The following is a 71,714-nucleotide window of genomic DNA, read 5'->3' on the forward strand; positions in this document are numbered from 1 at the left end:
TGTGAGAAAGCACATTGGGGATCAGCACTTCAAGTGTCAAATTTTCCACGTGACCAATGGACAATCACATCAACTAAAGGGGCAGTAAAAAAAAACAAAAAACAAAAAAGCCTCAATGGCTGTAGTGATGGCTCAGTGGTTGAGAGCCTGAACTGTTCCTCCAGAGTTCCTGAGTTCACTTCCAAACAACATCATTACATGGCTCACAACAATCTGTAATAGAATTTGATGCCCTCTTCAGGTGTGTGTGAAGACAGCTACAGTGTGCTTATATAAATACAATAAATCAATGTTTGTTTAAAATAAGCAAACAAACGGGCAACCTCGGGAGGAAGGAGGTTTGGAAGACTATCTAGAATGTACTAGTGACCTGGGAATTTGGAGACTCTCAGGACTCAAAGGAAGGGGACCCTAGATGAAAGGGCCTACAGTCCAGAGAGGGAACTTATTGAATCCACCTCCAGCAGAGAGAAAGGCCATCAAGTGAAGGATGGGGTTGCTATCCCACAGCCCATGCTCTGACCCATAATTCTTTGTGTCTGAAAGAAATGCAGGGATGGAAATGGAGAAGAGCCTGAGGAAAAGAAGATCGAGTAACAGGCCCAAAGTGGGATCCAGTTCAATGAGAGGCCCCAAGACCTGACCCCATTTCTGAAACATTATGCCATTAGGTTGTGGTCACAAAAAGGGACCTACCAGGACTGATCTCCAAAAGACCTAAAGAGAATCTGAAAGGATCAGATGCAGATATGTGCCCCCAACCAAGGGACAGAAGCTGCTGACACCTCTGATTGAATTAGAGAAAAACTGGAAGAAGCTAAGAGGAGGGCAACCCCGTAGGAGGACCAGCAGTCTCAATAAATCTGGACCCTTGAGATCTCTTAGACACTGGATCACCAATTAGTCAGCATACACCATCTGAGCTGAGGCCTCCAACCCATAGACAGCAGAGGACACCCAGTCTGGGATCAGTCAGAGAAGATGCACCTAACCCTCAAAGACTGGAGGCCCCAGGAAGTTTAGAGGCCTTGTTGGGTGGGTGGGATGGCGACATCCTTTTCAAGACTGCTCGTGGGTAGTTCCAGAGTTGGGGGGAAGTGTGAGATGTGGAATAATCTGGGGGTGAACCGGGAGGGGAATAAAATCTGGAATGTAAAAATGAATAAAGCCGTGTCCATGGAGAGAAGCTGAGGCCCCATGCTCCAGCCCGAGGCTGCCAGCGCTGCGACGTGGACATGTCGGCGTTGTTGGTCTGCGCCGACGCGCGGGCCGTGAGCAAGAGAAAACTGCAACCCACGCGGGCGGCGCTCGCACTGACCCCTTCTGCTGTGAACAAGATAAAACAACTTCTTAAAGAGAAGCCTGAGCATGTGGGTCTGAAAGTGGGCATTCGGACCAGGAGCTGTAACGGCCTCTCTTACAGCCTGGAGTATACAAAGACAAAAGGAGGTGCTGATGAAGTTATTCAAGACAGAGTCTGAGTGTTCATCGAGAAGAAAGCCCAGCTAACCCTGTTAGGCACAGAGATAGACTATGTGGAAGACAAACTGTCCAGTGAGTTTGTGTTCAACAACCCCAACATCAAGGGAACCTGTGGCTGCGGTGAAAGCTTTAACGTCTGAAAGCTGAGGACTGCAAACTCCAGGAGAGCTGGGTCTGCCTTGGAGCATGCCGGAGAAATCATGTGATGTCCCGTGTCGGAAGTTAGTGTGTGGCTGCCTCGTGGTTGAGAATAAAGTGAAGCATTGAAAATCAAGCCAGAGTGTTAGAGTTCCGAAAACATGGTGTCTTTTCTCTGTAAGACACAAACTGGGAGAACATGGTGTCTGCTCTCTGGAGGACACAAACTGAGAAACTGTTGAGTCCTCTGTCCTGTACAGAAAACTCCTACCCTGCTCTTATGCTGTAGCCTGCTCTGTGCTAGAACCAGCCTCTTGACCTTTGCTTTGCAGGGAATTGAGGAATGGGATATCCGGTGTGCACCTGGATCACAGAACGGCTTGAGACTGTCTCCTGGCCCTTTCTCACCTCAGGCAGGACAGCTGTGGGGAGCAGTGCAGTGGGACCTCGTTTCCCTCACCTGTGGCGTGGCCCATTGCATGTTTACCACGTGTGTGTTGTCAGATACCTCATTAGCCAGTCCCCCAGCCATCTCAGCTCTGAATGCCAGTATCAGGAGGTGGGGATCACGGGACTGGTGTCAGTCTGTCCTCTGGGGCGTGCTTCATGCTGGTTTGCTTAGACCTTTCAGTTGGAAGCGCTTGTGATGAGCAGCCAGGTAGGTCACTTAGACCTGCTTAGAGAGAGCAGTTCTCAGAGCTTCTGCCCAGCTCTCCCCCTCAGAGGTCACAGCAGACAGTGCTGTCTGAGACACTTGGTGAGGAGACATCCTGCCTGGCCAGTGCTCTCACCACTTTAATTTAGAGACTGCATTAGTTTTCTTTTGAAGGGAAGTCCTGTGTAACCCTTCTGTCTGAATGGCTATCGTGTTTACAGATTTGAAACAGTAGTGTCTTCTTTCACAAGATCTGCAGCAGAGGGGTCCCTCTCAGCACAGCACCTGTGGGGCAGAACATGCAAACGCTTACAGTTGCCAGGGTGCAGCTTCTCCCTGCTTCCCGGAGGAAGCTTCTAAGTTTCTTTTTAAAGTGGTCATCACCAGTTTGTTAAGCCACGGTTTTGCTATATAGTACAGGCCAGCCTTGAACCCACAATCCTCCTGCTTTCACGTCGAGAGGCATGTGCTACCACACCTGGATCCCAAGTTTCTCTTTAAGTGGTCTTGATGGACGTGGGTCGGACATCTTAGAACCTGTGAATTCTTCTGTGGAGGCTGAGTCTCACGAAGCTGAGTTTAATATCTGTGCTCCTTACTAAAGTACCGACCACCAAATTGTACAAACTCATAGTTTTATATGAATGTTGATGAGTTTGTATCAAAATGGAATTGTTGATATGTCCTTAATTTGTGCAATATTGTATGAAGAGATTGAGTTATCAATTAAAACCACGCCTCTTTATGATCCTAAAAAATGAATAAATAACTATGTAAATAAATAACAAAACAGGCTTTTAAAAAAGAGGTTACTCATACTTCCAACCAGGGCTGAAACCCTTCCTTTGGTAACGATGTGGGCACAGTTGTAAAACAGCTGCCACTGACTGTGAAGATCACACGGAGGCTCTGGACATCCTTATATTCACGTGTCTGTGACTTCCTGTGACAGGCACTGTGCCAGGGCTTAGCTTCCTACAAATTCCTACTGTGAGTACACAGTGACCTTCTGTGAAGACCAGGTGTGTCAGCCTTTGTCAGCTCCTAGGAGACACAGGATCTCTGAGTTTAAGGCCAGGAGGTCAGTCCTGTATTTCCACCATGTCCATCAAGGGGTAGGACTTGGAGGGCTGTGTACACACTGAGCCATCTTTCCAGCCCATCTCCTGATCTTTTTCTTTTCTTTGTGCTCTCTCTCTCTCTCTCTCTCTCTCTCTCTCTCTCTCTCTCTCTCTTTCTCTCTGTGGGGCATGGGGGTGGGGTTGCAGGCTGTCTTTGTTTACCCAGGACAGTCATGAATCATATTCTGTAGAGCAGGCTGACCTTGAACTCATAGAGATCCACCTGCATCTGCTTTCCTAATGCTGGAGATTGAAACCCTGTGCCCACACCACCCAGCCTCATGACCATTCTTCTAAGACAGCTTGTATGAATTACTTTTTGCATTCAAAAGAATGACCTTCCATGCTGGGAAATGATAAGCGATGGCTCAGTGGTTAAAACTGATTGCCCTGCAAGCAGAACATGAGTTCAGAACCTAGCAACCATGGAAAGAGGTGGCCATGGTCTTCTCACTTCTCATTACCCCAGCCCTGTTAGGGTACCTCATAAACTAGAGGCCTGCTGGCTGACAGCCTGGCTAGAGACAAAGAGTTAGGGTCAGGTAAGATGCTCTATACCTTAGAAGTATGGTTAGCTATTCATTGAGCATTATTAGGTTTACTATTTATTTATGCTTCAACTCAGTGTCTGGGAATGGACACTGCTATTTTGGGCCTTTCTTAATTATCATTAGCATGTCTCCATGTCTGCAGGTACAAGTGTGGTTATCGGAGAGCAACTCTTGGTATTGTTTCTTTCGCCAACTGCATTTACTGACTAATGTCTACCCATAATGACATCTTTCTCACGGCTTTGACGCTCATCTGTCCTTGGATGGGCCTGGCTTGCTTATTATACCCCAGGGAGAACATCTCCATCTACATGGATTTCTTAAAAAAATTGGGCATGTGGGGCTGTTCTTTTTTTAAGGTCCTATTCCCCATTTGATTCTTGATCTGTAAATAAAAAAAGCCATGGGCCAATTGCTGGTCTGAAGATACTCATGGAACTTCTGGTTCCTGGGAGGAAAAGGGGACACCAGGAAGCAAAGATGGAGTTCCCCATGCTCTACAGCGTGTACCCAGGTAGCTGTGTGAGGGCTCAGGAGAAGCAGTGGGCTAGGTTCTCCTCTAGGTGGGAGGTCAGAAATGTCTGGCAGGAACTAGATTCAATTGACCGACTCAGTTAGGGAAGGAGGAGAGCTCAAAGCACTGATAAGAGTGAGTTTTCCAGATGGGAGTTAGTGGTGCCCAGAAATTCTGCAAGAAGACAAGGTGCAAATGATCCGCTCTGTGTGTTTGTCTTCTATTGTGGGATTCAAGGGAAGCTGGGTGGAGGCTGGTATCATGGCCCATTCCCAGAGCAAAGGTGGGTAGAGCAAAATTGCACAAAACATATGGTCATTCTCCGTGAGAGGTGTCTTTCACATTCATTCACCCCTGAAGTAGTTCCTAAAGAAAACGTCTGGGCCATGCTGAGGTCTGTGGTCCCCGCTGATGCTGAAGGCCATGTGGATGTCCGGGATCCATGTTGCAACTGACTGTAAAAGGTAAGGATTGAATGAAACAACCAGAGAGCAGACATTGGCTGGACCTGCTCCACATCCAAGTCAAGATGTGGCATACCTGTAGCTTGGTTTTCATGGGGTTCCCAACAAGTGGAGGGAGACTCCTGCTTAAAGGTGTTACAGGGATGTTGGGTTGGGGAAGGTCTCAGTTTCCTTTAATGGTTTGGCTACTGAGAGTTTGGTTTTACTTCAGTTAGTATATGAGCAGCACAAATGGTTTTTCTCTCTTAAAGATATGGTTGAGTCCAGTGTGTAGTCTCACTTACTCATTTATTTGGGGTACTTTGAATGTATTTTCCACTCAAGGTCCTTAAGAGAGTAGCAGACCACTGATGCCTAATTCTACAGTTTCGCAGAGCAGCATTTGGGGATCCTGACTGACTCACGCTCAATGCAGAAACACTGGAATTGGTCCTTGAGGACCCTAGTTCTTACTGAATTATAAGAGCTAATAAGAGGCATGGCCTGGTAGAAAGTTGGTAGATTATAGGGCTCAAGTGAAGTATCCTATGGGTGTGAAAGCCTCACTCCCACTGCCTCAGGTCAAGATTAGGTCAAGTAGCAGCTTCCTGCCCCAGGTCAAGGCTAGGACAAGTTCCTTTCTCCACCCAGAGTTCTCAAGAGGAGCAGGGAATGTCTTTAAAAAAAAAACCACAGAATGTACTGATAGTCACCTGACTCTCTGGTGCCAGATAAGAGTTCAAAGGAATGTCATATGCTTGCTAGCCAATAGATTCAAACGTCAATATGCTTAGCCAATAAGGTTAAACTGTAACCTTGCTGATTTATCCAGTACCCCTAAAAATTATAAAAACTGCTTGTTGTAGAGATTCAGGGTGTCCCACTAGTCACTCACCATGAGGGATTCAGAGAAAGTTGTCCCCTAACGTGCTGGCAAATAAAACTCTTGCATTTGCAGCAAACTCCACTCTCCTTTCTCATTTGGAGGTTATCCAGGTAAGTAAGACTCATTTTGAGCCTTACAGAGATCTGCCTGCTACTGCTTCCCAATACATAACCACGACAGCATTATTTAACTACTCTCCTCAAAGCATGGAATAATATACTAGATTGTGGGTATTTTTTTTCAAGGTTAACATCTATACACCTCCATTACCCAAGGTCATGCAATCAGGATTAAACAAGACTATCCAGGACAACAGCCTTGGATTCTCTGCACAGATTTAAGGGAGGGGCAAAACAGTACAATCTCAATGATATTTTTCCTCACAGAAGCCAAATGAAGCAGCAAGGAGGACTTCTCTCAGTACTCCTGAAAAGAACGAGATACAGAGCCACAAACCGGAATGGAGACAGTCTGAGGCAGACAGGCAATGGGGGGAAGAGATCTTGAGCATGCATGGTGAGAAGACAGTCAACCTGGGAACACCATCTATGAAAGGTATTAGCTTGTGGGTAGTTCAGGACAGTTCTCTGATGGACTCGGACAGATCCTGATTGCCCCCCCCCCCTTTCTCAGAATCATAATTAGAGTGTCCTCAATGCAGCCTCTGGATAACAGGGTTTGGGGCAAAACAATCCAGGCTTGTTTCTGTAACAGGGCCACAGACCTTAGCACAACTGACTCCATGATGCTTGTTATTCAGGCCATGAAACTGAGCATAGAGACAGCACCACCTGCTGCCATGAAAACAAAGGCCTAATCCATAACATCCATAATTTCGAGGACACCTCTAAATGTTCTAACCCTCTTGTTGGCTTCTACAGTTCTGTTCCTAGACAGATGTTTTTGAATCTCAAGTGTGTCAACCCAGAATATGGTTTGTACTTTAAATCTCATCTGGAGAAAGGATTTGTGGTACCCTACTGAGTACCCAATGTAGTTGCAGGCTGGCTGACAAAACTTTCCATTGACTTATATCCATGTCCCAGGAGTCCAGTTTGGAAAACAACCTGGCCTCTAAACCAGCAGAAAGGGTCACACTGAGCTGCTAATCTGGACTGAGACTTTAAAAAATGGCACTTGAACATTGAAAAACAACTCTGACTTGGGCTCTAGGCCTAGCTCTTTCAGATGTCTCTCAATCTTTTCATCTGATTATTCATGAAGAATAACAGGAAAGAGTTTTTTCCCAATCACGGGGGACATGGACAAGCCCAGTGATCAAACACCCATCCAATTGATTAGCCATGGAGCCAGGGACAGACCCACCTGTCTAAGAGCTGTGACTGATACTGTTGGTGTAATGGACCAAAAAAACAAAAAACGAAGTTAGCTCTAGGTCAGGAACTTATAATCACAAACAACACCCTAAGACACAGTTGAGGCTCTCCTCCTAGACAACCAGAACACTGGCTGTTTAATGCCTGTGTGACCCAGTATCAGGCACCAATCCTGGGTCACCCATGAATCTTGTTTGAAAAACTCACTGTCATCAATTCTAGTGCTCCCCTGCCTGATGACAGCCCTCAGGTGTTCATCCACAACTGTCACAAGATAAAAGATGAAACCCAGGATGTGGAAACTATGATAAGACTCAAGCCAGGTGCTTCAGCAAGGAGGACAGTATTGATCAATTTGACCCAGGTTCTCCGATGATGAAAGAAAAGCTCACCACCCTATGCAGGGACAGTTGTCATGCATTTACTACACCCATGTCCTCAGTATGATCTATAGAAAGACGGGGCTTCTCAACTACTGTGGGAAAGGACATGGAAAAGGAAAAAGAAAGAAAAATCTCATCCCTCCAAGGGACTATTTAGCTTCAAATACAAATTACTGTCCTCCATTCCTGTATTCCTGACATGGCTGACCAAAGTGGTCACCCTGAGACCACTGGGACCCATTGGTAACTGACGAGACACCCATACCTCGTGCTGAATGAGACTCCATTTTAAAGAGGAAACACATAGCTCAGACCTACAGGTTGATGGAGGACACTAGAGACACAAATCTCTCCGAGAAACAAATGGCAGGACCTTAGTAATTGACCTTCACCAGACTACTCTTCTGGGGTCCATCAAACTTTCTGAGTTGCTCAAACTAACGTGCTATAACAAGTCTGGATGTCTAATGTGGGATGTCTCAGCCAGACATCAGGTTTCTGCTCAAGCAAATTTTTAACAGAGAGCCTTAGCCAGGAAGGGGTGTGAATGAGAGACCAACACACTGGCAATCCCTGGAAAAACACACCTCATGGAGATCAGCATGTGCGGAAAGGCTAAGTGGACTTGGTAGCTGTTATAGATGCGTTCTCCAGGAGGGTGGAAGCATTCTGCACCGAGACTGAAATTACTCATACAGTAGCTTCGAAGCTCCTCCTTCTTTATCCTCTCCCTAGCAGTGGAGTCCTACGATGGCCAAGGTTCCATAGCAAAACTGCTCAATTAATTTAGACATAGACTGAAAACTTCACTGTGCATAAAGAGTTCAGGGCAGGTAATAAAAATCAACTAAACATAAAAAGAAACTCTAACAAAGCTGACACAAGAGACCATCAAAGAGTGGATAGACCGCCTTCCTTTGTTTTCCTTGGGGTGTGCTGAAACCCACCTTGGGAGGGATTTGCCCACTCTGAGGTTAGGTTAGGAAGACCTTGCTCATTGCTTCCCAGGATTAGAGACCAACAGGTGGCAGAACTCTAACGATTTCTTCCTCAAGTCCCTCCAGTCCCCATCAAGGCTGTTCATCAGACTATCCAAGAGACCCAGCATATGTCCAATTCTGCCACATTTCACCTTACTGGAGCCCAATGATATCTGTGCCAAAAAGTCACTCAAAGGGGCACTGGGACAGGCACAGAAAGGACCCCACAGTGGTTCTCTACTCCGATGGCCATGAAGGTTGCTGGCCTTACACCCAGGCCTGAAAGTGGAATGCCACAGAATCTGCTGTCAATGTCACAGATTACGGACCATTGAAATTAAGGGTTAATTGCACCCGAGCCCCTTTTACTCCTTGCATCTCAACCTCCTCCTGAATCTTGTGCTTTGTCGTTTGGGTTTGAGTACAGGTCTGTGGTCTAACCTACCCTCAGGCCCAGAGTTGGGAACAAGAAGGTATTAGCTAATTTGAGTACAGACCCGACCCCCATGTTCATGTTGAGTTTTACTCACCTGAGCCCACTGTCTGCTTATAGTGTAGAATTAGAGAAATTCTTCTTGTGAGATATAAATACATGATTTACAAATCTATAATGCCCAGTGGCTGAGTCTCCTTGTTGCCAGGAACAAGGGAGTTCTCATTGCAAAAATTAAGGTTGTGAGACTGAGGCTTTCTGAAAAATTCCATAAGAAATATCCAGAACAACAGGAAAACATGGGGCACCAGACTCCATGACACATGAAGACTGCCTAGGGATGGAGTCAGTCATTCTGTACAGAAATCACTCAGAATCACAGATTATCCTTGTACACCCAGACCTGTTATTACAAAGACATAGGAATTAACCCGCTGGTCAGCCATTTGGCTGACAAAATCTTATGTCTCTATGTTATTGGCTCACTCTCTTTTCTGTCTGAATCTTGCCTTTTGAAAAGCTTCAGCAGGAATTCAGACATGACGAATCGACCCTCACAATCGAGGTAGGGTTGTGGTAATGGTGGTGAGAGATAGAGTTTTAAATTAGCCCAGAACACAGCATCAGGACCTGACTTAGGAAGACAGATTGTTAAAATTACAAAAGAACTGATTCTGACACACTGACACTTCAGGTGTGAGTAGCTGTTCTGCCCCTGTGATGTTTGTTTAAGCCCCCTTTGTGCCCTCCAACCATTGCGTCTTGCAGAGAGCATTCCAAGAAACCGGCCTGCCCAAAGCCTAACCAGATGTGTTTCAAATGCAGATGCTTCGGGGGCTGGGGATTTAGCTCAGTGGTAGAGCGCTTACCTAGGAAGCGCAAGGCCCTGGGTTCGGTCCCCAGCTCCGGAAAAAAAAAAAAAAAAAGAACCAAATGCAGATGCTTCATCAACTCTGAGAAACATTTACACTGACAGGAGAAGAGATGAGATCTACTCTCGAAATAATGAGGACCTGACCACCCGACCCTTCTCCTGATTTAGTAGCTCTGTTCCAGGAACCAGGGGGCCATAAAACCTGTTGGTGTCCCCTTATCTCCTGGAGCCATAAAACAATTGGACAATCCTATAACTTGTGATATCTTTGGCATTCCCTTTTGACATCCCCTCATCCCCTGGGTCTCACAACTTCTTCCTTTAAAGGCCCTTCTCCCAGCCATTCGGGGTCGACACCTCTGTCTCCTGCGAGAGATACGTGTCGGTCCAGAGTTCTCCTTAATAAACCTCACCTTTTGCATATTACATTCAAAATCGGTCTCTCGTGTGTCTGGGGTCTGCGACTTCTCGATACTTGAGGGAGGGTCTCCCTACAGAGATCTTTCAGTGGTAGTGACTTTCTGGTTCAACAGAAACACTCAATGGGACAGCAAGTCACCTCCTATCTTCCGGCTCAAGTTGAGTATTGGATTTGGTACTGAACTCATTCCTCCCCAATACTCCACAGAAAGCCAAAGTAAAAGGGACTCACACTGTCATTTCTAGAGACACCCCCACTGACCACATTAAGTAAATGTCTCAGGAGAATGCTACTGGTTTGCAAGTGTGATGATGGTTCCCAAAGGTGCCCCAGGGAGCCATCCTGGTGTTGGCAAGGCTGGATTCACTTATTTGCTTGTTCATCTCTTTGATTGTTGGTTTGTTTTCCTGACACAGGGTCTCTGTAGCCCTGGCTGTCCTGGAACTTGCTATGTAGACCAGGCTGGCCTTGAACTCACAGAGATCTACCTGCCTGTGCCTCCCTTGTACTGTGATCAGGGTGATGTGGAAAAGTTGCTGGACTTTTCCACTTTCTATCTTCCTTCCTTCCTTCTTTCTTTCTTTCTTTCTTTCTTTCTTTCTTTCTTTCTTCCTTCCTTCCTTCCTTCCTTCCTTCCTTCCTTTCTTTCTTATGAGACAAGACTTCATGTAGCCCAGGCTAGCCTCTCTCTTCTTTTGTATCGATGGATGACTGTGTGGTCGTTCTCTCATTACCTGCTCTGTGCTGGTATTCTATGTACTACACACACCCAGCCCTGTGCTGAGGATCAAACCCATGGCTCTGTGAGTGGTGGGCGAGCAGTCTGCCCTCTGAACTACATCTCCGTTCGTGTTTTAGTCCTTTGATATTTATCATCATGATCCCCTGTGGAGCATGGCTCTTAGGTCATAAACAAGTCACCCATCAAGCACTGAAAGGGCTCTTTTGACTAGATTAACAGTCATTCAAATGACTTGGCAACATGATCTGTGGATCCCACACTGAGAACAATATTTGTGAATCTCAGATGGAAACAAATGAACCAGGGAGGAGAGAGATCCGTGGTTAAGAGCACTGATTGTTCTTCCAGTCCTGAGTTCAAATCCCAGCAACCACATGGTGGCTCACAACCATCTGTAATGCAATATGATGCCCTCTTTTGGTTTTTCTGGGGACAGCTATAATGTAGTCATGTATAATACATAATTACATCTTTAAAAAACAAAAGGAAACAAACAAAAATTCCATTCAGGTGGATCAGAAGAGGAATTTTGATACCCAAAGTGTGGTCAGTCTCTCAACATAAAAAGACAGAGCAGAAGTTTAAAAATGTCGACTAAAACTAAATTTGGGCTTACAAGGCCTCTGCACTTGTATAAACTGGAGTGTGTATACCGGAGTCCTCACAAAGGAGTCCACAGCCAATCGTTGTAGCCCTGTATTTAGAGAAGCCCCCAGAACATCAATGTAGCATCTGGCAAGTAACACGAGTTCTAGTAAACAACGCCTTCCCGTGCTCATTATCACCAAACTTAAACTCAATGGGTTTGAAAATGTGGGAGGGGCTCCTTCAGACAAAGCAGTGTTTCCATGGGACACTGAGGGAGGGAGAACATGTCATTGGGGTTGGTGTGGATATGCTCACAGCCCAGCGTGTAGAGATGTGTGAAATTGTCACAGTTATTTTTTGAAGCTCCTATAAATTCAACTTGAAATTTGTGCTTGCAACATAGAGCTTTCAACTACAGGCTGCCAGTTCCTCAAGTCACCTTTTGCAAGGCAAATGCCAGGCAGAGCCAAGCTGTAGGCTCTCTAGACCAGCAGTTCTCAACATGGTGGGCTGTGACCCTGGGAAGCAGATGATCTTAAATGACAGGATCACATGGGTCAAATATCAGAAACCCTGCACATCAGAATTACATTACAATCTATAATATTAGCAAAATTACAGACATGAAGGAGCACACAAAATGCACTGGGGGTGGGGGGTGGTCACCACAACCTGAGGAACTGCGCTAAAGGTTTGCACCCTTGGGAAGGTGGACAACCCAGTGCCATAGGCATGATCAACTTCTCTCCTGTCATGCCACTTCTACTATGTGTCTATAACTTTTTAATGTCACATTTCAGGAGGCTCTTAGCCAGCTGGAGTTCTGCACCCTGCCCTCTGGCTGAGCTGTCCTGCTCAAACATTCCCTAGCATACCTCTGCCTGCTCAGGGCAGCTCTCCCAGGCAGGCAGACCCCTCCACACCCAGCCTCCCTCTTTTTTTTTTTTTCTTTTTTTCTTTTTTTCGGAGCTGGGGACTGAACCCAGGGCCTTGCACTTGCTAGGCAAGCGCTCTACCACTGAGCTAAATCCCCAACCCCACCCAGCCTCTTTCTTGAGCTTCCAGCTGTCTGCAGTGCTTATCTGAACACAGATAAGCTCATCTGGGCATGTCAGGCTTTTTCTGACTCCCCACAGAGTCTGCTCAGTGGGTTCCCGAGCTGGGCTGGGCACCAAGACCTGGATTCTCCATGCTGCCAGTGCCTAGTTCTTAGGGAGGCTGCAGATGAGTCCAGCTGTGACCAAATGTCTGCAGGCAAGGACTCACTTCCAGTGCAGATGTGCTGACATGGCCGCTATGCTGACAGAAGTGTGTCCCCACCCTTCCTGCAAACCCAGCTATTGCAGCAAGGTTAAAGAACTCTGCCCCAGGCTTCCCAGGCACTCCAGACTCTTAGGCAGGAGGCACAATAATCCAAGGTTGCCATGGAATACTGAGTGGGTTGAAGACTAGGCCAGGCAGGAAAGTTGCTTGTTTTGTTTTGTTGCAGATCATTGGCAAGGGCTTTGAGTCTAAAGAATCTGGCTCCCTTCTGGACCTTGCAGTAATACAAAGCAGCAGAAAACAGAGAACAGGGAGGGGTGGGCAGTTTAAGCTCTGTCCCACACATTAGGGAAGCTGACAGGCCTCGCCCAGGGAGGGTCCACCTTGGGTATCTGTAAAATATTCAACTTAGGCAGTGTGTCAGACAGCGTGGGGGCTGGGTTAGGGGCCCTGCTGCTTTATTCACATTGGGGATCACATTTAGTGTAAACTTAAAGATATTTCTTGTTGTTTCAGGAGGGGGAACTCGGAAATCCCAGCAAATGGGAGGCAGAGGCAACAGGGTTCACAAGTTTAAAGTCAGTCTGCAGACAGAGCTTCAGGTCAAGACACCAACACAATGACAGCTTGTCTCCAAAAAGCAAAACAAACAAACAACCGAAAAATGAAAAAATAAAAATAAAAAAAACACGGAAAAAAATAGAGTGAGAAGTCATTTTAGAGGTGAGACACTTATACATCACCGACCGTCAGGAAAATCCAAAGAACTCGAGTGTCCTCCCAAGCATTGTAACAAAATAAGATGGCTGGGTGACTTGAATATCTGAATTTTGATTTCTCAGAGTTCTGCAGGCAGGACTCAGAGACAAGGTGCTGAAGTGAGCCTTGGCCTTTCTTGGGCGCTCTGTGCAGACGCCTACATCCTCCCTGTGGGTTCTTAGCCTCCCTACCCTACACTACACACACACTCACACACACACACACACACACACACACACACACACACACACTTCATCTTCCTACAACACCAGACATATTGTCATATTCTCTTTCTTTCTTTCTTTCTTTCCTTCTTCCTTTCTTTCTTTCTTTTTTTAGGTGTGGTGTCTCATGACAGGGTCTCACTAAGTACCCCTGGCTGTCCAGGAACTCACTATATAGCCCAGGCTGGCCTCATACCCACAGAGGTATGCCTGCCTCTGCCTCCAGGGTGACTCCCCGGCCTAGCCCCAGGCATTTTCTAAGTAGTAACTTCATTTAAATTCATGGAAGAACTCCACTGTGAACACAGTTATATACTTAAATGTTGGGGACTAGGCTCTTGGGGTGGAACTTGGAACATGGATCCAAGGTAAACCAGAGGAAATAGAGATGCTCTGTAAAACAGAGATATTTCTCAGAAAAGATTTAGTTGCAATGGAGTGGACAAATCACAGAGTTTCAGTTCCTAGGACTTTGGTTTTGTTTAGTTTTATTTTGGTGGCTTTTTGTTTGGTTGTGAAAATTAGAAGTTTTAAAGTTGCCCCCATAGACACAAACTTTAGAACAAAAGAAACAGGTTAGGCCTCAGAATTGTATGTCCCAGGAAGCCTCTCCAAGGAACTAGCAGACCATGAAGTTAAACAATCGGAGAAGCAGGGGACAGCTTCTCCTAGGAAACAATCTTGAAAAACAGAGTTTTTCCTTGTGATTTTTCACTGTTATTCTACACACTTTCCAATGACGCCATCCCTGCCCCTCAGGTTGTGGTTTCTCCCCTTAAATACCCTTTCTCCAAGCCTCTCGGGGTCGAACTTTTTTGCTGCACACTAGTCCATTTGGGCATAGGAGCACAGAGTGTTAGGCCCCCTGTATCCACAAAACTTGGCGGGCTTCCCTTCTATCTTTGCGCATAGCCAGCACTCTAGGACCGAGAGGCTTGCCTTCGGAGCCACTGGAGAGGCCCCTCTTGTTCTTCCTGGGGCAGTCCCTGACCCAGTGTCCTTTTTCTTTGCATTAGGCACACCGATCTTTAGCCAGGAATTCTCTTCTGTTGCCAGGTACTGTCTTCCTAGGTTCCCTAACTACTGTGGCCAGTATATGTTCCTCTCTTGTCTTTTATCTCTCTTTAGCTCTCTAGCTTCCTCTTCTTTTTGTCTCTTTTCTTCTCTAGCTTCCGGCTCTTTTTACCTTCTTTTCTCTTTCTCTTCCTCAGTCTCTCTGTTCAACCTTACTTTCTCTGTAACTTACACTAACTCTCTCAGCAACTTAGCTTAACCCCTCAAGTCTCTTCATATCTTTTCCTTACCTTAGCCAAATTGGTGAGACATTTTTTCAGCCCCTCAGAGACCCACCAAGGGAGTCTGGCGATAGACCTGGCGCTCCCTACCTTCAGGCTTATTGAAGTCAACAGTCAGGAGTGAGGGCCTTCCATCCATGTCTGGAACACTTTTTCTGGACTAAAGCCGGATTCTGTATTTCCTGTAACAGCTACTAACAAGCATCTCAAGTGGGATGGTGAGAAAACAAGAAGAGAGTCCAGAAGATAGAGATCCTCGGAAAAGGACAAAAACATTTAGTCGCACAGAAAGACAATCAAAAGATTAACAGACAAAAAAAAAAAAAAAAAAAAAAAAAAAAACAGAAGTTCGCACAAAAACAAAACAAACGGCCGCTGTGAGATCACCACCAAACTGAACTGATTTAGACAAGGGCTTCCCTGAGCTCACCAACAACAGATGAAGGAGAGCAGATTCCATATCACTCTTACTTCTCAACCACAGACAGGTGAAGGGGAGCGGATTCACTTCACTCCTCCTTACCAAGGGGACACCAAAGACAGATGAGGGAGAGCAGATTCCACATCACTCTTCCTTCTGTCTAAAAAGTATGACAAACGCCCAACACAGAAGACTAACAAAATGACAAGAGAGACAAGGATGTCTAAAACTAGTCGTCCTCTGCGACTGTTCCACAAGAAACCAAAACCAGATCACCCGGCAAGGTCTCTAATCTCCTCACTTCACAGTGAGGAGATAGGAGGCAACCAGTTCATTCTGGGCCCCTCCACTACTCGAGGCATCCCCCAGGGTTGCAGCCTGCAGTTCCAGACAAGTCTGTTCCCTGCAGTCTTGGGGTCCTCACAGACCTCTGAGACAGCTGCCCCAAATCATTCCCACCCGGAGACAACTGGAAACAGATAGACAGTGGACAAGCAGACACAGACTGACAAGTGCGGCACCACTCACAAAGAAACACTCAGACAAACATCCAACTCACCTCCAAGGGGTCTTCAGGGTCTGGGGTGGGCGCGAATATCCCAGACGAGCCCCCAAATGAAAGATCCCCAAAGGGAGACCCTTACTCAAGTCTCGGGAAATCTCGGACCCCAGACACAGAGAGACCATTTTGGAGGTAATATGCAAAGGCGAGGTTTATTACTGAGACCTATTATGGAGATCTCCGGGCCAACACTTATCCCACGCAGGAGATAGAAGTGTCGACCCCGAGAGGCTAGGAGAAAGGGTATTTAAAGGGAGAAACCACAACCCAAGGGGGCAGGGGTGGTATCATTGGAAAATCACAAGAAGCTTCCCGTCTCTCAAGATTGCTTAACTTTATGGTCCGCTAGTTCTTAGGAGAAGCTTTCTTTACTAGGTCGGGATCAACTATCTAAGGACCTTATCTTAAACCCTTTTATCTGAATCCTGGGGGAGCAGGTCAAGAAATGTGACCTTTTACTTACAGGTAGAGGGCAGGGTCTGGAATTTGGGGTATTTAGGGCTTTTTGAAACTTCTGACTTCTTAGCTGCATGTTTTATTTTCTCACAGCCCGTCTTCTAACCTCAAGACCCTTAGCAGGACCTCTGAGAATCCAGAACTTCTAAACTCACACCCAAGCTGGACTTTGGCTTCTCATCCCTCACTGCTTCTCCTGGGAGCCCTTCCTTCACCAAATGCAGCCTTAGGGACACTTGCTTGGGTCACCGTGTATCAGAGCTCGTGTTAGGGCTAGAGCAATGCTCAGTGCTCAAGTCCCCTTGCTGTGCCAAGGTCCATGCACCCACAATGAAGAGCTTATGACCTCTGACTTCAGCTCCAGAGGATCCCACGCCCTCTTCACACCTCCAAGGGCACCTACATGGACATGGCATATGCACACACATACACATATAAACAAATGAAGACCCTTTTCCGCTCGGCCGTTCTCCTGTACAGGAGGCAGCCATGGCGCCCAGCCGGAATGGCATGATCCTGAAGCCCCACTTCCACAAGGACTGGCAGCAGCGAGTGGACACGTGGTTCAACCAGCCGGCCCGCAAGATCCGCAGACGCAAGGCCCGGCAGGCGAAAGCGCGCCGCATCGCCCCTCGCCCCGCGTCCGGTCCCATCAGGCCCATCGTGAGGTGCCCTACAGTTAGATACCACACCAAGGTCCGGGCTGGCAGGGGCTTCAGCCTGGAGGAGCTCAGGGTGGCTGGTATCCACAAGAAAATGGCACGCACCATCGGCATCTCCGTGGACCCAAGGAGGCGAAACAAATCCACGGAGTCACTGCAGGCCAACGTGCAGCGCCTGAAGGAGTACCGCTCCAAGCTCATACTTTTCCCCAGGAAACCTTCTGCTCCGAAGAAGGGAGACAGTTCTGCTGAAGAACTTAAATTGGCCACGCAGCTAACAGGACCTGTGATGCCCATCCGGAATGTGTACAAAAAGGAGAAGGCCAGAGCCATCACGGAAGAGGAGAAGAACTTTAAGGCTTTCGCCAGCCTTCGCATGGCCCGAGCCAATGCCCGGCTCTTTCGCATCCGAGCAAAGAGGGCGAAAGAAGCCGCAGAGCAAGACGTTGAGAAGAAGAAGTAATGCGCGGCTGGAGAGTTGTAATAAATTTTCCATAAAGCAAAAAAAAAAAAAAAAAAAAAAAACAAAAAAACAAATGAAGAATCTTAAGAACTCAGTAAAGCTGGAGGCCGAGCTGTTGTTAAGTTCAAGGCCAGCCTGGGCTGCATAGTGAGACACCGTCTCACAAAACAAAACACCAGAGTGAGCCTTGGGTATGGTGAACACTCATATAATTCAGGAGGATGGGGTAAGAGAGTGGTGAATTCAGAGGAACCTGGGCCGAGGGTTAAGACAACCTCAAAACCAGACACAAGTATGCAGGTCCTGAGGGATGGGGAGTTAGACATAGTCTGATTCAGGATCCAGTGATGAGAGAAGCCAAGCTACTGAGGCCTTCCCCGCCCCTCTTCCAAACACCTCTTTGCCTGCACATAAGCAGTTTTCCACTGAGGGTCTGTGTTGGAAGCATTAGTTTCTCCCGTTAGATTCCTCTGTTCTCACTATCAGTAGCCCACGACCCGGACTTTTGTTTAACTTAGAAATAGTGATATTGTCAGAGCATGAGGACTGAGATGTGAAAGAGAAATTACAGGAACCCCTGTGTTGTTTACAGAACTTCCATGCCTCCCTCTTAAAATAAACAAATGATTTGTTTGTTTCTCATTTGACTTTAAGTTTCTGGGGTAGGATTGCTCTGTGTCACCCTGGCTGACCTGGATTATCTTTATAGACAAGGCTGTCTTCAACCTCACAGAGTTCTGCCTGCCTCTGCCTCCCGAGTGCTGGGTTAAAGGTGTGTGCCACTCGGTCTGGATAAATACATGATATTTTAAATGGAAATACAACTGATGGGAATATATTAATACCAATGCATAACACAATTAAATAAGAAATTACGAAGCAGGAAGTGAATCTTCAGAGGTGTGCAATGACTGGATAAAGGCGTCCACCCTGGGCCCTGTGTACACAGGATAGCATGGGGCAGACAGCTAAGCCCTTCAGGCTTCCCCAGGAGCAGCTTTCCTGTTCTTGGATGCAACTGATCCACCCAGTGAGCTCTTCCATTCTGCCCTCTGCTCTTTAGAGCCCAAGGCCATAAAGATCTCTAATGAGCCAGACCCTGGGAATGGGACCCAGGGTGAGTAAGCAGCCTGAGGCAATGGCTTATCAGAAGCACATCAAAGCCCTTTAAGGGAAAGATGAGGCCTACCTGGAGGAGAAAAGATGCTAAGCCTAGGAAACAAGTGCTCTAGCTCCTGGCTGTCTGCTCTAGAAAGGCAGGACATGGATCTACATCTCGGGGACATTTCTACTTGCCAGTTCCATTGATCTGGTGGCATTGGAGATGGCACAGATCTCCTCTGCTGGCCATGATGACTCAGTGGGGGACAAGGACAGAAAGTACCCAATGGTCATTTGGATCAGTGCTAAGGATTGCAGCCTTGGAAAGGTTGACAACCCAGTGCCCTGGGCATGTGCAGCTTCTCTGTCTCTCACGTCCCTTCTGCTCTGTGTAATGCTTTTATATGTCACATTTCAGGAGGCTCTTAGCCTGCTCCACCTCTGCACCCTGCCTCTGGCTGAGATCCCTGCTCAAACGTTCCCTAGCCTCTCTAGACTGCTCAGGGCAGCTCTTCCAGGCAGGCAGACCCCTCCACACCCAGCTTCCTGCTTGAGCTTCCAGCTGTCTGCAGTGTTTATCTGAACTCGAGATGAGCTCATCTGCGCATGTCAGGCTTCTTCTGATTCCCCACAGCGTCTGCTCAGTGGGTTCCCGAGCTGGGCACCAAGACCTGGATTCTCCATGCTGCCAGTGCTCTGGCCTAGTTCTGAGCCAGGCTACACATGGCTCCAGCTTTGAGCAAATGCCTGCAGGCAAGGACTGACTTCAAGTGCAGATGTGCTGACATGGCCGCTATGCTGACAGAGGTGTCTCTCCGCCCTCCCTCTCATGGCTTTACAGGACCTTCTGCATGGTTTACATGCCTTCCATGCCTCCCTTTTTTCGTAAACGATGATTTTTTTTTGGTTTGTTTATTTGTTTTTCAGCTTTTGGTTTTGGGATTTTTGCGACAGGATTTCTCTGTGTAACCCTGGCTGTCCTGGGTAACACGTAGACCATCATACATCACAATCGAATAAGAAAGGACAAAGACGAAAGTGGATGTGCAGAATTGAGCAAAGATTGGATAAAGCAGTCCCCCCCCGGGCAAAGAGGATCCGAGATCCAATGTTGCCACTGGGGCAGATTCAATGAGGGCAATCACAAAGGAACACGCGGTAACTTGTCCTCTCCAAAGGAGTAAAGTCGGTCAAGTAACCCCATTCTCAGGTCTGCAATGCAGGGTACGGAGTTCCGTGGAATGGAAGGCTGTGTTTGATCCTCAGCGCCCAGGAAGAGAGGGAGAAGGCTGAGCAGCACCCAGAGGCCATACAATTAGTCCAGTCGTCCATTAAAAATGAGAAACCATGATTGTGAACACACTACCCATAAACGTGTAATTTTGTAGCATATAAAAGTAAAACCTGATGGGGACGGGGCACTAGGAAAGCTGATTCTCTGTTAGTGAAGTTAGGATGCCTTAAATTCAAAGTAGATGTTACAAATCTAGGATGTCAAGTGTAACTCCCCAGGAACACGTTTATCAAGTACGCAAAGAGAGTATAGTGTGTGTGTGTGTGTGTGTGTGTGTGTGTGTGTGTGTGTATGCGTGGTTTGTCCTGTGGTGTGTGGTGTAGGGGTGTGTGTGTCTGTAGGCCACATGTTCATATATGGGATTAAAATCTTTGACCACAAAAAGACAGCAAAGCACAAAAGGAAATAGGAGCATGGGAAGAGAAGCCATAGGCCCACAGAAGATGTAGCCAATGATAGACCAATGATAGAATTATGTTCCTTCTTGACAGTTAAACAGTTTAAGATGTAAATAAACTATGTTCGCAAATATAAAATCAGAAATCAGCTGTACGGTTTTTATTTTTTATTAGGTTTTTAGTTTATGTTTATGGGTGTTTGCCAGTTTGTCTGTACATGCCAGAGTACAGACAGAGTGTGTTGGATAATCTGGAATTGCAGTTACAAAGGCATGAACCACCTTAAGGGGGCTGGGAATCCAATCTGGGTTCCTGTGACAAACAGACAGCACTTTTAACCACATGAGCCACCACCCCATGATTCCCAAAGATTATATGAAGGGCTCTCGATAGAAACGAAAACAGTTCTAAACAGTCATGCATCTAATGAACTACAAAATATATGAAAAATATTGGAGGAAATTCTGGCAGAATTGAAGGGAAAACAGAAAAGTCTGTTACAGGAGTGGGAGACTACTATGTACCCACTCAATTCTGGCTAGAACAAACCAGATAGATGTGGAAAGAGAGGGTTTGAACCACACAAGAACCCAGTAGAACAGAAGGGTTCCATTGGATGCTGGTGCTGGCCTGGGAATAGCAGAGGCAGGGGGATCTCTTGAGTTCAACACCAGCCACTTCTACAGAGCGAACTCCAGGCCAGCCAGGGGCTACAGAAAGAAATCCTGTGTAGAAAAACCAGCCAACCAACCAACCTAAGAAACAACGAAAAGCAAAAACGAATCAATTAACAAACAACCGAGAACCTGCGTTATTATTGAGGGGAAATGGCCGGATTCTCAGTGTTTCTGACGAGAAACTGTTTTGATTACCCCAACAATTCACGAGATGAAATCTTCTTTAAGCGCACTAAAAATTCGGGTCATAGGTTCACCTAAACCCTCAACCCATGAGAAGTAAGTTACAGGGTTCAAATCTACAACCAATAGGTTATTTTTGCTTGGGTTTGGTTTTTGTTTTTCGAGCCGAGTTTTTCTGTGTATCCCTGGCTGCTCTGGACTCGTCTTGCAGATCAGGCTGGACTTGAACTTACAGAGATCCCCCTGCCTCTCTGCCTCTGGAGAGCTCTAATTAAAGGCCTGCACCACCGTGCTTGACTCATAGGCAGTTCTTTAGGACCTTCGTTCTCAACTTTCCCGTCACAGGATGACTGCTTTAAAACCCACAAGGAGGGATGGAACGGGCAATACGCTGAGCTGTATGCAGTGCAATCCGGGAAGAGACACCATGGCTGTTAGCCTTCGTCAGGCTGCAACACTTTAATACGGTTCTTCGGTGGTGACCAGCAGCCATAAGATTATTTCGGCTCATGAGTATAATTTCTCCTACTGATATGAATTGTAATGCAGCTAATATGTAGGATATCAAATATGCGATCCTTGTGAAAGGGCGGTTCAGCCCTGCAAAAGCGTTAGCATAAACCTGTTGAAAACCACTGCCCCAAGGCTTCTTGCTAGCAAATTCAAAAATCCCAAGGCCCCGACCGGTTGATAGGTAGACACGGACTTCACTAGGCTCCTCCCACAAAGGGGGTGGTCCACGCAAGACCCCATAAAAGTCAAAGCCTTCTGAAGGGGTTTCTCCCATCCACCTAGATCACTTGAGCTCGTGGTTACCATCGGAGACCACTCTCTGGATCGGCTTCGGTAAGTCTCCATTCTCATTGGCAAAGTGATCAACCTGGGCTGGAACTTCTAAAGAAGGGGAGGTCAGAATTGCCAGTAGTGAGGCAGAGAGAAGTCTCTGCAGAGGTCAGGGGCAGGTATGCTGAGAGCCAGGGGGGTGTTATGCACGAGAAAAACGCAGCCTGTGTTGGAGCCTGTGCTGTGGAATTGTAATCAAAACAATTGTAATCATCACAACTGTCTTTGCAAGATGCAGTGCCAGCTCAGCCCTTCAGCAGGCCTCAAATGTGCCCACAATGCCAGGACTCATGATCCAGAAAGAGACCAGGCTGCGAGTGTGGTGACCACAACTCAAGTCCCAGCACTTGAGACAGAAGCAGGAAGATTATGATTTTCATGCTGGCCTGGTCTGCACACGGAGTTTTGAAATAATAATTTTTAAAATAATAAAATGAAGCCAGGCACAGTGGCCAATGTCGTTAATTTCTGAAGTACGGAGAGGAGTCAGAGGCAGATGGATCAAGGCCAGCCTGATCCACCGCGTAAATTTCATGTCAAACGGGGCTCTGTAGACACACAGTCTCAAAAATAAATACAAATTCAAATAGTCATTTTGGGGATAGAATTCTCCTCTATAGCAATTCGCTATGTAAACCAGGATAGCCTCAGACACAGAGACACATCTTCCACTGTCTCCCACGGACTGAGATTAAAGCTGTGGGCCACCAGGTCTGGGCTAGGAAAGTACTTGTGTTAATGGTCCCTCAGGTACAGGAGGTCAGAACCATGTGCATCCTGAGGGCCTGAAGGTTACAGACCAGAGCCTGTGCTGTTGTGTGCACCAGAATTCCTTCCCTGCTTCCATTTTCTCAGATACTCATCCAAATCTGGCAGGTCCACTTTGTACAAATTAGAGTTGTCACCCTAGGGTGGGTCCAGCCTGACTGTCTGGGAATGTGAGTTGGAGTCATGAGAGAGGAAGTTTAAGATGCTCTTCTGGGTCTCTATTTTAAAATATTTATTTTTTGTTTTTAATATATATTCATTTTAAAATATATTATGTATAATAGAATACAGAGTATATATAATATTGTATATGAATATTAAGTATTATATTTGTTATATATTGTATAATTAAAATATCATGTTTCCTAGTTGATGAAAATGAGTGTATGTGTCTCTGAGGGACAAAAGAGAGAGTTGGGTCCGCTTGAACTGGAGTCTTTCATTAGCCACAGAAGATGGCTCTTGAGGTCTATTGGTTTGGAATAGTTATGCTCTGGTGTTTGGTTGGTTAAGCTGTGTGTGTGTTTGTTTCATTTTTGTGTTTGTTGTTTTTCTCGAGGCAGGCATCGAGATGACTCCCAGGCCATCTGGAATTTAGTCTTTAGGCCAGGGTGGCTCAAATCCACAGACCACCAGCATCTGCCTCGTGTGGGTGGGGTTAGAAGTCGGAGCCACCACCACTAGGTTTAAGTTAATCCCATCATGCAACCTGCCCCCACCCACAGGACCTGCTGCCCCACCCACAGGGCTTCTCACAAAACTTTATCTTATTCACACAATTTCGGTTGGCAGTGGTGACGAAACCTTTAATCCCAGCACGAGGGAGGCAGAGGCAAACAAAGCCGATCCCTGAATTGGAGTGTGGAGTGGTCAACAGAGGGACTTCCAGGATAGCCAGGGCTACAGAGACACCCTGGCCTCAAAAACAAAACAGACAAATATTAATAATGAATTAATTGAAAATAGTAAACAAAAACTGAAAAGATTCTTTGTGAAATAAAGAGCCAGGGGTTGGTGGTCCATTCTTTCACTCACTGAGTACGCAGGAGGCAGAGGCACACAGATCTATGAGTTCGAGGCCGTCCTGAACTACAGAGGGAGTTTCAGGACAGCCTGGGCTACACAGAGAGACCCTGTCTCAAAAAAACTGATAATATGGGATGGAACCTTTGTTGTACGTTGGGTTTTGTTTGTTTGTTTGGTTGATTGGTTGGTGATAGGATTTCTCTATTTCATTAATTTTCTCTGTTTTGTCCACGGCATGCCCCTCCACTCTCAGCCTGCTGTGGATTTTTGAGTCAAGATCTCCCTGTGGGGCTAGAGAGATGTCTCAGTGGTTAAGAGCACTGACTTCTCTTCCAGAGATCATGAGTTCAATTCCCAGCAATCATATAGTGGCTCACACAACCATCTGTAATGGGATCTGATGCCCTCTTCTGATATGAAGACAGCTACAGTGCACTTAAATAATAATAATAATAATGAATCTTTTTTTGAAAAGATCTCCGTATCAAACTCTGCTAGGCCTATCCTAGGTAATAACTCTTCAGTCTTCCCCTTCCCCACAACCCCTCAAGCAACCCCGAGTCCCCTGTCTGACTGTCTCTTCCACTCCTGTCTATCAGTGATCATGTCTGTAGCATGGCTGAGTGAGTCTTCCACAGTAAATCCTGAATTTTAATCACCCATTTGTATCTGATGATGATCAGACTCCTAGACACTACATGGTGTGGGTACCATAATATGTATAAATATGTACATAAATATGTAGAAACATCAAATATCTTTTCAATTTTCTTGAGGTACAGGCCCAGAAATGGATTGCTGGGGTTGTACAGCAAAACCAGCCCCTGTGTGTCAACCCCATTCTCTACAGCAGTTGTGAGGTTCACCTTTTCTTTTGGATTTTCAAGATGCTTTCTCTATAGCCTGGCTTTCCTGGAAGTCCAGGCTGACCTAGAATTCAGATCTCCTGCCTCTGCCTCCAGAGTGCTGGGATCAAAGGCAAGCATCACCATCACCATGTCCCGGCCTTCATTTTTCAGTGCCAGCAGTAGGCAAGAATTCCTATTCTTCATAGCTCAACATCTCTAGTTATTAGTGTGTGGGGCTTCTCTTTAAATATTGTCCATGCCAATAATTGTCTGCTCTGTCTCCTTTCATTTCCTAAGCTGACATTGGGCATCGTCCCTGGCTTGGTACTCATTCGTGTATCTTCAGTGATATGTTTTGGGGTCCTTGGTCTCTCTGCGGTTGTGCTGTTTGAGGTGGAATCTCGGGCTTCTGCTCACAAGCTGTGTTTCTTTCCCTCGCCTCCCACTCTTTTGATGTGGTGGGGTTGAATACAGGGCTTTGGGAGTGATGTAGGAAATGTTGGTCTACGACTATCTACAATCTCCCACCTTTATATCTACTTATGATGGTTGTTATTGTTTTGTTTTTTTTCAGGGGGTTCTCTGTGTAGCCCTGGCTGTCCTAGAACACACTTTGCAGACCAGGCTAGCCTCAAACTCACCCACATCTACAGCCCGAGTGTTGGGACCCTGTGGCATGTGGAGACACCGCCCAGCTATTTATCTTTTAGGCACAATCTTTTGAATTTTCTTACTATTTACTTGGTTGGTTGATTAGTTGGTTGGTTGGTTGGTTGATTGGTTGGTTGGTTGGTTGGTTGGAGACCGGGTTTCTCTGTGGTCCTCTGTGTTCTGGATCTCACTGTGCTGACCAGACTGGACTCATGTTCAGGGTTCCCCATCTCTTGTATCTGAGCTCTGAAGTTAACCGTAGGTGCCAGCCCTGCCTGTCTCTTTATCTTCTGGGAAATGAAAGTTTTATTTTTACATCTGGTCTGAGGACATTATAAACATGACCAAAAATGTCACGCAGAAGCCACTTTGTACCCTGAACATACACGCTAATGACAAGAACACTTTTAAAAAATCGTTGCTACTTTTTGAGTGAGTATATAAGGAAAACCTTGGAATGATGCTTGAAGGATCTAGAAATTTGTAAGTGGTTGAACTCTTTACAGACTTTACCTGGGAAAGTTCTTTTTGAAGATACTAAAAACTTAGTGTCAAAATGTCGAATTGCTCTCTCGTTTTCCATCGTTTAGGTTACCTGACGCTTTTCCTGGACTTTTTAGAGAATCTAAAATGTTAATGACCAAGCTGACAAGTCGATGACCTAGTCTTTGTGGTGTAGCATTTGCAAATCTTTTTAAAACAATGCTGTTTCCAACCACCGTAAATCACACAGGTGCAGTAGAGACATATGTATTTCCCCAGCTTTTTAGGACTAACATGGACACTTGTCCTGTTTGTGACCTGTGGTGCTTACTCAGGATCATCCTGTCAGTCACATCAATGCAGGTATACAGGTGACAGGCTATGCAGGTATCCATCACCTGGGGTTCCCTGACTCAGCATCCTTACATGTTGGCCCTTCTCAATCTGTCAGAAGGGCCTGAGGATTGAGGGGGGCATCGGGGATTTCACTGACAAAGCCCCAAGTCTGAGTTTACTCTCCTGAGCCAGGCTGAAACAGCAGATAATATTTTAAGTTTTAGTTTTAGGACAACATTGGGGATTTCAGTTGTGCTTTCTTACCCCAGTAAACTAGGAACACTTTATTTCAAATATGAAAAGTATCACTCGTGTCTTCCACAAAATCCTGCATAGTTTTTGCTTATTTGTTTGTTTCTCTGTTGTTTTTGAAATCAGGTTTTGCAAAGTATAGGGACTGAGCAAACCTCAATGTCAAGATGCAGCTTCCTCAGCTCTCTGAGTGCTGGAGACTCAGGACTGGAGCAGAGCTGGTTGAAGCCATTGCGTCATCATTTCAGTTGAGGCAGGAGGCCCAGGACCATTCCTTGAGTCCTTTTCTGAGACAGAGTCAGGCTGGCCTTCCCATGACCACCTGCTTTCTCTGAATTCTAGGATTTCAGGGCCCTAAATGTGTGGTTCTGGATTCTCCTTCTGAGTTACTCTCTGTGGATCTCAGGATGGGTAAACAAAGTCCCTCCACGTCCCTTATAAACCGGGGAAATACTAGTGGGTTTGGTAGCTGTTCGGGAAGACTTGAGCTCCAGGGGAAGGAAGGAATTTAGTGAGAGTGAAATGGATTTGTAATGGAATTTGAGTTCCATTACAGCTTAGGTGGGTGCTTCCTGTGCAATGCTGTGTGGTAATGAATTCTATTATAATTCTCTGCCTTAAAGATCAGCAACCTTGGTGAACCTATTTGTGAGTGGAAAGGGAGGGTCTAGGCTGGCAAGATGGCTCAGTGGGTAAAGGTACTCTCACCCAAACCTGAAACCCACAAAGTCAAAGTAGAGGACCCGTTCTTATAAGTTGTCCTGTGCCCTACACAGGTGCACTGTGGCACAGGCCAGCACAGGTGCCTGCACACATGAAACATATCACGTGGTGTGACAGTCCTACAGTGACAGACATGGAAGGTTGAGGCAGAAGGATTGTAGGATCAGAGTGTGCTTGGGCAATTTTTAAAAAGGTTGTTTGGAGAGGCTGGAGAGATGTGTCATCAGTTAAGTGCATTGTCTGCTCTGCAGGGGACCCAGGTTGAATTCCCACCATCACAAACTGTTCACAAGTGTCTGTGTAACTCCAGCTGCAGAGGATCTGATGCAGGGCCCTAGTCCTGCTTCCTGACTCTTCTGGTAATTTCAGCATGGACTTCACCACACTCCTCAGTTCATGGGACTCTGCTTGCTGAAAGTGATGATGTTCAGTGAATTTGTATCATTTTCCAGCCAGCCTCTCTGCCCTTTACTGTTCTTCCAGGGAAGGAAGGCGTCAGCAGTGGAGCCAAAGTGTACACCGTGAAGGCAGTCGGCCTTGACCTTCTCCCACTGTCACGCTGGCTCAGTTACCCCCTTGCACGCTTGTTTTCCAAGTCTGATGCGTGTGTAGACTCCAGTGCAAGAGCACACACCTGCTGCTGCGTCTCTGCATACCTCCCGGCCCTGATGGCCCCGAACTGATGCCCTTCTTACCCCAGGGCAGCTCTGCCTCTGTCCAGATGTTCTCTGCAGCTGTAACTGTGGGGCACTGGAAACCAAGAATCTGCTCTGGCCACTTTCCCACCCAGCCAGAGCAGCAATGCACATCCCGCCTTCCTCACAGGAAGAGTCACTGGTTACTAAGGAATGTCATATACGTATGCACCAGAGACACAGGCAGTGGGACCCTGGTTATTTCTTTTTAAACACTTTCTTCCTCTCTCTCTCTCTCTCTCTCTCTCTCTCTCTCTCTTCTTCCTTCCTTCCTTCTCTCTTCCCTTCTTGTTTAGATTTAGTATTTGGACTCTCTGTAGACCAGGGTGGCCTGCATCGTTCTCTGTTCACCAGAATTTCCTGGAACTCAAGGGTCTCTGGCCTCTGCCTCCCTAGTGCAGGGATAAAGATGTGCACTGCCCTGGTGTATGTCATGCCCTAACCCACCTGCTTTCCCAGTTGCCACCTCTGCCCAGCTATTTATTTGTTTTAAACACAATCAGTTATTGATATGATCTGACTTTATCCTTTGGTTTTTCAAGAAGGGTTTAGTGGTTACGTTGCCTGACTTGGTACTCACTCTGCAAACTCGACCTGGCCGGGAACACAATCTACTTTGGGTGTGACCCTCCCGTTCAATGGCCGAGCCAACTCCACACCCCCATCTCCTTTAAAGGATATGTTTGGTTTCTACTTCCTTAGTGTATTTTCCCCACCATTATGTCCGTGCACCACACGCATGCATTCCCAGTTGATCCTGGACTAGGGCATTGCATCAGATCGTCTGGAGCTGGAGTTACACAGACAGTTGTGAACAGCCACGTGGGTTCGGGGAATTGAATTGGGTCCCCTGAAGAGCAGACAATGCTCTTACCTAATGACTCATGTCTCCAGTTTCTACAAATGACTTTCCCCCTAAATGTCCAAGCACACTTTGATTTTACAATCCTTCTGCCTCAACCTTCCACGTAGCTGGACTTAGAAGACTGTCACACGAGGTGGTATGTTTTCTGTGTGCAGGCACGAGTGCTGGCGTGTGCCACAGTGCATCCGTGTAGGGCACAGGAGACCTTACAAGAACAGGTTCTCTCCTTTCACTCTGCGGGTTTCAGGTCTGGGTGACAGCGCCTTTACCCACTGAGCAATCTTGCCAGCCTCTTCCTCCCTTTCTGATTACAAATAGGTTCATCAAGTTTGTTGATCTTTAAAAAATTTGATCAATTTTTATTTCAGCTGACTTTTCTGTATTAGCTCTGCTCTAATGTTCTTCTTTGTCATGTTTGAGTTTATTTTAAGCTTAGAACACGAAATTGTAAATAATGTTAGCTCATTGTTTTGTATTTCCAGTCTTTCCATGCATTTGTATCTGTACAGTAGAGTGTGCTCCCTATGGAGCTGTTTTCTCCTTAAAACAGGGACAGCCATGACTCCTGTGTCCTGGTGTCATTGGTGCAAATGTTATGTAATTCTATGAAACCTGACTCTCTCTTCTAACTGGTTGTCTATGGCAATGTCTGCAGAGGCCCTTTTGAGTAAGAAAAGATGGTGGATGGTTTAGCTTGGCATTGGTGGGAAGGCAGGATGAGGACCAGGTCTTAAGGTTCTGTTGAGTGACCTTCTGATTTTACTTCCTAGGTTCTTACAACTGAAAATCCAGTTCTACAAACAGCTTACCTCCATCCTCCAAACATCTGGGGCTCTTGAGTTTCTCCAAGTCTTCCTGCCACAGAAGGACCAGAACAGAGCTCCAGCTTAGCTTCAGGTCTTCATCCCAGTCTCTCAGAACCCCTGTACAGGACGGCCAGCGCAAGTCAGCCCAGAGTCATGACTTCCTGCAGTTCCACTGTGATGACCTCTGAATCTTCTTCTGTCCCTCACACAGTCACAACAATGCACCCTGCAACAGCCCTTGGTAAACCCCCTGCACAGCCACATAAGGCTGTTCCTATGAGCCAAGAAATGGTGCCTGTTGACATCATGCTCTCCACAGCAAGCACCCAGCTGACCCATGGCCAGGACAGCTCCAAGTCCTTACTCACTGCATACCAGAAGACAGCAGCCACTGGAACCAAGGTGACAAGCCCTATTGAAGACAACCAGATAAATACCATTTATGATAATCTGCTAGCAACTCTTACAGAGGGCCCTGTGGTGAGCTTCAGTGGTTACCAATCCTCATTTGAAGACTGTTCAGTCATTTCTGAGGGTAACCAAGCCTCTGATTGGGGTCAGGTGGTGACTTCCAATGCCAATCAGACTTACCATGGGCACCAGACGATGACCTTCACTAGTGAGCAGAAAGTCAATAGAAATCAGGTGACAACTGCTATTGGTGACCAGACAGTCTATAGAAATCAGGTGAAAACGTACAATGACCAGAATGTATACAGAGATAAGGTGAAAATCCTCAGTGCTAATCAGGCCTACTATAATAATCAAATGACGGTTCCCAATGGAAACCAGACTCTCTATGGGGGTCAGCCATTGCCGTTTGATACTAACCAGACTCTCTATAGGGGTCAACCAATGCCCCAGGATCCTAACCATACTGTCTCTGGGGGTCAGACAATGCCTTTTGACAATATTCAGAGTCTCTATAGGGGTCAAACAATGGCCCACAAACCTAAACAATCTCACTCTGGGTATTAGATAATGTCTTTTGATACTAACCAGACTCTCTGTGAAGGTCAAGCAATGGCCCATGATTATAACCAGATTCGTTATGGGGGTCAAACAATTCCCCATGATTCTAACCAAACTCTCTATGGGGGTCACAAGATGCCTTCTGATACTAACCAGAATCTCTATGGGGGTCAGACAGTCCCTTTTGATACTAACCAGACACTCTTTGGGGGTCAGCCATTGCCGTTTGATACTAACCAGACTCTCTATAGGGGTCAACCCATGCTCCGTGATCTGAACCATACTGTCTCTGGGGTTCAGACAATGCCTTTTGACAATAACCAGAGTCTCTATAGAGGTCAAACAATGGCCCACAAATCTAAACAAACTCACTCTGGGGATCAGACAGTGTCTTTTGATTCTAACCAGGTTCTCCATAGAAATCAGAAAAACACTGCCAGCGATGAGACCACCTTCTATAGAAAGCAGGCAGTACCCTCTGATGGTAACCCAATTCTCTATGGAGATCAAACAACAAGTCACTTCGGCGATCAAACACTCTTTAAGGGTCAGCCAATGAATCCCAGCAGTCATTATGACGGGGCTCAGATAACTGGTTTCCAGACTCTCTCTGGAAATCAGAAAATGACCCCCAGTGATGATCATCAGAACTTCTACAGATATTATATGACAGCCACGGAGGGTAACCCAACCTTCGATGGGGATCAGACAACTACCACCAATGGTGACCAGACCTGTAATACAGGATGGATGATGTCCCTTGTTAGTAGTCAGATGCCCCATGGAGACACAGTGTTAGATTTTTCAATCTCCCACATGGTCCAGGGTCAAACATCCGCATGCTCTTCAGACTTCCCTGTGGTGCCAGGAAATCTCCCACACAGGAAGAATGGCCTCAGGACCCCAACCCAAAACACAGGGAAGGCCTACATCTGCCATTACTGTGGACATTCTTTTTCAAAGTCTTCCCACCTCACAGGCCATATTCGCAAACACACTGGTGAGTGAGGATCTGTCTGGATATGGGGTTTGGGGGATAAGTGGCCACAGATCTGCCTGCATACGGTTGGCTATTTAAACTATTGCCTTGTCCTGGAGCTCTGTCCCAGAGGATAACGTGGGGAAGGATGGCAAGTTTGAAATTGGGTATGGAGTTTTCTTGATCCTCCAGGCGGTAGGGTAGTGTGTGCTGTGCTACAGTCTTCTGTGATGTCTTTGCACTGCATGATGGGATAAGTGGGGTATTAGTTTGTTGCCTTGTGGAGGTTCCTGGTCTCCCCTTCACATAGGTGAGTTCTCACCATGTTGTCCACACTGTTCTTGAACACTCAGGTACAAGAAATGCTGCCACCTGAGCCATCAAGGTACTAGGACTATTGACTTATGTCCATTTCAGACTCTAGACTCTCCCTCTGTGGTATTTTCTCCTTGTACCCTCTTCCTTCTCACTCACTCCTCCATTGCCTTCCTTATTTATCCCTTCCTTATCCTCTTATTGTGGCTCCTTCTTTCTCCCTGTCTCTCCATGTTCTCCTCAGCTGTCCCACTCCTCTTCCTGTCCAGCTACTCCTTTGCATACCTCAGTGTCCTCTCCATCCACCTTGTTGAACCTTGTGCTCCATCACTGTCAGGATGCTGTCCCTTCTTCCCCTGAGTGTAACAAGCATCTCTTTCTCTCTTATCCAGGGGAGAAGCCCTACAAATGCTCCAGATGCACATGGACGTTCTCTCGCTCAGATGAGCTCGCACGCCACATGAGAAAGCACACTGGGGATCGGCCCCACCAATGTCAGATCTGCTACACAACCTATCCACGATCAGATAACCTAAACGAGCATGTAAAGAAACACCACCCCTGGGTTTTAGAGATGGCTCAGTGGTTAGTAGAACAGAGTAGTCGTCCAGACTTCCTGAGTTCAATTTCCCAAAACTTGTTTATCTAGGTCACAACGGTCTGTAACGGAATCTGATGCCCTCTTCTGGTGTATCTGAAGACAGCTACAGTGTACTTATATAAATAAAATCAATGAATCTTTTTATAAAAAATAAATAAAGAAAGAAAGAAAACTGCCTTTTAAAAAAAGAGAGGTTACTCATGCTTCCAGCCAGAACCCTTCAGTCTGTAAGGACGTGTGCACAGTTGTAAAACAGCTCCCACTAACTGGGAAGATTACACAGAGTCTCTGGACATCCTTACATTCACATGTCTGCGACATCCTGTTACACCCACTGTGCTGGGTTTAAGATTCATATAAATTCTTACTGTGGATACACTGTGACCTTCTGTGAAGACCAGGTGTGTTAGCCTTTCTCAGCATCTAGGAGACAGAGGATCTCTGAGTTTGAGGCCAGGAGGTCAGTCCTATATTTCCACCCTATTCATCAAGGGGTAGGACTTGGGGGCTGTGTACACTGAGCCACACTTCCAGCCCATCTTTGAACTTTTTCTTTTCCTTTCTCTGTAAATTTTTTTTTGTTGCGAGGAGAAGCGGGTAGCAGGTTTTCTTTGTGTAGCCCTGGGAGCCCTGAGAGCTTCACATTCATTTGCCCCTGAAGTATTTCCTGAAGAAAAGGTCTGGGTCATGCTGGGCTCTGTGGTCCCTGCTGATACTGAAGGCCATGGAGACATCCGTGGTCCATGTTGCAGCTGACTGTAAAAGGTAAGGATTGAATAAAACAATCACAGAGCAGACACGGAAGGAACCTGCTCCACCTCCCAGCCCAGACGTGGCATACCTGTAGCTTGGTTTTCATGGGGTCCCCAACTAGTGGAGTGAGGCTTCTCCTTAAAAAGTGTGACAGGAATGTTGGGTTGGGGAAAGTCTCACTTTCTTTTCATGGCTTGGTCTCTCACATTTTGGTTGTGCTCCAATTAGTATAGGAGCAGCACAAATGCTTTTTCTTTCTTTAATATCTGGGTTCATTCCACAGTCTGGTGCCTATTACTCATTTATTTGGGATACTTTGAATGTATTTTCCACTCAGAACCCTAAAGAGAGAGGCAGACTACAGACACCTAGCACTACAGTTGCCCTGAGCAGCAATCGAGGATCCTGACCAACTCACTCTCAATACAGAGGCACCAGAATTAGAGCCATGAGACTCTTCAAGTCTTGGCTGTCCTGGAACTCGGTCTGTAGACCAGGTTGTCCCTAAACTCAGAAACCTGCCTTTTACTGCTTCCCAATACACAACCACAGTGGCATTACTATTCTCCTCAAAGCATGGAATTATACACTAGGTTGTGAGTATTTTTGAACAAATATATAATCCCATTGCCCAGGATCATGCAATCAGGCGTAGAAATGGCCACTCAGAACAACAGCCTTTGATTCTCTCCACAGAGTTAGGAGAGGGCAAAAGAGTAGAATCTCAAGGCTTCTTACCCACAGAAGCCAAATGAGGCATAGAGGAGAACTGATCCCATTACCCTTGGAAGAAAGCAGATAGAGAGTCACAGACAGGAATGGAGACAGTCTGAGGCAGATAGGCGATGTGGGAAAGAGATCTTGAGCATGCAAGGTGAGGAGACAGGTAGGAAGAAACAGAGTGGCAATAACATGTGTGAAAGGGCCTTATACTCACAGACAACGTCCTAAAATATAGTTGAGACTCTTCTCCTAGACAACCAGAACACTGACTGTTTAATGCCTGTGTGACCCAGTAATATGCCCCACACCTGGCCCACCCAAGAATCTAGTTTCAAAAACTGTCCTCAATTCTGCTCCCCTCTTGCCTGATGACAACACTCAGATGTTCATCTATAACTGTCACGAGATAAAAGATAAAATCCAGGATGTGGAAGCTATGATTTGACTTCATGCTTGGTACTTCAGCAGGGAGGACAGTATTGGTCAATCTGACCGGTTCTCAGATGAGGGAAGGAAAGCCCACCACCCATTCAGGGACATTTGTCATGCATTTACTTCCACCCAGGTCCTCAGTATGATCTATAGAAAAAGAGGGCTTCTCAACTACATTGGGAAAGGACGTTTAAAAGAAAAAAGTAAAGAGAAAACTCTTATCCCTCGAAGGGACTATTTATCTGCCCCTACAAATTGCTGTCCTTCATTCCTGGGCCAGTGACCTGGCTGACCAACAGTTGACCCTAAGACCATGGATGGCCATTGATAACTGATGAGGCACCCCTACCTGGTTCTGCATGAGACTCCATTTTGAAGAACACACAGCTCAGACCTACAGGTTGAGGGAGGTCACTAGGGACACAAATCTCTCCCATAACCAACTGGAAGGACCTTGTTAACTGACCTTTACCAGGATACTCCCCTGGGGTTCATCAAACCTTCTGAGTTGCTAAAACTAAGGTGTCTATAACAAGTCTGGATGTCTAATGTGGGATGTTTCAGCTGGACACCAGGATTGTGCTCAAGCTAATCCTAAACAGAGAGCCCTTACCCAGGAAGGAGTCCGAATGAGAGAACAACTCACTGACAAACCTGGGGAAACAGACCTCCTCCAGACCAGCCTGGCCGGGAAGGCTACGTGGACTCTAGTTTTTATAGATGTTTTCTCCAGGTGGGTGGAAGCATTCTGCACCGACACTGAAGTTGCTCACATAGTAGCTTCACAGCTCCTCCTGATTCGAAGCTTCCCCATAGCAATCAGGTCTCACAATGGCCTAAGTGTCATAGCAACAAGCTCTCAAATAATAGTTACACATTAACACAGAGATTGCAAACTTCGTTACACATACAGGGCTCTGGGCAGCTAGAAAAAATATACTAAACTTAAAAAGAAACCAAAGCTGACACAAGAGGCCAGCAAAGAGTGGATTGACCGCCTTCCTTTGCTTTCCTTGGGGTGTGCTGAAACCCACGTTGGGAGGGATTTGCCCACCCTGAGGTTAGGTTAGGTAGACCTTGCTCATTGCTTCCCAGGATTGGAGACCAGCAGGTGGCAGAACGCTAACCATTCCTCCCTCCAGTCTTGCTAGTCCCCATCAAGGCTGTTCATCAGACTATCCTAGAGACCCAGCGGACCTACAATTCTGCCATATTTCACCTTACTGGAGCCCGATGATATCTGTGTCAGAAATTCGGAGGCGCACTGGGACCTGCATAGAAAGGACCCCACAGTGGTTCCCTACTCTGATGGTTGTTAAGGTCACTGCCTTTACACCCAGACCTGAAAGTGGAATCCACAGAATCTGCTGCCCAATGTCCTATCTCCCAGATCGGCCCGTTGTGATTTTACATTTAACAGTCCCTCAGCTCCTTTCATATCTTAATTCTCAAACTCCTCCTGAACACTGCTTTATCTTTTGGGTTTCATTATAGGGCTATGGTCACATGTCGGAATTAAACTCCTCTTGCTTTGACATCGATCACTGCCTCCGTGTGTCTCATTCATGAGGTCCTGGAAGAGGTTCACTCAGGCCTCACAGAACTACATTGTAAACATTGAGTGAAAAGGTCATACTGAAGCCATTTTGTACACTGAATATATGCTAACGAAAAGTAAATTTAAAAAACATTTCTGCTTTTTTAGTGAGGGTATAAGGAAAACATTGAAAGGAAACCTGAATGATGTAGAAAATATTAAGACGTTGAACTCTTTACAGACTTTCACTGCCATTGTGAGACGTTCTTTTTGAAGACACTTAAAGCTTAGTAACAAAATGTCGAATTGCTTCCTTGTTTCCATCCTTTAGGTTACCTTAGGCTTTTCCTGGACCCTTTATAGAATCTAAAGTGTTCATGACCAAGCTCACCATCTTTAACCTGGTCTTTTGGTGTAGCATTTGCAAATCTTTTAAAAACAATGCTGTTTCCAACCACCTTAAATCACATAGGGACAGTAGATACAAATGTATTTCCCCAGCTTTTTAGGACAAACACAGACACATGTCCTGTTTCTAACTGCAGGGCTCACTCATGACAATCCTGTCAGTCACATTATTGCAGGTATACAGGTGACAGGCTATGCAGGTATCTGTCCCTGGGGTTCCCTGACTCAGTATCCTTACATGTGGGCCTCTCAATCTGTCAGAAGGGCCTGAGGATTGAGGGGTGCATCTGGGATTTCAGTGACAAAGACCCAAGCTTGAGTTTACCCTCCAGAGCCAGGCTGAAACAGCAGCTAAAATATTAAGTTTCTGTTGTAAGAATACAGTGTGTATTTCAGTTGTGTTTTCTTCCCCCCTGGTAAAATAGGAAAAGTGTCACTCATAACTTACATGATATCCTACATAGTGTTTCCTTGCTTCTTTTTGAGATGAGGTTTTGCTAAGTGTTTGGCCTAAGCAAGCCTCGAAGTCAAGATCCAGCTTCCTCGGCTAGTCTTCCCATGGTCACCTACTTTCTCCGAAGTGCTAGGATTACAGGGACTCACATGTGTGGTTCTGGATTCTCCTTCTTCCTCTTTGTATCAAAAGGATGGGTAAACAGTCAACCTGGAGAAATACTAGTGGTGTTGGAAGCTGTTCAGGAAGACTTGAGCTCCATGGGAATGAAGAGTACTAGGTATTTAGTGAGAGTTGGAATGGATTTGTATGCTGGTGCTGATGCTTGTGTCAATGTTTTCTATGGTATCTTCTGCCCCTGAGATTCTCTCTTCTATCTGTTATATTCTATTGGTGATGCTTTCGTCTGTCCCCTGATCTCTTTCATAGGTTTCCTATCTCCAGGGTTTCCTGTCTTTGTGATTTCTTTATTGTTTCTATTTCCATTTTTAACTCCTGGATGATTTTGTTCAATTCTTTCACCTATTTGCTTGTGTTTTCCTGCATTTTCTGAAAGCATTTTTGAGTTCTTCTTTAAGGCCTTCTACTTGTTTACCGGTTTTGTCCTGTATTTCTTTAAGGGAGTTATTTATGTCTTCTATCATCATCAAGACATGTGATCTTAACCCAAACCTTGCTTTTCCGGTGTGCCGGGATATCTAGTATTTTATTTGGTGAAAGAACTGGGCTCTGAAGATGCCAAGTAGTCTCGGTTTCGGGTGCTTAGGTTCCTGGCCGTGATTCTCGCCATAGGATGTCTCTGGTGTTACCTGGTCTTGCTCTCTCTGGCAGTTGTTTGACACTCTTGTGAGCCTGTATGTCAGCACAACTGTGGACTTGTTTTTCTCAGTCGGTTCTGGGTGTAGAGAGCTGTCGGATCAGGTGAACTCCAAGAACAGGCAGGAAGCAGAAGGGTGTTGTCCTAGAGTGCTCTTGGGTTCCTTTGTCCTGAGGGCTCCAGGTGAGTCCCTTGGAGCAGAATTGGTGTTCTTACCTCTGGTTTCAGGTGTGTCTGCACTATGGTGACTGACGGTCAGTTCTGGGGGCAGGCAGAATGCAGAAAGATCCTGCCACAGACTGAAGCTAGATTCCTGTATTCAGAAGCACTAGGGAGGGTCCTCTTGGACCAGGAATGTGAGCAGAAGTGGAGGTCTCCCCTGAACTAACAGGATTTTTTGCACTTCTGAGTCCAGGTCTCTACCCCAGGAGAATTGGGTATAGAGAGCGATGGGTCCTATGATTTCCAGGCGCAGGCAGAGACCAGTGTGTCCTGTTCCAGATTGCTCCTGGGTTTGTGTGTCTTGAACACACACAGCAGTTCACTTGGTACAGAATGGCCAAAAAGCACCTAAAGATGTGTTCAACATCCTTAGTCATCAGGGAAGTACAAATCAAAACAACCCTGAGGTTCCACCTCACAACAGTCAGAATGGCTAAGATAAAAAACTCAGGTGACAACAGATGCTGGTGAGGATGTGGACAAAGAGGAAAGGTCCTCCATTCTTGGTGGGATTGCAAACTGGTACAACCACTCTGGAAATCAGTCTGGAGGTTACTCAGAAAATTGAACATTGCGCTACCTGAGGACCCAGCTATACCTCTCTTGGGCATATACCCAAAAGATGCTCCAACTTATAACAAACTATGTTCATAGCACCCTTATTTATAATAGCCAGAAGATGTAAAAGAACCCAGATGCCCTTCAACAGAGGAAAGGATTCAAAAAAATGTGGTACATCTACACAATAGTGTACTATTCAGCTAGCAAAAACAACGACTTCATGAAATTCATCGGCAAATGGAATGAACTAGAAATATCATCCTGAGTGAGGTTACTCAATAACAGAAAGACACACATGGTATGCAATCATTGATAAATGGATGTTAGCCTAAAAGCTAGAATTATCCAAAATGTAATCCTCAGACCACAGGAAGCTCAAGAAGAAGGACGACCAAAATGCAGATGGTCCCACTGTTCTTAAAAGGGAGGAAAATAGCCATAGGATGGCCCACCGTTCCCTGCTCCCAAACCCTGTGTGAGAGAGAGTTCATTGCCTAGACGTGGGGGCACTCCTAAGACTGCAGGGCAGGAGAGACCGTTAGGATTGCCCACCTTTGCCCACATCCCTGGCCCAAGAGGAAACTATATGGGGCCTCTGGGAACAGGAAGATAGGAGCACTCAAGCTGCAGGAACCCTGTGATCTAGACTGTGCCTGGATCTGAAAGGACCCGGTCAGACAGCTCCCTGCACACAAATTCCGTGGGAGGGAGAGCTAGAACTTCTGAGGGACAGACACACCTGGGAAACCAGAAGAGACTACCCTCTGGCCATATTTCTTACTCTAGAGGAAAACACCTAGTGCCATCTGGGACCCTGTGCACAGTGACCCCAGAGAAGGAGGGGCAGGCCATTCTGGTTACTGCACTCACGGAGAGCTGGAACCCAGCCCTGAGGAGTGATTTCAGGCCCAAGACCAGAGGTGGGAGGAACTTTTCTTCTCGAAGTGACGTGCCTGTTGGACTCAGGAGAGAGGCCCACAGGAACAGCTGAAAACCAGTAGACAGGAACGAGAACAAGCGTGAAAGGAGAACACTCTGTTCCCATAAGTGGCTGGAAGAAAACGGGAAAACAGATCTACAGCACTCCTGACAGACAGGCATATAAGACGGTCTAGCCACTGTCAGAAATAGTAGAACATGGTAACACCAGAGACAACCTGATGGCAAGAGGCAAGCCCAGGAACCCAAGCAACAGAAACCAAGACTACATGTCATCATCAGAGCCCAATTCTCCCACCAAAGCAAACACTGAATATCCAAACACACCAGAAAAGCAAGATCTAGATTTAAAATCACATTTGACCATGATGATGGAGACTTCAAGAAAGACATAAAGAACTCCCTTAGAGAAATGCAGGAAAACACAAGTAAACAAGTAGAAGCCTATAGAGAGGAAACACAAAAACCCCTGAAAGAATTACAGGAAAACACAATCAAACCGATGAAGGAATTAAAAATGTAAATAGAAGCAATAAAGAAAGCACAAAGGGAGACAGCCCTGGATATAGAAAACCAAAGGAAGAGACAAGGTAGATACAAGCATCAACAACAGAATGCAAGAGATAGAAGAAAGAATCCCAGGAGCAGAAGATTCCATAGAAATCATTAACACAACTGTCAAAGACAATGTAAAACGGAAAAAGCTACTGGCCCAAAACATACAGAAAATCCAGGACACAAGGAGGAGATCAACCCTAAGGATAATTGGTATAGAAGAGAGTGAAGACTCCCAACTCAAAGGACCAGTAAATATCTTCAACAAAATCATAGAAGAAAACTTCCCTAACCTAAAGGAAGAGATGCCCATAAACATACAAGAAGTCTACAGAACTCCAAATAGATTGGACCAGAAAAGAAACTCCTCCCGTCGCATAATAGTCAAAGCACCAAATGCACAAAACAAAGAAAAATATTAAAAGCAGTAAGGGAAAAAAGTAAAGTAACAAATAAAGGCAAACCTATCAGAATTACACCAGACTTCGCACCAGAGATTATGAAAGCCAAAAGAACCTGGACAGATGTCATACAGACCCTAAGAGAATACAAATACCAGCCCAGGTAACTGTATCCAGCAAAACTCTCAACATAGATGGAGAAACCAAGATAATCCATGACAAAATCAAATTTACACAATATCTTTCTACAACTCCAGCCCTACAAAGGATAATAAATGGTAAAGCCCAACACAAGGAGGCAAGCCACACCATAGAAAAAGGAAGAAACTAATTGTCTTGGCAACAAAACCAAGAGAAGAAAAGCACACAAACATAATCTCACATCCAAATATGAATATAACAGAAAGCAATAATCATTATTCCTTAATATCTCTCAACATCAGTGGACTCAATTCCCCAATAAAAAGACACAGATTGGGGTTGGGGATTTAGCTCAGTGGTAGAGCACTTGCCTAGGAAGCGCAAGGCCCTGGGTTCAGTCCCCAGCTCCGAAAAAAAGAACCAAAAAAAAAAAAAAAAGACAGATTATCAAACTGGATAGGCAATGAGGACCCTGCATTATGCTGCCAATAGGGAAACACACCTCAGAGACAAAGACAGACACTACCTCAGAGTGAAAGGCTGGAAAACAACTTTCCAAGCAAATGGTCTGAAGAAGCAAGCTGGAGTAGCCATTCTAATATACAATAAAATCGATTTTCAACCAAATTCATCAAAAAAGATAAGGAAAGACACTTCATATTCATCAAAGGAAAAATCCACCAAGATGAACTCACAATCCTAAATATCTATGCCCCAAATACAAGGACACCTACATACGTAAAAGAAACCTCACTAAAGCTCAAAGCACACATTGCACCTCACACAATAATAATAGGAGATTTCAACACCCCACTCTCATCAATGGACAGATCATGGAATAAGAAATTAAACAGAGACATAGACAGACTTAGAGAAGTCATGAACCAAATGGACTTAACAGATATTTATAGAACATTCTATCCTAAAACAAAAGGATATACCTTCTTACCACCACCTCATGGTACTTTCTCCAAAATTGGCCATATAATTGGTAATAAAACAGGCCTCAATAGATACAGAAAGATAGAAATAATCCCATGCGTCCTATCACACCACCACAGGCTAAAGCTGGTCTTCAATAACAAGAAGGGAACGCCCACATGTGCATGGAAATTGAACAACGCTCTACTCAATGATAACCTGGTCAAGGAAGAAATAAAGAAAGAAATTAAAGACTTCTTAGAATTTAATGAAAATGAAGGTACAGCATACCCAAACTTATGGGACACAATGAAAGCTGTACTAAGAGGAAAACTCATAGCTCTGAGTGCCTGCAGAAAGAAACAGGAGAGAGCATACATCAGCAGCTTGACGGCACACCTAAAAGCTCTAGAACAAAAAGAAGCAAACACACCCAGGAGGAGTAGAAGGCAGGAAATAATCAAACTCAGAGCTGAAATCAACCAAGTACAAACAAAAAGGACTATACAAAGAATCAACAGAAACAAAAGCTGGTTCTTTGAGAAAATCAACACAATACATAAACCCTTAGCCAGACTAACCAGAGGATACGGAGAGTGTGTACAAATTAACAAAATCAGAAATGAAAAGGGAGACATAACAACAGAGTCAGAGGAAATTCAAAATATCATCAAGTCCTACTACAAAACCTATATTTAAGAAAACTTGAAAATCTGGAGAAATGGACAATTTCCTAGACAGATACCAGGTACCAAAGTTGAATCAGGAACAGATAAACCATTTAAACAACCCCATAACTCCTAAGGAAATAGAAGCAGTCGTCAAAAGTCTCCCAACCAGAAAGAGTCCAGGTCCAGCTGGGTTCAGTGCAGAATTCTATCAGACCTTCATAGAAGACCTCATACCAATACTATCCAAATATTCCACAAAATTGAAACAGATGGAGCCCTACCGAATTCCTCCTATGAAGCCACAATTACTCTTCTACCTAAACCACACAAAGACCCATCTAAGAAAGAGAACTTCAGACTAATTTCCCTTATGAATATCGTCACAAAAATACTCAATAAAATCCTTGCAAACCGAATCTGAGAGCACATCAAAACAAACATCCATCGTGATCAAGTAGGCTTCATCCCAGGGATGCAGGAATGGTTTAATATACGAAAATCCATCAACCTAATCCACTATATTAACAAACTCAAAGATAAGAAGACACGATCATTTCATTAGATGCTGAGAAAGCATTTGACAAAATTTAACACCCCTTCATGATAAAAGTCCTGGAAAGAATAGGAATTGAAAGCCCATACGTAAACATAGTAAAAGACATATACAGCAAACCAGTAGCTCACATTAAATTAAATGGAGAGAAACTTGAAGCAATCCCACTAAAATCAGGGACTAGACAAGGCTGCCCACTCTCTCCCTACTTATTCAATATAGTTCTCGAAGTCCTAGCCAGAGCAATCAGACAACAAAAGCAGATCAAAGGGATACAGATGGGAAAAGAAGAAGTCAAAATATCACTATTTGCAGATGATATGATAGTATATTTAAGTGATCCCAAAAGTTCCACCAGAGAACTACTAAACCTGATAAACAACTTCAGCAAAGTGGCTGGGTATAAAATTAACTCAGATAAATCAGCAGCCTTCCTCTATACAAAAGAGAAACAAGCGGAGAAAGGAATTAGGGAAATGACACCCTTCATAATAGTCCCAAATAATATAAAGTACCTCGGTGTGACTTTAACCAAGCAAGTGGAAGATCTGTATGATAAGAACTTCAAGCCTCCGAAGAAAGAAATTGAAGAAGATCTCAGAAGATGGAAAGATCTCCCATGCTTATGGATTGGCAGGGTTAATATATTAAGAATGGCCACTTTACCAAAAGCGATCAGCAGATTCAATGCAATCCCCATCAAAATTCCAATCCAATTCTTCAGAGAGTTAGACAGAACAATTTGCAAATTCATCTGGAATAACAAAAAACCCAGGATAGCTAAACCTATCCTCAACAATAAAAGGACTTCTGGGGGAATCACTATCCTAGAACTCAAGCAGTATTACAGAGCAATAGTGATAAAAACTGCATGGTATTGGCACAGAGACCGGCAGATAGACCAGTGGAATAGAATTGAACACCCAGAAATGAACCCACACACCTATGGCCACTTGATTTTTGACAAAGGCTCCAAAACCATCAAATGGAAAAAAGATAGCATTTTCAGCATATGGTGCTGGTTCAACTGGAGGTCAGCATGTAGAAGAATGCAGATCTATCCATGCTTATCACCCTGTACAAAGCTTAAGTCCAAGTGGATCAAGGACCTCCAGATACACTCAAACTAATAGAAGAAAAAGTGGGGAAGAAACTCAAACACATGGGCACTGGAGCAAATTCCCTAAACAAAACACCAATGGCTTATGCTCTAAGATCAAGAATCGACAAATGGGATCTCATAAAACTACAAAGCTGGGGTTGGGGATTTAGCTCAGTGGTAGAGCGCTTACCTAGGAAGCGCAAGGCCCTGGGTTCGGTCCCCAGCTCCGAAAGAAAGAACCAAAAAAAAAAAAAAAAAAAAAAAAAACTACAAAGCTTCTGTAAGGCAAAGGACACTCTTGTTAGGACAAAATGGCAACCAACAGATTGGGAAAAGATCTTTACCAATACTACAACTGATAGAGGGCTTATATCCAAAAAATACAAAGAACTCACAAAGGTAGACTGCAGGGAGACAGATGACCCTATTAAAAATGGGGTTCAGACGTAAACAAAGAATTCACAGCTGAGGAATGCCGAATGCCTGAGAAACACCTAAAGAAATGTTCAACATCTTTAGTCATAAGGGAAATGCAAATCAAAACAACCCTGAGATTTCACCTCACACCAGTGAGAATGGCTAAGATCAAAAAATCCGGCAACAGCAGATGTTGGCAAGGATGTGGAGAAAGAGGAACACTCCTCCATTGTTGTTGGTATTGCAGACGGGTACAACCATTCTGGAAATCAGTCTGGAGGTTCCTCAGAAAATTGGACATTGAACTACCTGAGGACCCAGCTATACCTCTCTTGGGCATATACCCAAAAGATGCCCCAATATATTACAAAGACACATGCTCCACTATGTTCATAGCAGCCTTATTTATAATAGCCAGAAGCTGGAAAGAACCCAGATGCCCTTTAACAGAGGAATGGATTCAGAAAATGATGTACATCTACACAATGGAATATTACTCAGCTATCAAAAACAATGACTTTATGAAATTCATAGGCAAATGGATGGAACTGGAAAATATCATCCTGAGTGAGGTAACCCAATCATAGAAAAACACACATTTTATGTACTCATTGATAAGTGGATATTAGGTCAAATGCTTGAATTGCCCTAGGTGCACAGAACACATGAAACTCAAGAAGGATGACCAAAATGTGGATGCTTCACTCCTTCTTTAAAAGGGGAACAAGAATACCCTTGTCAGGGAATAGGGAGGCAAAGTTTAGATCAAAGGCTCAGGAAACGCCTACTCAGAACCTGCCCCACATGTGGCCCATACATATACAGCCACCAAACTAGATAAGATGGATGAAACAAAGAAGTGCAGACCTACAGGAGCCGGATGTAGATCACTCCTGAGAGACACAGCCAGAATATGGCAAATACATAGGCGAATGCCTTCATTAAACCACTGAACTGAGAACGGGACCCCCATTGAAGGAATCAGAGAAAAGACTGAAAGAGCTTGAAGGGGCTCGAGACCCCATATGAACAACAATGCCAACCAACCAGAGCTTCCAGGGACTAAGCCACGACCCAAAGACTATACATGGACTGACCCTGGGCTCTAACTGCATATGTAGCAGAGAATAGCCTTGTTGGGGCACCAGTGGTCCTGCCAATGTTGGATCGCCAGTGCAGGGGAATATGGGGGGGGACAGTCAGGGGGATGGATGTGGGAATGCCGGTATGGGGGAAGGGAGGAATTGGGGCTTGTGGACAGAAAACAAGGAAAGGGAATAACATTTGAAATGTAAGTAAAGAAATATATCTAATAAAAAATTTAAAAAAGAAGGTAGGAGCATAGTACAATCAGGACATGCAGGATTTAAACGTCTCTGCCTTTATTTTGGAAAATAGGTATGAAGGAGTAATTAAAATGACTTGGAAATTTGGGTCTTTCACAAGCTGATGATTGTTGCATTTTTTAGTTGCAACAACATGAAAACAGTTTCAATTGTGAAAAAAAATGAATTAGAGACAACACTGGGACCCTAAGAAAGGAAAAAGTTTTTGAATTTAGGAATTAAGTTTTATATAACATTTGAGAGTGGTTCCTTGGGTAAGGAAGTATAGAATTTGTAAAATTATATACTAGTAAACGAAGTCAAAATGCTGGGACTCTTACAAGAGTCATTGTGTGTAAGGAACAGAAGGCTAGCGGAACCACTGAGCTAAGGGTTAACTTGATTCTTTCTGGCCACTGCCTGGCAGCTTTGCCCATGTCATTTATCATTAGAGCTTCACAGGAAAATGCAAGTAGCTGACCTCGGAGCTCTGAGCTCTGAAGTATAATAAGTTAAAAGTTAAAGTTTAAATAATGATAAGTTTACAATTATTATTATTTTGGCAACAGGCCTGGGAATAGGGGAAGCTTGAAACTTTGGGGAACCATTGTAATTCTTAGTTCTTTGTGGGATGTAGGTATTCTTTTGAACTTGATTTGGTAATGATTATACAATGTATTTTTCTACCTGCTTTTGAATTATCAATAAAAGGCTGGGGCAAGAGAAAGGCTGGAGAGCATGTGAAGAGTAAATGAGAGCATGTGAAGACTGAATGAGAGGGCATGAGAGAGGGCATGAGGGAGCGATGAGAGAGAGTCTGAGAACAAATGTGAGAGTGAGAGAGAGAGCATGAGGAGAAGATGTGAAGAGTGAGTGAGAGAGTAAATGAGAGAGCACATGAGGGAGAAAATGAGAGAGCGAGTGAGAGAGCATGAGAAGAGCATGTGAAGACTGAGTGAAGAGTGAATGAGAGAGGGCATGAGGGAGCGATGAGAGAGAGAGTCTGAGAACAAATGTGAGAGTGAGAGAGAGAGCATGAGGAGATGTGAAGAGTGAGTGAGGAGAGAATGTGAGGTGTGGATGAAGAGTGTGTGTGAGAATGAAAGGGTAATGAACAGAGGTGTGCATGAGTGTGGGAGTCCAGAAAAGAAAACCATAATTAGAAAAAAGCAGAGTGCGCAAGAGAATGCAGTTTGTGTACACTCAAGTTGCAAGAGAGAGAGAGAGAGAGAGAGAGAGAGAGAGAGAGAGAGAGAGAGAGAAAGAGAGACTTTAGCCTTGAAATTGGCTGTCAGTTTGTACCCCAAAACCAGTCTGTGTATATTTATCATGCGGCTTCCAGAGATCCCTGCTTCCAGTGAGAACCCCGATCCTGTGACGAGGATGGACCCGGGCACCTCACCATCTTTCAGTTATTTTATTCCTAGAACCCTCCCACCTATTGTAAATAATGTTAGCTCTTTGTTTTGGGTTTCCAGTCTCTCCATGTATTTGTAGCTTTATAGTAGAGTGTACTTCCTATGGATCTGTTTTCTCCTTAAAATTGGGACAGCCATAACTCCTGTGTCCTGGTGTCATGGGGTGAAATGTTATAAAATTCCACGAAAACTTGAATTACTCTTATAACAATTTCTCTACTAAAATATCTAAAAGGTGCTTTTGAGTAATGGAAGATGGTGAATGGTTTATAAAGTTTGGCATTTGGGAGAAGGCAGAGGGAGGTCTAGGAATTAAGGTTCCCTTGATTGGCCTTCTGATTTTTCTTCCTAGGTTCTTACAACTGAAAATCCAGTTCCACAACAGCTTACCTCCATCCTCCAACCATCTGAGGCTCTTGAGTTTCTCCAAGTCTTCCTGCCGTGGCAGGACAGGGCAGAGCTCCAGCTTAGCTTCAGGTCTTCCTTCCAGCCTCTCTGAGCCCCTGTACAGGACGGCCATGCAAGGCAGCCCAGAGTCATGACTTCCTGCCGTTCCTCTGGGATGACCTGTGTCTACTCTCCTATTCCCCAGGCAGTCCCAGTAACTCTCCCTAGAAAAGGCCTAGCACACCTACCCCGCAAAGCCAGCTAAGGCTCTTCCTGTAAACCAACAAGCTGTGCCTGTTGACCTCATGCTATCCACAGCAAGCGCCCAGCTGACCTATGTCATGGATAATTCCATGTCCTTACTCACTGCATACCAGAACACAGCAGCCACGGGAACCAAGGTGACAGTCCCTATTGAAGACAGCCATACAAACACTCTTTATGATAATCACCTAGCAACTCTTAAAGGGTCCCCTGTGTTGAGCCTCTGTGGTGACCATTCCTCGTTGGAAGACTACACATTCATTTCTGGGGGCCAGATGGTGACTTCCAATGCTGATCAGACTTACTATTGGTAACAGAGGATGACCTTCAATAGTGAGTAGAATGTCAATAGAATTCAGGTGACTATTGCCAGTAATGACCAGACAATCTATAGAAATCAGGCAAAAACCTACATGGACCAGAATGTCAAGAGATAAGATTAAAATTCTCAGTACTCATCAGACCTACTATAGTAGTCATATGACTGTTCACAATGGAAACTAGACTCTCTATGGGGGTCAGACAATGCCTTGTGGCAATGACCAGATACTCTATAGGGGTCAGACAGTGCCCCATGATTCTAAGAAGGCTCTCTATGGGGTTGGGGATTTAGCTCAGTGGTTGAGTGCTTGCCTAGCAAGCGCAAGGCCCTGGGTTCGGTCCCCAGCTCCGAAAAAAAGAAAAGAAAAAAAAAAAAAAAGAAGGCTCTCTATGGGCAAAAAATAATGACCCATGATTCTAACAAAAGTCACTCTGGGGTCCAGACAATTCCTTTTGATAATGATCAGAACTTATGGGGATCAAGCAATGGCCCATGCTTTTAACCAGACTCTCTATGGTGATCAGACAATGCCCCATGATTCAACCAAACTCTATATGGGGGTCACACAGTGCCTTCTGATACTAACCAGATTCTCTATGGGGGTCAGACAATACCTTTTGATTCTAACCAGGATCTCAGAACTTGTACAGTGATTCTAATAAGACTCTGTGTGTGGGTCCGACAATGCCCTTTGATACTAGCCAGGCTCTCCATAGAAGTGAGAAGACCATGACCAGTGAAGAGCTGACATTTTATGGAAACCAGGCAACACCCTGTGATGGTAACCCAACTCTCCATGGGGATCAAACAACAACCCACTTCAGTGATCATACCTTCTGTGAGGATCAACCAGTGAATCCCAGCAGCCAAGTTTCTTACAACTGGACCCAGATAATTGGTTTTCAGACTCTCTGTAGAACTAATAAACCATCCCCATTGATGAACAGACCTTCTAGGGATACCATATGACCTCCTCAGATGGTAACCCAACCTTTTATAGAGGGCAGACAACAACCCCCAATGGTGACCAGACCTGTAATTCAGGATAGAGGATGTCCCTTGTTAGTAGTCAGATGCCCTATGAAGATACAGTCTTAGACTTTTCAATCTCCCATATGGTACATGGTCAAAGCTTCCCTGTGGTGCCAGAAAATCTCCCACGTAGGAAGAATGACCTCAGGACCCCAACCCAATTCATAGGGAAGTCCCACATCTACCATTACTGTGGACATTCTTTTTCAAAGTCTTCTCACCTCACAGGCCATATTCACAAACACACTGGTGAGTGAGGATCTGTCTGGATATGGGGTTTGGGGGATAAGTGACCACAGACCAGCCCTGTATAAGGTTGGCCATTATTTTAAATTATTGCCACATCCTGGAGCTCTGCCCCTGAGGATGCCCTGGGGAAGGCTGTCAAGTTTGGAATTGGGTAGTGAGGTTTTCTCGATCCTCCAGGCTGTAGGGTAGTGTGTGCTGTGCTACAGTCTTCTGTGATGTCTTTGCACTGCATGATGGGATAAGTGGGAAACTAGCTTGTTCCCTTGTAGAGGTCCCTGGTCTCCCCTTCCCAGAGATGAGTTCCCACCATGTTGTCCACACTGTTCTTGAACACCCAGGTTCAAGAAATGCTGCCACCTGAGTCACCAGGGACCTAGAACTATTGACTGATGTCCATTTCAGGCATTCAGCGCTCTCTGTGTTGGGACTCTCTCCTTGGACCCTCTTCCTTCTCACTCACGCCTTCATTGCCTTTCTTAGTCAGCCCTTCCTTACCCCCTCTTTTCCAGTTCCATCTTGCTCCCTGTCTCTCCATGTTCTCCTCAGCTCTCCCACTCCTCTTCCTGTCCAGCTACTCCTTTGCATACCTCAGTGTCCTCTCCATCCACCTTGTTGAACCTTGTGCTCCATCACTGTCAGGATGCCGTCCCATCTTCCCCTGAGTGTAACAAGCATCTCTTTCTCTCTTATCCAGGGGAGAAGCCCTACAAATGCTCCAGATGCATATGGACGTTCTCTTGCTCAGATGAGCTTGACGGACATGTGAGAAAGCATATTGGGGATCAGCACTTCAAGTGTCAAATTTTCCACATGACCAATGGACAATCACATCAACTAAAGGGGCAGTAAAAAAAAAAAAACCAGAAAACCCTCAATGGCTGTAGTGATGGCTCAGTGGTTGAGAACCTGAACTGTTCCTCCAGAGTTCCTGAGTTCACTTCCAAACAACATCATTACATGGCTCACAACAATCTGTAATAGAATTTGATGCCCTCTTCAGGTGTGTGTGAAGACAGCTACAGTGTGCTTATATAAATACAATAAATCAATGTTGTTTTTTTTTAAATAAGCAAACAAACGGGCAACCTCGGGAGGAAGGAGGTTTGGAAGACTATCTAGAATGTACTAGTGACCTGGGAATTTGGAGACTCTCAGGACTCAAAGGAAGGGGACCCTAGATGAAAGGGCCTACAGTCCAGAGAGGGAACTTATTGAATCCACCTCCAGCAGAGAGAAAGGCCATCAAGTGAGGGATGGGGTTGCTATCCCACAGCCCATGCTCTGACCCATAATTCTTCGTGTCTGAAAGAAATGCAGGGATGGAAATGGAGAAGAGCCTGAGGAAAAGAAGATCGAGTAACAGGCCCAAAGTGGGATCCAGTTCAATGAGAGGCCCCAAGACCTGACCCCATTTCTGAAACATTATGCCATTAGGTTGTGGTCACAAAAAGGGACCTACCAGGACTGATCTCCAAAAGACCTAAAGAAAATCTGAAAGGATCAGATGCAGGTATGTGCCCCCGACCAAGGAACAGAAGCTGCTGACACCTCTGATTGAATTAGAGAAAAACTGGAAGAAGCTAAGGAGGTGGGCAAACCCGTAGGAGGACCAGCAGTCTCAATAAATCTGGACCCTTGAGATCTCTTAGACACTGGATCACCAATTAGTCAGCATACACCATCTGAGCTGAGGCCTCCAACCCATAGACAGCAGAGGACACCCAGTCTGGGATCAGTCAGAGAAGATGCACCTAACCCTCAAAGACTGGAGGCCCCAGGAAGTTTAGAGGCCTTGTTGGGTGGGTGGGATGGCGACATCCTTTTCAAGACTGCTCGTGGGTAGTTCCAGAGTTGGGGGGAAGTGTGAGATGTGGAATAATCTGGGGGTGAACCGGGAGGGGAATAAAATCTGGAATGTAAAAATGAATAAAGCCGTGTCCATGGAGAGAAGCTGAGGCCCCATGCTCCAGCCCGAGGCTGCCAGCGCTGCGACGGGACATGTCGGCGTTGTTGGTCTGCGCCGACGCGCGGGCCGTGAGCAAGAGAAAACTGCAACCCACGCGGGCGGCGCTCGCACTGACCCCCTCTGCTGTGAACAAGATAAAACAACTTCTTAAAGAGAAGCCTGAGCATGTGGGTCTGAAAGTGGGCATTCGGACCAGGGGCTGTAATGGCCTCTCTTACAGCCTGGAGTATACAAAGACAAAAGGAGGTGCTGATGAAGTTATTGAAGACAGAGTCTGAGTGTTCATCGAGAAGAAAGCCCAGCTAACCCTGTTAGGCACAGAGATAGACTATGTGGAAGACAAACTGTCCAGTGAGTTTGTGTTCAACAACCCCAACATCAAGGGAACCTGTGGCTGCGGTGAAAGCTTTAACGTCTGAAAGCTGAGGACTGCAAACTCCAGGAGAGCTGGGTCTGCCTTGGAGCATGCCGGAGAAATCATGTGATGTCCCGTGTCGGAAGTTAGTGTGTGGCTGCCTCGTGGTTGAGAATAAAGTGAAGCATTGAAAATCAAGCCAGAGTGTTAGAGTTCCGAAAACATGGTGTCTTTTCTCTGTAAGACACAAACTGGGAGAACATGATGTCTGCTCTCTGGAGGACACAAACTGAGAAACTGTTGAGTCCTCTGTCCTGTACAGAAAACTCCTACCCTGCCCTTATGCTGTAGCCTGCTCTGTGCTAGAACCAGCCTCTTGACCTTTGCTTTGCTGGGAATTGAGGAATGGGATATCGGGTGTGCACCTGGATCACAGAACGGCTTGAGACTGTCTCCTGGCCCTTTCTCACCTCAGGCAGGACAGCTGTGGGGAGCAGTGCAGTGGGACCTTGTTTCCCTCACCTGTGGCGAGGCCCATTGCATCTTTACCACGTGTGTGTTGTCAGATACCTCATTAGCCAGTCCCCCAGCCATCTCAGCTCTGAGTGCCAGTATCAGGAGGTGGGGATCACGGGCCTGGTGTCAGTCTGTCCTCTGGGGCTTGCTTCATGCTGGTTTGCTTAGACCTTGCAGTTGGAAGCGCTTGTGATGAGCAGCCAGGTAGCTCACTTAGACCTGCTTAGAAAGCAGTTCTCAGAGCTTCTGCCCAGCTCTCCCCCTCAGAGGTCACAGCAGACAGTGCTGTCTGAGACACTCGGTGAGGAGACATCCTACCTGGCCAGTGCTCTCACCAGTTTAATTTAGAGACTGCATTAGTTTTCTCTTGAATGGAAGTCTTGTGTAACCCTTCTGTCTGAATGGCTATCGTGTTTACAGCTTTGAAACAGTAGTGTCTTCTTTCACAAGATCTGCAGCAGAGGGGTCCCTCTCAGCACAGCACCTGTGGGGCAGAACATGCAAACGCTTACAGTTGCCAGGGTGCAGATGCTCCCTGCTTCCCGGAGGAAGCTTCTAAGTTTCTTTTTAAAGTGGTCATCACCAGTTTGTTAAGCCACGGTTTTGCTATATAGTACAGGCCAGCCTTGAACCCACAATCCTCCTGCTTTCACGTCGAGAGGCATGTGCTACCACACCTGGATCCCAAGTTTCTCTTTAAGTGGTCTTGATGGACGTGGGTCGGACATCTTAGAACCTGTGAATTCTTCTGTGGAGGCTGAGTCTCACGAAGCTGAGTTTAATATCTGTGCTCCTTACTAAAGTACCGACCACCAAATTGTACAAACTCATAGTTTTATATGAATGTTGATGAGTTTGTATCAAAATGGAATTGTTGATATGTCCTTAATTTGTGCAATATTGTATGAAGAGATTGAGTTATCAATTAAAACCACGCCTCTTTATGATCCTAAAAAATGAATAAATAACTATGTAAATAAATAACAAAACAGGCTTTTAAAAAAGAGGTTACTCATACTTCCAACCAGGGCTGAAACCCTTCCTTTGGTAACGATGTGGGCACAGTTGTAAAACAGCTGCCACTGACTGTGAAGATCACACGGAGGCTCTGGACATCCTTATATTCACGTGTCTGTGACTTCCTGTGACAGGCACTGTGCCAGGGCTTAGCTTCCTACAAATTCCTACTGTGAGTACACAGTGACCTTCTGTGAAGACCAGGTGTGTCAGCCTTTGTCAGCTCCTAGGAGACACAGGATCTCTGAGTTTAAGGCCAGGAGGTCAGTCCTGTATTTCCACCATGTCCATCAAGGGGTAGGACTTGGAGGGCTGTGTACACACTGAGCCATCTTTCCAGCCCATCTCCTGATCTTTTTCTTTTCTTTGTGCTCTCTCTCTCTCTCTCTCTCTCTCTCTCTCTCTCTCTCTCTCTCTCTCTCTTTCTCTCTGTGGGGCATGGGGGTGGGGTTGCAGGCTGTCTTTGTTTACCCAGGACAGTCATGAATCATATTCTGTAGAGCAGGCTGACCTTGAACTCATAGAGATCCACCTGCATCTGCTTTCCTAATGCTGGAGATTGAAACCCTGTGCCCACACCACCCAGCCTCATGACCATTCTTCTAAGACAGCTTGTATGAATTACTTTTTGCATTCAAAAGAATGACCTTCCATGCTGGGAAATGATAAGCGATGGCTCAGTGGTTAAAACTGATTGCCCTGCAAGCAGAACATGAGTTCAGAACCTAGCAACCATGGAAAGAGGTGGCCATGGTCTTCTCACTTCTCATTACCCCAGCCCTGTTAGGGTACCTCATAAACTAGAGGCCTGCTGGCTGACAGCCTGGCTAGAGACAAAGAGTTAGGGTCAGGTAAGATGCTCTATACCTTAGAAGTATGGTTAGCTATTCATTGAGCATTATTAGGTTTACTATTTATTTATGCTTCAACTCAGTGTCTGGGAATGGACACTGCTATTTTGGGCCTTTCTTAATTATCATTAGCATGTCTCCATGTCTGCAGGTACAAGTGTGGTTATCGGAGAGCAACTCTTGGTATTGTTTCTTTCGCCAACTGCATTTACTGACTAATGTCTACCCATAATGACATCTTTCTCACGGCTTTGACGCTCATCTGTCCTTGGATGGGCCTGGCTTGCTTATTATACCCCAGGGAGAACATCTCCATCTACATGGATTTCTTAAAAAAATTGGGCATGTGGGGCTGTTCTTTTTTTAAGGTCCTATTCCCCATTTGATTCTTGATCTGTAAATAAAAAAAGCCATGGGCCAATTGCTGGTCTGAAGATACTCATGGAACTTCTGGTTCCTGGGAGGAAAAGGGGACACCAGGAAGCAAAGATGGAGTTCCCCATGCTCTACAGCGTGTACCCAGGTAGCTGTGTGAGGGCTCAGGAGAAGCAGTGGGCTAGGTTCTCCTCTAGGTGGGAGGTCAGAAATGTCTGGCAGGAACTAGATTCAATTGACCGACTCAGTTAGGGAAGGAGGAGAGCTCAAAGCACTGATAAGAGTGAGTTTTCCAGATGGGAGTTAGTGGTGCCCAGAAATTCTGCAAGAAGACAAGGTGCAAATGATCCGCTCTGTGTGTTTGTCTTCTATTGTGGGATTCAAGGGAAGCTGGGTGGAGGCTGGTATCATGGCCCATTCCCAGAGCAAAGGTGGGTAGAGCAAAATTGCACAAAACATATGGTCATTCTCCGTGAGAGGTGTCTTTCACATTCATTCACCCCTGAAGTAGTTCCTAAAGAAAACGTCTGGGCCATGCTGAGGTCTGTGGTCCCCGCTGATGCTGAAGGCCATGTGGATGTCCGGGATCCATGTTGCAACTGACTGTAAAAGGTAAGGATTGAATGAAACAACCAGAGAGCAGACATTGGCTGGACCTGCTCCACATCCAAGTCAAGATGTGGCATACCTGTAGCTTGGTTTTCATGGGGTTCCCAACAAGTGGAGGGAGACTCCTGCTTAAAGGTGTTACAGGGATGTTGGGTTGGGGAAGGTCTCAGTTTCCTTTAATGGTTTGGCTACTGAGAGTTTGGTTTTACTTCAGTTAGTATATGAGCAGCACAAATGGTTTTTCTCTCTTAAAGATATGGTTGAGTCCAGTGTGTAGTCTCACTTACTCATTTATTTGGGGTACTTTGAATGTATTTTCCACTCAAGGTCCTTAAGAGAGTAGCAGACCACTGATGCCTAATTCTACAGTTTCGCAGAGCAGCATTTGGGGATCCTGACTGACTCACGCTCAATGCAGAAACACTGGAATTGGTCCTTGAGGACCCTAGTTCTTACTGAATTATAAGAGCTAATAAGAGGCATGGCCTGGTAGAAAGTTGGTAGATTATAGGGCTCAAGTGAAGTATCCTATGGGTGTGAAAGCCTCACTCCCACTGCCTCAGGTCAAGATTAGGTCAAGTAGCAGCTTCCTGCCCCAGGTCAAGGCTAGGACAAGTTCCTTTCTCCACCCAGAGTTCTCAAGAGGAGCAGGGAATGTCTTTAAAAAAAAAACCACAGAATGTACTGATAGTCACCTGACTCTCTGGTGCCAGATAAGAGTTCAAAGGAATGTCATATGCTTGCTAGCCAATAGATTCAAACGTCAATATGCTTAGCCAATAAGGTTAAACTGTAACCTTGCTGATTTATCCAGTACCCCTAAAAATTATAAAAACTGCTTGTTGTAGAGATTCAGGGTGTCCCACTAGTCACTCACCATGAGGGATTCAGAGAAAGTTGTCCCCTAACGTGCTGGCAAATAAAACTCTTGCATTTGCAGCAAACTCCACTCTCCTTTCTCATTTGGAGGTTATCCAGGTAAGTAAGACTCATTTTGAGCCCTACAGAGATCTGCCTGCTACTGCTTCCCAATACATAACCACGACAGCATTATTTAACTACTCTCCTCAAAGCATGGAATAATATACTAGATTGTGGGTATTTTTTTTCAAGGTTAACATCTATACACCTCCATTACCCAAGGTCATGCAATCAGGATTAAACAAGACTATCCAGGACAACAGCCTTGGATTCTCTGCACAGATTTAAGGGAGGGGCAAAACAGTACAATCTCAATGATATGTTTCCTCACAGAAGCCAAATGAAGCAGCAAGGAGGACTTCTCTCAGTACTCCTGAAAAGAACGAGATACAGAGCCACAAACCGGAATGGAGACAGTCTGAGGCAGACAGGCAATGGGGGGAAGAGATCTTGAGCATGCATGGTGAGAAGACAGTCAACCTGGGAACACCATCTATGAAAGGTATTAGCTTGTGGGTAGTTCAGGACAGTTCTCTGATGGACTCGGACAGATCCTGATTGCCCCCCCCCCTTTCTCAGAATCATAATTAGAGTGTCCTCAATGCAGCCTCTGGATAACAGGGTTTGGGGCAAAACAATCCAGGCTTGTTTCTGTAACAGGGCCACAGACCTTAGCACAACTGACTCCATGATGCTTGTTATTCAGGCCATGAAACTGAGCATAGAGACAGCACCACCTGCTGCCATGAAAACAAAGGCCTAATCCATAACATCCATAATTTCGAGGACACCTCTAAATGTTCTAACCCTCTTGTTGGCTTCTACAGTTCTGTTCCTAGACAGATGTTTTTGAATCTCAAGTGTGTCAACCCAGAATATGGTTTGTACTTTAAATCTCATCTGGAGAAAGGATTTGTGGTACCCTACTGAGTACCCAATGTAGTTGCAGGCTGGCTGACAAAACTTTCCATTGACTTATATCCATGTCCCAGGAGTCCAGTTTGGAAAACAACCTGGCCTCTAAACCAGCAGAAAGGGTCACACTGAGCTGCTAATCTGGACTGAGACTTTAAAAAATGGCACTTGAACATTGAAAAACAACTCTGACTTGGGCTCTAGGCCTAGCTCTTTCAGATGTCTCTCAATCTTTTCATCTGATTATTCATGAAGAATAACAGGAAAGAGTTTTTTCCCAATCATGGGGGACATGGACAAGCCCAGTGATCAAACACCCATCCAATTGATTAGCCATGGAGCCAGGGACAGACCCACCTGTCTAAGAGCTGTGACTGATACTGTTGGTGTAATGGACCAAAAAAACAAAAAACGAAGTTAGCTCTAGGTCAGGAACTTATAATCACAAACAACACCCTAAGACACAGTTGAGGCTCTCCTCCTAGACAACCAGAACACTGGCTGTTTAATGCCTGTGTGACCCAGTATCAGGCACCAATCCTGGGTCACCCATGAATCTTGTTTGAAAAACTCACTGTCATCAATTCTAGTGCTCCCCTGCCTGATGACAGCCCTCAGGTGTTCATCCACAACTGTCACAAGATAAAAGATGAAACCCAGGATGTGGAAACTATGATAAGACTCAAGCCAGGTGCTTCAGCAAGGAGGACAGTATTGATCAATTTGACCCAGGTTCTCCGATGATGAAAGAAAAGCTCACCACCCTATGCAGGGACAGTTGTCATGCATTTACTACACCCATGTCCTCAGTATGATCTATAGAAAGACGGGGCTTCTCAACTACTGTGGGAAAGGACATGGAAAAGGAAAAAGAAAGAAAAATCTCATCCCTCCAAGGGACTATTTAGCTTCAAATACAAATTACTGTCCTCCATTCCTGTATTCCTGACATGGCTGACCAAAGTGGTCACCCTGAGACCACTGGGACCCATTGGTAACTGACGAGACACCCATACCTCGTGCTGAATGAGACTCCATTTTAAAGAGGAAACACATAGCTCAGACCTACAGGTTGATGGAGGACACTAGAGACACAAATCTCTCCGAGAAACAAATGGCAGGACCTTAGTAATTGACCTTCACCAGACTACTCTTCTGGGGTCCATCAAACTTTCTGAGTTGCTCAAACTAACGTGCTATAACAAGTCTGGATGTCTAATGTGGGATGTCTCAGCCAGACATCAGGTTTCTGCTCAAGCAAATTTTTAACAGAGAGCCTTAGCCAGGAAGGGGTGTGAATGAGAGACCAACACACTGGCAATCCCTGGAAAAACACACCTCATGGAGATCAGCATGTGCGGAAAGGCTAAGTGGACTTGGTAGCTGTTATAGATGCGTTCTCCAGGAGGGTGGAAGCATTCTGCACCGAGACTGAAATTACTCATACAGTAGCTTCGAAGCTCCTCCTTCTTTATCCTCTCCCTAGCAGTGGAGTCCTACGATGGCCAAGGTTCCATAGCAAAACTGCTCAATTAATTTAGACATAGACTGAAAACTTCACTGTGCATAAAGAGTTCAGGGCAGGTAATAAAAATCAACTAAACATAAAAAGAAACTCTAACAAAGCTGACACAAGAGACCATCAAAGAGTGGATAGACCGCCTTCCTTTGTTTTCCTTGGGGTGTGCTGAAACCCACCTTGGGAGGGATTTGCCCACTCTGAGGTTAGGTTAGGAAGACCTTGCTCATTGCTTCCCAGGATTAGAGACCAACAGGTGGCAGAACTCTAACGATTTCTTCCTCAAGTCCCTCCAGTCCCCATCAAGGCTGTTCATCAGACTATCCAAGAGACCCAGCATATGTCCAATTCTGCCACATTTCACCTTACTGGAGCCCAATGATATCTGTGCCAAAAAGTCACTCAAAGGGGCACTGGGACAGGCACAGAAAGGACCCCACAGTGGTTCTCTACTCCGATGGCCATAAAGGTTGCTGGCCTTACACCCAGGCCTGAAAGTGGAATGCCACAGAATCTGCTATCAATGTCACAGATTACGGACCATTGAAATTAAGGGTTAATTGCACCCGAGCCCCTTTTACTCCTTGCATCTCAACCTCCTCCTGAATCTTGTGCTTTGTCGTTTGGGTTTGAGTACAGGTCTGTGGTCTAACCTACCCTCAGGCCCAGAGTTGGGAACAAGAAGGTATTAGCTAATTTGAGTACAGACCCGACCCCCATGTTCATGTTGAGTTTTACTCACCTGAGCCCACTGTCTGCTTATAGTGTAGAATTAGAGAAATTCTTCTTGTGAGATATAAATACATGATTTACAAATCTATAATGCCCAGTGGCTGAGTCTCCTTGTTGCCAGGAACAAGGGAGTTCTCATTGCAAAAATTAAGGTTGTGAGACTGAGGCTTTCTGAAAAATTCCATAAGAAATATCCAGAACAACAGGAAAACATGGGGCACCAGACTCCATGACACATGAAGACTGCCTAGGGATGGAGTCAGTCATTCTGTACAGAAATCACTCAGAATCGCAGATTATCCTTGTACACCCAGACCTGTTATTACAAAGACATAGGAATTAACCCGCTGGTCAGCCATTTGGCTGACAAAATCTTATGTCTCTATGTTATTGGCTCACTCTCTTTTCTGTCTGAATCTTGCCTTTTGAAAAGCTTCAGCAGGAATTCAGACATGACGAATCGACCCTCACAATCGAGGTAGGGTTGTGGTAATGGTGGTGAGAGATAGAGTTTTAAATTAGCCCAGAACACAGCATCAGGACCTGACTTAGGAAGACAGATTGTTAAAATTACAAAAGAACTGATTCTGACACACTGACACTTCAGGTGTGAGTAGCTGTTCTGCCCCTGTGATGTTTGTTTAAGCCCCCTTTGTGCCCTCCAACCATTGCGTCTTGCAGAGAGCATTCCAAGAAACCGGCCTGCCCAAAGCCTAACCAGATGTGTTTCAAATGCAGATGCTTCGGGGGCTGGGGATTTAGCTCAGTGGTAGAGCGCTTACCTAGGAAGCGCAAGGCCCTGGGTTCGGTCCCCAGCTCCGGAAAAAAAAAAAAAAAAGAACCAAATGCAGATGCTTCATCAACTCTGAGAAACATTTACACTGACAGGAGAAGAGATAAGATCTACTCTCGAAATAATGAGGACCTGACCACCCGACCCTTCTCCTGATTTAGTAGCTCTGTTCCAGGAACCAGGGGGCCATAAAACCTGTTGGTGTCCCCTTATCTCCTGGAGCCATAAAACAATTGGACAATCCTATAACTTGTGATATCTTTGGCATTCCCTTTTGACATCCCCTCATCCCCTGGGTCTCACAACTTCTTCCTTTAAAGGCCCTTCTCCCAGCCATTCGGGGTCGACACCTCTGTCTCCTGCGAGAGATACGTGTCGGTCCAGAGTTCTCCTTAATAAACCTCACCTTTTGCATATTACATTCAAAATCGGTCTCTCGTGTGTCTGGGGTCTGCGACTTCTCGATACTTGAGGGAGGGTCTCCCTACAGAGATCTTTCAGTGGTAGTGACTTTCTGGTTCAACAGAAACACTCAATGGGACAGCAAGTCACCTCCTATCTTCCGGCTCAAGTTGAGTATTGGATTTGGTACTGAACTCATTCCTCCCCAATACTCCACAGAAAGCCAAAGTAAAAGGGACTCACACTGTCATTTCTAGAGACACCCCCACTGACCACATTAAGTAAATGTCTCAGGAGAATGCTACTGGTTTGCAAGTGTGATGATGGTTCCCAAAGGTGCCCCAGGGAGCCATCCTGGTGTTGGCAAGGCTGGATTCACTTATTTGCTTGTTCATCTCTTTGATTGTTGGTTTGTTTTCCTGACACAGGGTCTCTGTAGCCCTGGCTGTCCTGGAACTTGCTATGTAGACCAGGCTGGCCTTGAACTCACAGAGATCTACCTGCCTGTGCCTCCCTTGTACTGAGATCAGGGTGATGTGGAAAAGTTGCTGGACTTTTCCACTTTCTATCTTCCTTCCTTCCTTCTTTCTTTCTTTCTTTCTTTCTTTCTTCCTTCCTTCCTTCCTTCCTTCCTTCCTTTCTTTCTTATGAGACAAGACTTCATGTAGCCCAGGCTAGCCTCTCTCTTCTTTTGTATCGATGGATGACTGTGTGGTCGTTCTCTCATTACCTGCTCTGTGCTGGTATTCTATGTACTACACACACCCAGCCCTGTGCTGAGGATCAAACCCATGGCTCTGTGAGTGGTGGGCGAGCAGTCTGCCCTCTGAACTACATCTCCGTTCGTGTTTTAGTCCTTTGATATTTATCATCATGATCCCCTGTGGAGCATGGCTCTTAGGTCATAAACAAGTCACCCATCAAGCACTGAAAGGGCTCTTTTGACTAGATTAACAGTCATTCAAATGACTTGGCAACATGATCTGTGGATCCCACACTGAGAACAATATTTGTGAATCTCAGATGGAAACAAATGAACCAGGGAGGAGAGAGATCCGTGGTTAAGAGCACTGATTGTTCTTCCAGTCCTGAGTTCAAATCCCAGCAACCACATGGTGGCTCACAACCATCTGTAATGCAATATGATGCCCTCTTTTGGTTTTTCTGGGGACAGCTATAATGTAGTCATGTATAATACATAATTACATCTTTAAAAAACAAAAGGAAACAAACAAAAATTCCATTCAGGTGGATCAGAAGAGGAATTTTGATACCCAAAGTGTGGTCAGTCTCTCAACATAAAAAGACAGAGCAGAAGTTTAAAAATGTCGACTAAAACTAAATTTGGGCTTACAAGGCCTCTGCACTTGTATAAACTGGAGTGTGTATACCGGAGTCCTCACAAAGGAGTCCACAGCCAATCGTTGTAGCCCTGTATTTAGAGAAGCCCCCAGAACATCAATGTAGCATCTGGCAAGTAACACGAGTTCTAGTAAACAACGCCTTCCCGTGCTCATTATCACCAAACTTAAACTCAATGGGTTTGAAAATGTGGGAGGGGCTCCTTCAGACAAAGCAGTGTTTCCATGGGACACTGAGGGAGGGAGAACATGTCATTGGGGTTGGTGTGGATATGCTCACAGCCCAGCGTGTAGAGATGTGTGAAATTGTCACAGTTATTTTTTGAAGCTCCTATAAATTCAACTTGAAATTTGTGCTTGCAACATAGAGCTTTCAACTACAGGCTGCCAGTTCCTCAAGTCACCTTTTGCAAGGCAAATGCCAGGCAGAGCCAAGCTGTAGGCTCTCTAGACCAGCAGTTCTCAACATGGTGGGCTGTGACCCTGGGAAGCAGATGATCTTAAATGACAGGATCACATGGGTCAAATATCAGAAACCCTGCACATCAGAATTACATTACAATCTATAATATTAGCAAAATTACAGACATGAAGGAGCACACAAAATGCACTGGGGGTGGGGGGTGGTCACCACAACCTGAGGAACTGCGCTAAAGGTTTGCACCCTTGGGAAGGTGGACAACCCAGTGCCATAGGCATGATCAACTTCTCTCCTGTCATGCCACTTCTACTATGTGTCTATAACTTTTTAATGTCACATTTCAGGAGGCTCTTAGCCAGCTGGAGTTCTGCACCCTGCCCTCTGGCTGAGCTGTCCTGCTCAAACATTCCCTAGCATACCTCTGCCTGCTCAGGGCAGCTCTCCCAGGCAGGCAGACCCCTCCACACCCAGCCTCCCTCTTTTTTTTTTTTCTTTTTTTCTTTTTTTCGGAGCTGGGGACTGAACCCAGGGCCTTGCACTTGCTAGGCAAGCGCTCTACCACTGAGCTAAATCCCCAACCCCACCCAGCCTCTTTCTTGAGCTTCCAGCTGTCTGCAGTGCTTATCTGAACACAGATAAGCTCATCTGGGCATGTCAGGCTTTTTCTGACTCCCCACAGAGTCTGCTCAGTGGGTTCCCGAGCTGGGCTGGGCACCAAGACCTGGATTCTCCATGCTGCCAGTGCCTAGTTCTTAGGGAGGCTGCAGATGAGTCCAGCTGTGACCAAATGTCTGCAGGCAAGGACTCACTTCCAGTGCAGATGTGCTGACATGGCCGCTATGCTGACAGAAGTGTGTCCCCACCCTTCCTGCAAACCCAGCTATTGCAGCAAGGTTAAAGAACTCTGCCCCAGGCTTCCCAGGCACTCCAGACTCTTAGGCAGGAGGCACAATAATCCAAGGTTGCCATGGAATACTGAGTGGGTTGAAGACTAGGCCAGGCAGGAAAGTTGCTTGTTTTGTTTTGTTGCAGATCATTGGCAAGGGCTTTGAGTCTAAAGAATCTGGCTCCCTTCTGGACCTTGCAGTAATACAAAGCAGCAGAAAACAGAGAACAGGGAGGGGTGGGCAGTTTAAGCTCTGTCCCACACATTAGGGAAGCTGACAGGCCTCGCCCAGGGAGGGTCCACCTTGGGTATCTGTAAAATATTCAACTTAGGCAGTGTGTCAGACAGCGTGGGGGCTGGGTTAGGGGCCCTGCTGCTTTATTCACATTGGGGATCACATTTAGTGTAAACTTAAAGATATTTCTTGTTGTTTCAGGAGGGGGAACTCGGAAATCCCAGCAAATGGGAGGCAGAGGCAACAGGGTTCACAAGTTTAAAGTCAGTCTGCAGACAGAGCTTCAGGTCAAGACACCAACACAATGACAGCTTGTCTCCAAAAAGCAAAACAAACAAACAACCGAAAAATGAAAAAATAAAAATAAAAAAAACACGGAAAAAAATAGAGTGAGAAGTCATTTTAGAGGTGAGACACTTATACATCACCGACCGTCAGGAAAATCCAAAGAACTCGAGTGTCCTCCCAAGCATTGTAACAAAATAAGATGGCTGGGTGACTTGAATATCTGAATTTTGATTTCTCAGAGTTCTGCAGGCAGGACTCAGAGACAAGGTGCTGAAGTGAGCCTTGGCCTTTCTTGGGCGCTCTGTGCAGACGCCTACATCCTCCCTGTGGGTTCTTAGCCTCCCTACCCTACACTACACACACACTCACACACACACACACACACACACACACACACACACACACTTCATCTTCCTACAACACCAGACATATTGTCATATTCTCTTTCTTTCTTTCTTTCTTTCCTTCTTCCTTTCTTTCTTTCTTTTTTTAGGTGTGGTGTCTCATGACAGGGTCTCACTAAGTACCCCTGGCTGTCCAGGAACTCACTATATAGCCCAGGCTGGCCTCATACCCACAGAGGTATGCCTGCCTCTGCCTCCAGGGTGACTCCCCGGCCTAGCCCCAGGCATTTTCTAAGTAGTAACTTCATTTAAATTCATGGAAGAACTCCACTGTGAACACAGTTATATACTTAAATGTTGGGGACTAGGCTCTTGGGGTGGAACTTGGAACATGGATCCAAGGTAAACCAGAGGAAATAGAGATGCTCTGTAAAACAGAGATATTTCTCAGAAAAGATTTAGTTGCAATGGAGTGGACAAATCACAGAGTTTCAGTTCCTAGGACTTTGGTTTTGTTTAGTTTTATTTTGGTGGCTTTTTGTTTGGTTGTGAAAATTAGAAGTTTTAAAGTTGCCCCCATAGACACAAACTTTAGAACAAAAGAAACAGGTTAGGCCTCAGAATTGTATGTCCCAGGAAGCCTCTCCAAGGAACTAGCAGACCATGAAGTTAAACAATCGGAGAAGCAGGGGACAGCTTCTCCTAGGAAACAATCTTGAAAAACAGAGTTTTTCCTTGTGATTTTTCACTGTTATTCTACACACTTTCCAATGACGCCATCCCTGCCCCTCAGGTTGTGGTTTCTCCCCTTAAATACCCTTTCTCCAAGCCTCTCGGGGTCGAACTTTTTTGCTGCACACTAGTCCATTTGGGCATAGGAGCACAGAGTGTTAGGCCCCCTGTATCCACAAAACTTGGCGGGCTTCCCTTCTATCTTTGCGCATAGCCAGCACTCTAGGACCGAGAGGCTTGCCTTCGGAGCCACTGGAGAGGCCCCTCTTGTTCTTCCTGGGGCAGTCCCTGACCCAGTGTCCTTTTTCTTTGCATTAGGCACACCGATCTTTAGCCAGGAATTCTCTTCTGTTGCCAGGTACTGTCTTCCTAGGTTCCCTAACTACTGTGGCCAGTATATGTTCCTCTCTTGTCTTTTATCTCTCTTTAGCTCTCTAGCTTCCTCTTCTTTTTGTCTCTTTTCTTCTCTAGCTTCCGGCTCTTTTTACCTTCTTTTCTCTTTCTCTTCCTCAGTCTCTCTGTTCAACCTTACTTTCTCTGTAACTTACACTAACTCTCTCAGCAACTTAGCTTAACCCCTCAAGTCTCTTCATATCTTTTCCTTACCTTAGCCAAATTGGTGAGACATTTTTTCAGCCCCTCAGAGACCCACCAAGGGAGTCTGGCGATAGACCTGGCGCTCCCTACCTTCAGGCTTATTGAAGTCAACAGTCAGGAGTGAGGGCCTTCCATCCATGTCTGGAACACTTTTTCTGGACTAAAGCCGGATTCTGTATTTCCTGTAACAGCTACTAACAAGCATCTCAAGTGGGATGGTGAGAAAACAAGAAGAGAGTCCAGAAGATAGAGATCCTCGGAAAAGGACAAAAACATTTAGTCGCACAGAAAGACAATCAAAAGATTAACAGACAAAAAAAAAAAAAAAAAAAAACAGAAGTTCGCACAAAAACAAAACAAACGGCCGCTGTGAGATCACCACCAAACTGAACTGATTTAGACAAGGGCTTCCCTGAGCTCACCAACAACAGATGAAGGAGAGCAGATTCCATATCACTCTTACTTCTCAACCACAGACAGGTGAAGGGGAGCGGATTCACTTCACTCCTCCTTACCAAGGGGACACCAAAGACAGATGAGGGAGAGCAGATTCCACATCACTCTTCCTTCTGTCTAAAAAGTATGACAAACGCCCAACACAGAAGACTAACAAAATGACAAGAGAGACAAGGATGTCTAAAACTAGTCGTCCTCTGCGACTGTTCCACAAGAAACCAAAACCAGATCACCCGGCAAGGTCTCTAATCTCCTCACTTCACAGTGAGGAGATAGGAGGCAACCAGTTCATTCTGGGCCCCTCCACTACTCGAGGCATCCCCCAGGGTTGCAGCCTGCAGTTCCAGACAAGTCTGTTCCCTGCAGTCTTGGGGTCCTCACAGACCTCTGAGACAGCTGCCCCAAATCATTCCCACCCGGAGACAACTGGAAACAGATAGACAGTGGACAAGCAGACACAGACTGACAAGTGCGGCACCACTCACAAAGAAACACTCAGACAAACATCCAACTCACCTCCAAGGGGTCTTCAGGGTCTGGGGTGGGCGCGAATATCCCAGACGAGCCCCCAAATGAAAGATCCCCAAAGGGAGACCCTTACTCAAGTCTCGGGAAATCTCGGACCCCAGACACAGAGAGACCATTTTGGAGGTAATATGCAAAGGCGAGGTTTATTACTGAGACCTATTATGGAGATCTCCGGGCCAACACTTATCCCACGCAGGAGATAGAAGTGTCGACCCCGAGAGGCTAGGAGAAAGGGTATTTAAAGGGAGAAACCACAACCCAAGGGGGCAGGGGTGGTATCATTGGAAAATCACAAGAAGCTTCCCGTCTCTCAAGATTGCTTAACTTTATGGTCCGCTAGTTCTTAGGAGAAGCTTTCTTTACTAGGTCGGGATCAACTATCTAAGGACCTTATCTTAAACCCTTTTATCTGAATCCTGGGGGAGCAGGTCAAGAAATGTGACCTTTTACTTACAGGTAGAGGGCAGGGTCTGGAATTTGGGGTATTTAGGGCTTTTTGAAACTTCTGACTTCTTAGCTGCATGTTTTATTTTCTCACAGCCCGTCTTCTAACCTCAAGACCCTTAGCAGGACCTCTGAGAATCCAGAACTTCTAAACTCACACCCAAGCTGGACTTTGGCTTCTCATCCCTCACTGCTTCTCCTGGGAGCCCTTCCTTCACCAAATGCAGCCTTAGGGACACTTGCTTGGGTCACCGTGTATCAGAGCTCGTGTTAGGGCTAGAGCAATGCTCAGTGCTCAAGTCCCCTTGCTGTGCCAAGGTCCATGCACCCACAATGAAGAGCTTATGACCTCTGACTTCAGCTCCAGAGGATCCCACGCCCTCTTCACACCTCCAAGGGCACCTACATGGACATGGCATATGCACACACATACACATATAAACAAATGAAGACCCTTTTCCGCTCGGCCGTTCTCCTGTACAGGAGGCAGCCATGGCGCCCAGCCGGAATGGCATGATCCTGAAGCCCCACTTCCACAAGGACTGGCAGCAGCGAGTGGACACGTGGTTCAACCAGCCGGCCCGCAAGATCCGCAGACGCAAGGCCCGGCAGGCGAAAGCGCGCCGCATCGCCCCTCGCCCCGCGTCCGGTCCCATCAGGCCCATCGTGAGGTGCCCTACAGTTAGATACCACACCAAGGTCCGGGCTGGCAGGGGCTTCAGCCTGGAGGAGCTCAGGGTGGCTGGTATCCACAAGAAAATGGCACGCACCATCGGCATCTCCGTGGACCCAAGGAGGCGAAACAAATCCACGGAGTCACTGCAGGCCAACGTGCAGCGCCTGAAGGAGTACCGCTCCAAGCTCATACTTTTCCCCAGGAAACCTTCTGCTCCGAAGAAGGGAGACAGTTCTGCTGAAGAACTTAAATTGGCCACGCAGCTAACAGGACCTGTGATGCCCATCCGGAATGTGTACAAAAAGGAGAAGGCCAGAGCCATCACGGAAGAGGAGAAGAACTTTAAGGCTTTCGCCAGCCTTCGCATGGCCCGAGCCAATGCCCGGCTCTTTCGCATCCGAGCAAAGAGGGCGAAAGAAGCCGCAGAGCAAGACGTTGAGAAGAAGAAGTAATGCGCGGCTGGAGAGTTGTAATAAATTTTCCATAAAGCAAAAAAAAAAAAAAAAAAAAAAAAACAAATGAAGAATCTTAAGAACTCAGTAAAGCTGGAGGCCGAGCTGTTGTTAAGTTCAAGGCCAGCCTGGGCTGCATAGTGAGACACCGTCTCACAAAACAAAACACCAGAGTGAGCCTTGGGTATGGTGAACACTCATATAATTCAGGAGGATGGGGTAAGAGAGTGGTGAATTCAGAGGAACCTGGGCCGAGGGTTAAGACAACCTCAAAACCAGACACAAGTATGCAGGTCCTGAGGGATGGGGAGTTAGACATAGTCTGATTCAGGATCCAGTGATGAGAGAAGCCAAGCTACTGAGGCCTTCCCCGCCCCTCTTCCAAACACCTCTTTGCCTGCACATAAGCAGTTTTCCACTGAGGGTCTGTGTTGGAAGCATTAGTTTCTCCCGTTAGATTCCTCTGTTCTCACTATCAGTAGCCCACGACCCGGACTTTTGTTTAACTTAGAAATAGTGATATTGTCAGAGCATGAGGACTGAGATGTGAAAGAGAAATTACAGGAACCCCTGTGTTGTTTACAGAACTTCCATGCCTCCCTCTTAAAATAAACAAATGATTTGTTTGTTTCTCATTTGACTTTAAGTTTCTGGGGTAGGATTGCTCTGTGTCACCCTGGCTGACCTGGATTATCTTTATAGACAAGGCTGTCTTCAACCTCACAGAGTTCTGCCTGCCTCTGCCTCCCGAGTGCTGGGTTAAAGGTGTGTGCCACTCGGTCTGGATAAATACATGATATTTTAAATGGAAATACAACTGATGGGAATATATTAATACCAATGCATAACACAATTAAATAAGAAATTACGAAGCAGGAAGTGAATCTTCAGAGGTGTGCAATGACTGGATAAAGGCGTCCACCCTGGGCCCTGTGTACACAGGATAGCATGGGGCAGACAGCTAAGCCCTTCAGGCTTCCCCAGGAGCAGCTTTCCTGTTCTTGGATGCAACTGATCCACCCAGTGAGCTCTTCCATTCTGCCCTCTGCTCTTTAGAGCCCAAGGCCATAAAGATCTCTAATGAGCCAGACCCTGGGAATGGGACCCAGGGTGAGTAAGCAGCCTGAGGCAATGGCTTATCAGAAGCACATCAAAGCCCTTTAAGGGAAAGATGAGGCCTACCTGGAGGAGAAAAGATGCTAAGCCTAGGAAACAAGTGCTCTAGCTCCTGGCTGTCTGCTCTAGAAAGGCAGGACATGGATCTACATCTCGGGGACATTTCTACTTGCCAGTTCCATTGATCTGGTGGCATTGGAGATGGCACAGATCTCCTCTGCTGGCCATGATGACTCAGTGGGGGACAAGGACAGAAAGTACCCAATGGTCATTTGGATCAGTGCTAAGGATTGCAGCCTTGGAAAGGTTGACAACCCAGTGCCCTGGGCATGTGCAGCTTCTCTGTCTCTCACGTCCCTTCTGCTCTGTGTAATGCTTTTATATGTCACATTTCAGGAGGCTCTTAGCCTGCTCCACCTCTGCACCCTGCCTCTGGCTGAGATCCCTGCTCAAACGTTCCCTAGCCTCTCTAGACTGCTCAGGGCAGCTCTTCCAGGCAGGCAGACCCCTCCACACCCAGCTTCCTGCTTGAGCTTCCAGCTGTCTGCAGTGTTTATCTGAACTCGAGATGAGCTCATCTGCGCATGTCAGGCTTCTTCTGATTCCCCACAGCGTCTGCTCAGTGGGTTCCCGAGCTGGGCACCAAGACCTGGATTCTCCATGCTGCCAGTGCTCTGGCCTAGTTCTGAGCCAGGCTACACATGGCTCCAGCTTTGAGCAAATGCCTGCAGGCAAGGACTGACTTCAAGTGCAGATGTGCTGACATGGCCGCTATGCTGACAGAGGTGTCTCTCCGCCCTCCCTCTCATGGCTTTACAGGACCTTCTGCATGGTTTACATGCCTTCCATGCCTCCCTTTTTTCGTAAACGATGATTTTTTTTTGGTTTGTTTATTTGTTTTTCAGCTTTTGGTTTTGGGATTTTTGCGACAGGATTTCTCTGTGTAACCCTGGCTGTCCTGGGTAACACGTAGACCATCATACATCACAATCGAATAAGAAAGGACAAAGACGAAAGTGGATGTGCAGAATTGAGCAAAGATTGGATAAAGCAGTCCCCCCCCGGGCAAAGAGGATCCGAGATCCAATGTTGCCACTGGGGCAGATTCAATGAGGGCAATCACAAAGGAACACGCGGTAACTTGTCCTCTCCAAAGGAGTAAAGTCGGTCAAGTAACCCCATTCTCAGGTCTGCAATGCAGGGTACGGAGTTCCGTGGAATGGAAGGCTGTGTTTGATCCTCAGCGCCCAGGAAGAGAGGGAGAAGGCTGAGCAGCACCCAGAGGCCATACAATTAGTCCAGTCGTCCATTAAAAATGAGAAACCATGATTGTGAACACACTACCCATAAACGTGTAATTTTGTAGCATATAAAAGTAAAACCTGATGGGGACGGGGCACTAGGAAAGCTGATTCTCTGTTAGTGAAGTTAGGATGCCTTAAATTCAAAGTAGATGTTACAAATCTAGGATGTCAAGTGTAACTCCCCAGGAACACGTTTATCAAGTACGCAAAGAGAGTATAGTGTGTGTGTGTGTGTGTGTGTGTGTGTGTGTGTGTGTGTGTGTATGCGTGGTTTGTCCTGTGGTGTGTGGTGTAGGGGTGTGTGTGTCTGTAGGCCACATGTTCATATATGGGATTAAAATCTTTGACCACAAAAAGACAGCAAAGCACAAAAGGAAATAGGAGCATGGGAAGAGAAGCCATAGGCCCACAGAAGATGTAGCCAATGATAGACCAATGATAGAATTATGTTCCTTCTTGACAGTTAAACAGTTTAAGATGTAAATAAACTATGTTCGCAAATATAAAATCAGAAATCAGCTGTACGGTTTTTATTTTTTATTAGGTTTTTAGTTTATGTTTATGGGTGTTTGCCAGTTTGTCTGTACATGCCAGAGTACAGACAGAGTGTGTTGGATAATCTGGAATTGCAGTTACAAAGGCATGAACCACCTTAAGGGGGCTGGGAATCCAATCTGGGTTCCTGTGACAAACAGACAGCACTTTTAACCACATGAGCCACCACCCCATGATTCCCAAAGATTATATGAAGGGCTCTCGATAGAAACGAAAACAGTTCTAAACAGTCATGCATCTAATGAACTACAAAATATATGAAAAATATTGGAGGAAATTCTGGCAGAATTGAAGGGAAAACAGAAAAGTCTGTTACAGGAGTGGGAGACTACTATGTACCCACTCAATTCTGGCTAGAACAAACCAGATAGATGTGGAAAGAGAGGGTTTGAACCACACAAGAACCCAGTAGAACAGAAGGGTTCCATTGGATGCTGGTGCTGGCCTGGGAATAGCAGAGGCAGGGGGATCTCTTGAGTTCAACACCAGCCACTTCTACAGAGCGAACTCCAGGCCAGCCAGGGGCTACAGAAAGAAATCCTGTGTAGAAAAACCAGCCAACCAACCAACCTAAGAAACAACGAAAAGCAAAAACGAATCAATTAACAAACAACCGAGAACCTGCGTTATTATTGAGGGGAAATGGCCGGATTCTCAGTGTTTCTGACGAGAAACTGTTTTGATTACCCCAACAATTCACGAGATGAAATCTTCTTTAAGCGCACTAAAAATTCGGGTCATAGGTTCACCTAAACCCTCAACCCATGAGAAGTAAGTTACAGGGTTCAAATCTACAACCAATAGGTTATTTTTGCTTGGGTTTGGTTTTTGTTTTTCGAGCCGAGTTTTTCTGTGTATCCCTGGCTGCTCTGGACTCGTCTTGCAGATCAGGCTGGACTTGAACTTACAGAGATCCCCCTGCCTCTCTGCCTCTGGAGAGCTCTAATTAAAGGCCTGCACCACCGTGCTTGACTCATAGGCAGTTCTTTAGGACCTTCGTTCTCAACTTTCCCGTCACAGGATGACTGCTTTAAAACCCACAAGGAGGGATGGAACGGGCAATACGCTGAGCTGTATGCAGTGCAATCCGGGAAGAGACACCATGGCTGTTAGCCTTCGTCAGGCTGCAACACTTTAATACGGTTCTTCGGTGGTGACCAGCAGCCATAAGATTATTTCGGCTCATGAGTATAATTTCTCCTACTGATATGAATTGTAATGCAGCTAATATGTAGGATATCAAATATGCGATCCTTGTGAAAGGGCGGTTCAGCC

At 45.8% G+C, this 71,714-nt stretch overlaps 3 long non-coding RNA genes and 4 pseudogenes across 5 annotated transcripts; 6 read left to right on the forward strand and 1 right to left on the reverse strand.

The window, feature by feature from the left end:
* The first annotated feature begins 1,140 nt into the window (after window positions 1-1,140).
* Window positions 1,141-1,764, forward strand: LOC148006004 (iron-sulfur cluster assembly 1 homolog, mitochondrial pseudogene; annotated as a pseudogene).
* A 2,324-nt stretch (window positions 1,765-4,088) lies between these two features.
* LOC102553953 (uncharacterized) lies at window positions 4,089-13,436 on the forward strand. Its single transcript, XR_015621085.1, has 4 exons — window positions 4,089-4,461; window positions 4,822-4,925; window positions 6,177-6,345; window positions 13,328-13,436. It is a non-coding gene; the product is annotated as an uncharacterized LOC102553953 (long non-coding RNA).
* Window positions 13,437-16,979: 3,543 nt separating this feature from the next.
* LOC148006005 (large ribosomal subunit protein eL13 pseudogene) lies at window positions 16,980-17,727 on the forward strand (annotated as a pseudogene). The gene has a single exon (XR_015621083.1). The product of XR_015621083.1 is annotated as a large ribosomal subunit protein eL13 pseudogene (transcript).
* Window positions 17,728-25,507: 7,780 nt separating this feature from the next.
* LOC134486976 (uncharacterized) lies at window positions 25,508-35,167 on the reverse strand. Its single transcript, XR_015621084.1, has 4 exons — window positions 35,032-35,167; window positions 32,838-33,225; window positions 29,606-29,719; window positions 25,508-25,732 (listed from the first exon to the last, which is right to left on the reverse strand). It is a non-coding gene; the product is annotated as an uncharacterized LOC134486976 (long non-coding RNA).
* Window positions 35,168-51,071: 15,904 nt separating this feature from the next.
* Window positions 51,072-51,600, forward strand: LOC148006006 (iron-sulfur cluster assembly 1 homolog, mitochondrial pseudogene; annotated as a pseudogene).
* A 2,328-nt stretch (window positions 51,601-53,928) lies between these two features.
* On the forward strand, window positions 53,929-63,257 carry LOC148006007 (uncharacterized). The gene is made up of 4 exons (XR_015621442.1): window positions 53,929-54,301; window positions 54,662-54,765; window positions 56,017-56,185; window positions 63,149-63,257. It is a non-coding gene; the product is annotated as an uncharacterized LOC148006007 (long non-coding RNA).
* A 3,533-nt stretch (window positions 63,258-66,790) lies between these two features.
* LOC148006008 (large ribosomal subunit protein eL13 pseudogene) lies at window positions 66,791-67,521 on the forward strand (annotated as a pseudogene). Its single transcript, XR_015620448.1, has one exon. The product of XR_015620448.1 is annotated as a large ribosomal subunit protein eL13 pseudogene (transcript).
* Window positions 67,522-71,714: the final 4,193 nt, after the last annotated feature.

Source organism: Rattus norvegicus, chromosome 5, assembly GCF_021556685.1.
Source record: "Rattus norvegicus strain SHRSP/BbbUtx chromosome 5, alternate assembly SHRSP_T2T, whole genome shotgun sequence".
In the NCBI taxonomy this organism is placed as follows: Eukaryota; Metazoa; Chordata; class Mammalia; order Rodentia; family Muridae; genus Rattus; species Rattus norvegicus.